General features: G+C 44.5%; 4 protein-coding genes across 7 annotated transcripts; 3 read left to right on the top strand and 1 right to left on the bottom strand.

The window, feature by feature from the left end:
* The first annotated feature begins 1,280 nt into the window (after positions 1-1,280).
* On the top strand, positions 1,281-8,436 carry LOC109744656 (glutamate receptor 2.8-like). The gene is made up of 5 exons (XM_020303813.1): positions 1,281-1,557; positions 6,412-6,920; positions 7,043-7,355; positions 7,462-7,874; positions 7,990-8,436. The coding sequence occupies exons 1-5, from the start codon at positions 1,281-1,283 to the stop codon at positions 8,434-8,436; spliced, it is 1,959 nt and encodes a 652-aa protein (XP_020159402.1).
* Positions 8,437-23,338: 14,902 nt separating this feature from the next.
* LOC109744673 (uncharacterized) lies at positions 23,339-24,281 on the top strand. The gene is made up of 3 exons (XM_073505692.1): positions 23,339-23,527; positions 23,600-23,912; positions 23,996-24,281. Exons 1-3 carry the CDS (start codon positions 23,373-23,375, stop codon positions 24,191-24,193), a joined length of 666 nt encoding a protein of 221 aa, XP_073361793.1. The 5' UTR covers positions 23,339-23,372; the 3' UTR covers positions 24,194-24,281.
* Positions 24,282-31,404: 7,123 nt separating this feature from the next.
* LOC109744675 (uncharacterized) lies at positions 31,405-44,292 on the top strand. Of its 4 annotated transcripts, XM_040394584.3 has the most exons (12): positions 31,463-31,661; positions 34,010-34,235; positions 34,354-34,395; positions 36,370-36,463; positions 40,607-40,733; positions 40,820-40,906; positions 40,989-41,557; positions 41,629-41,712; positions 42,682-42,712; positions 42,834-42,929; positions 42,998-43,254; positions 43,708-44,292. In XM_040394584.3, the coding sequence occupies exons 5-12, from the start codon at positions 40,631-40,633 to the stop codon at positions 44,059-44,061; spliced, it is 1,581 nt and encodes a 526-aa protein (XP_040250518.1). In that variant the 5' UTR covers positions 31,463-31,661; positions 34,010-34,235; positions 34,354-34,395; positions 36,370-36,463; positions 40,607-40,630; the 3' UTR covers positions 44,062-44,292. The 4 variants fall into 4 exon arrangements, with proteins under 4 accessions (XP_073359029.1, XP_020159416.1, XP_040250518.1 ...); XM_073502928.1 differs by lacking the exon at positions 34,354-34,395 and having other exon boundaries at positions 31,405-31,661; XM_020303827.4 differs by lacking the exons at positions 34,354-34,395; positions 36,370-36,463 and having other exon boundaries at positions 31,419-31,661.
* Positions 44,293-45,576: 1,284 nt separating this feature from the next.
* On the bottom strand, positions 45,577-47,890 carry LOC109744670 (uncharacterized). The gene is made up of 6 exons (XM_073502929.1): positions 47,743-47,890; positions 47,544-47,613; positions 46,926-47,148; positions 46,496-46,688; positions 46,218-46,407; positions 45,577-45,845 (listed from the first exon to the last, which is right to left on the bottom strand). The coding sequence occupies exons 2-5, from the start codon at positions 47,588-47,590 to the stop codon at positions 46,277-46,279; spliced, it is 594 nt and encodes a 197-aa protein (XP_073359030.1). The 5' UTR covers positions 47,591-47,613; positions 47,743-47,890; the 3' UTR covers positions 45,577-45,845; positions 46,218-46,276.
* Between the last annotated feature and the right edge of the window lie 23,388 nt (positions 47,891-71,278).

Here is a 71,278-nt window from a genome sequence, read left to right as displayed (position 1 = left end):
AGAGCATAATCCGATGACATTTGATGATTTTATCCAAGTGCATCAACAGATTCGCCATCGAGCATATTTGGTTCCTCTCGTTTTCCTCCCCTAACCCTAAATGGCAAGGGCAAAAACCTTTCCCTCCAGACTTCAGTGGCGAGCCCTGGATTCACCTCCCCTCTGCCTGCCGCTCCCGCAGCCGGTGGCGAGGAGGGGAATCCCTGTGCCTCTGCTCCGTTTAGTAGTTTAGGTTAGAGCTTTTTAGTCCTCGCAGGTGCGACACTTGGGTGGATAGCGACAATTCTTCTTTGAGTTAGTCTTCTAGGCTCCGATCCTCCTTGAGTTCGCTCGTATGGACGTAGTCGATGGAGCTGCGGCATAGATTCTTGCCGTCTTCTTGGTGCGGTGAGGTTAGAGTTTCTCGTCATGTGACGAGATTTGATGTCAGGTGCTTCAGATCTATGCAAGGTTTCAACGGCGATGACTACGGCTCCAGGGCGCTGGTCCCTAGTGGCACACACACGAAGACTTTCCAGCTATCATCGACAAAGTCAAGCCGGCTCCGGTAGGGGAGCGGCGACAGCAGTGCGTCGGCAGCTCGTTCTAGCAGTAGTAGTGGTTGTTCGGTGGTCTTTGAATCTCAATGTAATTTTTAATTAACTTTGAGATGCTTTGTACTTTCAGTGAACTTTTATAATAGATTTGATGTTTTTCGCAAAAAAAAAAAAAGATTCGCCATCAGGCAACTCATGAGCAGTTTCCAAAAAAAAATCTTGTTGAGCATTTGTGGGTGATTTCAAAGGAAAACTAAAAAATGTGTCCAAACAAGTTGAATTCAAATCTAAATTGTTTTATTGAAAAATTTCATGTTTAGATTGTAATGCTTATATTTAAATTATTGTTGCATTGGAATATTTACATAACTTATTATGGACAAATGATGATATTTATTTTTAATTAGTTGAAGCCGCCCTCTGTTCCTTGTCCATAAAGTTTGGGGTGTCTATTTTGATGGACATTGTTGGAGATGCCCTAAGGACCCAGGAAGAAACGGATGCCTAGAGGTATAGAGGTATAGTATTGGCTAGCTGCCGGAAGTGCCCAGGAAGTTTCACCACATGACATTATTTATCCCTGCCCCTACGTCAACGCGGTGCGGTACGTATACACGGATAATGTATGTACATATATCATTCCCGGCGAGTATATATACATGTATGTATGTACACTTGTCACTTACGGTCCACGGTAAACCAACTCATCAACAGTTAGTAGCTAGTGATACTTCAGCCACGCGCATGGAGTGGCCAACAAGGCGCCTGCTCGTAGTCCTCTACCTCTTGCTTTGGACCAGCGCCGTCGCCGTTGGGTCGCCAGCGGCATCGGCGCCGGAGCCAGTGGGGGTGGGCGTGGTGCTGGACCTGACGAGCGACGTGGGGAGGAAGACCCTCGCCTGCATTTCCAAGGCGTTGGACGACTTCAACGCTGGCCCGTACGCCAGCTACGGTGCCGCGCCGGTGATCAAGCTGCGCGTGATGGACTCGAGCGGGGATCTGGCCACTGCGGCGCATGCTGGTAATATAATTAACCGTTAATTGTACTTATCATTACCTCTTTACGTTTGTTTAATTACTAGCACATATGCCTGTGCGTTACAACGGGAGAAATTATTGTGCCCACTGTCCATCGAAACGACCATCATCATGGCATAATAACATCCAAGAGTGCCACCTAAATATGTTTGTGCGTTGCAATGGCAGAAAAAATCACCTCACTCTCCTATCACAGTAAGCAAGTGATGATTTGAGACTAAACACAACCTAAAACATAAGCGATGATTTGATTTATGATACACATCAATTATTTCCAGATGAATAAAAATTGGGTGCTTTCACCATCTTTGCAAAAGGCTACTCTGCATGACTATTCAACAATCAATACTATAGAAAAGCTAACTTTGATTGATCAATGTGAGCTTGCATGGGTAGTTGTTCAATTACTCCTTTGTATATACCAAGATATGCAAATTAGCATAAGTAAGTATCAGTTTTCCTGGAAGCACGATAAAAATAATAATATGATTTTGGCCTTGAAGATGAACAAAAAAAGTAATTCTCCTTGAAGATGAACAAAGAAAGGTAACATGCATGCTAATCTGCATTGCACTGAGAGGATCCCCTTGCAAAATATTTCTCTAGCACACTTCGAGTTATGCAAAATCCATATCATGTCAGATAGAAATACATGAGCCGGCGAAAAAAAACAGAATTGTAGAAATATGAAAATACCTCATTTTCTCCTCTTTGTAGATCAGTTACTTATTGTGTAGTCAGTTTAGCTATGAAAACCTGATGCATGGACGCTCGGCTAGGAAAAGAAGAAAATAAAAAAATCAAGCAGCTATTAATAAAAGATTAACTTGACTCATTGAAGCTAGGGTTGTGCACCTGCAAGTTCTCATGGAGCAATTAATCAAGCCATGTAGTCGCCGCCGGATCGATCCACCAGCCTGCTTAAACATGTACTCATGTGTTTAGCTGGGAAAGAATCAAGCTAGCCGGCACCCGGCAACTTGTAGTTAGTTCGGACTTTCATGTATATATTTTTTGGGTAACATGTGGCCGGCCACTTAGCTTTTGTTTCAATTAAGTTTCCTTTATAGGTATGTTCTGATTTTATTTGTATTGTCCCGGTTTTCTTTGTTTGCACGTATGTTTATTAAACGAACAAAACTTAAAAATTAGTGCACGTAAAAGTGCTCAAAACGGAACGAAACAAAGCGGAACCAAACCAAGAATATCTATTTCTTTTAATAGTAGGTATAGATTATTCCTTTGAAGTCAATTTGACTTGACATGCTAACTTCAAGCATTGTGAATGAATACGTAGCATCCACAAGAGTATGGGTGTGGGTCAATGTACTCGGAGCCTCGCTACTATACAAGTCACTTATGGCTATAAAGATTATAAGAGTCGACTTAGAAAGGTGTTTGTAAAAACTGGTCGGTTTTTGCGTAAGCACTCCTGCTTATCGCTACTACAAAAAGGAAGTTTATTGATTTCGCTTTCATCATTTCTGCCTCTCCCATTGATACATCCCCCCCCCCCCCCCCCCCCCCGCCCCCGCCGCTTTATTTTTCCAAACCATGCGATAATCCTTTTTTTTCAAACTGACCTCAACTCCTCATTTCTAGGGAAAGAAATCCCTTGTAAAGCAAGCAACAAGAATCAAATAAATCACAATAGCAAGAATCACTTGCAATCAAACAACAAAATCAAATCACATAGTTGTTCGTACACAATCTCAATCACACATCATATCTTTCCTTACCTTTGCCTATGGATTTTCTCCCCACAACATATCTTAATCTCAACCTAATAAAAAAATCTATGTTGGACCACTAGAATAAAGTTGTCCATTGCAACACACGGGTATTTAGCTAGTTTTTATAGGAGAGGTGCCTAACTAAGGGTTTGTGGCCAGTGCTTAAGAAAAACTCGGTTCCTTTTCATAGGCACCTCTCTAAGCACCTTATATATGGCCTTAGCAAGCAAATCAGTCTAAAGCTATATAAACTGTTACAGAAAAATATTTTTCTTTATTTATAGAATATATTAGGGACATGTCCCCCCAACTAGTATTAGAAGACATGTGCATATATGCAAAACGTGACCTCATCGTGATGATACTAATTACTACATTTAAAATTCAAAAATTATTTATTGCTTAAAACATTAATACAATTAATGATATGTGTTTCGCCTTGAGTTCCCCTCGATGAGAGCTTCAAAATAACATCTCCATTTGCTATTTCTAGACCTTTTTTGTCATAAACATCTAACAGGTTATAAGAACATGACTATCATGTTAGTGCTGAACTCTTACAACCCTAATAGTTTGCGGTTACTTGGTAGTAATAATTTAGTAATTTGCAAGTATTACCAATTCCAGAATGTAATTATTGAAGTGTTACCAATAAACTAAATGATACCCCGCGTTGGGTGGGAATTGGCTGCAATATACCTCAATGAGAATTAGTTGTATGCAACATGAATATTTGAATTAACAATATGTTGACTGAAACTGCAAATATATATATGATTTTTTGTATTTGATTATTGTATAGTTATAAAGTATTTATTGAATATAAGTAGCATAATAGAGTGGAAAGTCTTTTCCCATGCATAACTGCATGTTGAGGTGGACCTTTTCCTATGTATTTTGTATGTTGATGTGGCATATTAACATAAATAGGTTAGTAGATCACCTCTTTAATTATACCATATAGGAAAGAGACGGTATGAGACTATAGAAATATACTATCAGGTAATTCTTACATAGGGGTGTGGGGTTGACATATTACTACTCGTAACCAAGTGACTATGGTAGCAAAGTGGATGTGTTTATCTATATCCTTCTAAGCAAGTAACAATAACCTAGAAACTACTGACAAAAAAATTACTGAAACATATCAACATGAGATTTAATTTGAAATATTTTCTTTAAAGCAACGGTGAAAAATGATCATCAATCAGAGAGAATTTGTTGATATCATCCATGTGAGTCTTGCTTTTGCTTATGGGAGAGTGCATCAATGTGTTGTTTTGTGGACAGAATTTGGATGGGCACATGCCGCCAATGGACATGTCTTCTTTTAACAACAAGTTAATTCAATGAGATTAAATTTTGAAACTCCCACAAAATGTGATGAGTTTTAAATTGACTGCAGAAATAATACCCATATGGTTGAAATCATGATAGTCTGAAATATTCAAGTTATCCTAGTCAGTTTTGTGAAAAAACCTGATTTCAATAAACTATATCTGGTTTCTTTGTTAAGAATTGCTAGGCCTTCTTCTTTTTAGAAAAAAAAAGGAAGAAGTGCCCCAGCCACTGTATAGATTGATGCACACATCCATCTTTTGTTCCAACACCAAGTTGTAAAAAAGGTACATCAAGGTTATGACAACCAAAAGGCAATAACATTACGTGAGACACTCAAATTAAAAGCTCTTAGTGCCAACTTCAATTCCATCGCGTGATTAATCAACACATTTAAAAACCAACAGAAACCTTAACCAGCCCATTTACACCACCGCCTTGTCCCCCCTTCTCCCTCAGGATGTATCTCGCCAACTCCCGACTCGTTGAATTCCTACCAGCACCAACCACACTCTCCCACTCACACCTCCCTCCATATGCCATCGCCTCTACCTCATCCCCAATTCTTATGACTTCCACCTGATCCGTTTGATCAACCACCACTATCTCATACCAGTTTTCTTCCTCCTACAACACTGCATCAAAAGTGTACTGCAAGGCCAATGTTGTGTTCCACTATGTAATGTACAACGGAAAGGTGCATGGGGCCAACTTCCGCACGCGTGTCTCAACTAAGACGAAGGTGAGGGAGTATGAGGAGTGACTTCTCTTCTTATTTAGAGTGACAACGGTGTGCTCTATGTGGCATGTGATAACAAGGATAGAGGCATTGTCTGGATGGAGGCGACAATGGTGGCTCAGACTATAGCAGGACGATAGTTTCAATCGAATATGATATTGAATGTTTGTGCCAACTTAATAGTGTCAACCAAATGAGATACTAATTTTAGCATACAAATACAAAACTGAATGATTGTATGCCTGTTAAAAAACAGACAGGTTGGACCAAAAGCCAATCGAGTCGCTAGTCTACAAGACACCACATTCTCGAATGTCCTGGTGCTTTTTCAGTCACAACTTTCTTTCCCAGCACTTTCCATGTGCCGAAATGCCAACTCCATCATAGTCAGTGGACGTAAAACTCTAAATTGATGGAGAAGGGTTGTTAATATATTTTAAAAATACCCCATATGTTGAGGCTCCACTGATTAATTGCATGTTGGTCAGGTCTTGGCTCTTCTACCATACTGAATTGTGTGACAACCTAGTTCATAAAAAAATTTGAACGGATGGACAATGGAGGGCATTGCATTCCTGCATAACATCTAGGCACCACTATTCATCCATCATACGACCTGCTACCCAACGGCTAAGGCCTCACGAAATAATATCCCCGTTGACCCAACCATGTGGCCATGGCCCCATCTTTATCGCAAATATCTCCTAGAACACCTCTAAATTCGCTCACAAGGTACCCTTTCTCGTGGGCTTGTGGATCCTCCCCCTCACAACATCCATGAGCATGACCCCGCCTCCACTGGTTCGACACATAACAACATGCCAAAAATATACTGTTTCTAATATGCGGAAGTTAGGAGGTCATGGAGGATATCTGAAGCTATTGCACACCATATGGCACTTCTAATCCCTAATTTGATGTGAAGTTTCATGGAGCAATGCAATAAGTACACCTATTTTCATGGCTAATTATTGTGAGATTTCTAGAAATTGCTTGGCTAATTTTTTCATGTCTATGAGTTTTGCAGCCGAGGAGCTGATCAAGAATGCCCGAGTGCAAACCATCATTTGGGGTCCTCGGACACTGATTAAAGTAGATCACATAGCTCATCTATGCCACGAGAACCACATTCCAGTTATCTCCTTCTCTGCTATTTCCCCAAAAATGTGCGCCTTCTGGCTAGAAGATCATATTGTGGCTTCCGGAGACCATGACAAGATTGGATTTACACTTGGAAGTGATAATATAACATTTCTTAGTCCAAAAACTAATACAAGAAATGCCCGAAAGCTAGATACAAGAAAGACAAAGAAGATATGCAAAGGTCAGACGAAGCTCAAGATCGGCGTGCCACAAAAAGAAGGTTTTCAAGTTTTTGTGAATGTTATTGATCCTATTTCCAAGAAACAAAACATCACCGGCTATAGCATTGATATCTTTGAGGCTGCTATGAGGAATTTACATCCTCTCCCATGCTATAAATTTATTGTTTTCAACGGTACCTATGATGAGCTAGTAGGCAACGTGTCTTTGGGGGTGAGGCTTACTCTTGCTCACCCGCATCCCAATTTTTTTTATGAGTATTCATTTGTTAATATTACAGTTTCTTAAACCTAGATAAAATTTTAATCTCAACTAAATTTTTGCGTGATGAATAGGTGTATGATGGTGCAGTGGGAGATGTGACGATAACCGCGGAGCGAGTCGCTAGCACAGACTTTACAATGCCATACACACAATCTGGTGTGTCTATGCTTGTGCCCTCCGAGGATGAGCCAGAAACAATCCGTTGGACATTTATAAAGCCACTAAGTGGGAAGCTTTGGTTAGCAACCATGGTATTCTTCCTCTATACTGGATTTGTTGTGTGGATGATCGAATTGCCCAGAAATCAAGAGTACCAAGGATCAAGTTTGAGACAGTGTAGCACTGCCCTCTACTTCGTTTTCTCCACTTTGACGTTTTCTCATGGTCAGCACCTCAAGCTTAAACTTCGTGATCACATTCGACGCCTATCCTGATTAGTTTCTTACCACATATCTAAGGTAATATAACATATTTGTTATTCCATCCACAGGCCAAAGTATTAGAAGCCCCTTGTCAAAAGTTGTTGTGGTGATATGGTGCTTTGTAGTGCTGATTCTAGTACAGAGCTACACAGCAAGTTTGTCATCTATTCTTACTGCAAAGAGGCTCCGACCTTGGGTAACAAATCTGGAGCAACTCCGGCGTAATGGTGATTTTGTAGGATACCAAGATGGCTCATTTGTGAGATCCTTCTTGATGAATCATAATATCAGTGAAAGTAAGCTAAGGAACTACAAGAAAAAGGAGGAATATGCTACTGCTTTGAGAAAGGGGTCCATGAATGGAGGTGTGTCAGCTATCATTGATGAGATCCCCTATTTAACATCTTTCCTCGCTGATCATCGATACAAAAATGACTTTAAGATGCTTGGGTGCATATACAAGACTCCTGGATTTGGTTTTGTAAGCAACTCAACCTAATGCTTTGGTTTATTTCTGAATTTTTTTTCCTGCAGTGCTACACTACATCATGAGGACGAAATTAAGTTGATAATTAACATCATGTTTTTATCCTCAGGCATTCCGTCTAAGTTCTCCACTAGTGCGTAACCTTTCAACTGCCATCTTGCACCTTGAGGGAGGGGATGAGGGCTCACAAATTGAAGAGAAATGGTTCGGCACAACTTCACCGCCAATGGGTGTTGGTGCAGTCCCCGACGCTGATTCTGCACCTCTCACACTACAAAACTTTTCTGGTCTCTTTGTCATCACAGGATCCATTTCAACTCTCATGTTGCTGATAAGCATTGTGAGATTGGTTTGTGCCAGATGCATCAAGTTGGGAAAGGCGGACGTGGAAATCATTAGCTACGATTTTGTGGATGATGGTACGTTACAAAATGTCATGGGAAATAACCCCAACCCTGGTCAACAACACATCCAGGAGGCTAGCACTGATGATTCCCCAGGCATCCACGAAAGCGGCGAAAATGATGGCGATGTAGAGGCTAACCAAGTGCACTAGATTGTTATGCATGATGGGCATGTGCATGCAGAACACACTTAGCTTTAGATGATCAATGTCTGAGATGGATTTGTTAGGGGAGAACCAAATGTCCATGAGTGCTTTGATGAGTGGCGTGCATATCTTCTCTTTAGATTGGCATTTCCTATGTTTGTGAAGCAACCTTCTAGAAGTTCTCTAGTTGTATAGTAAAAATATGATCATTTAGACATAGCTCTGCTTTTGGTCTGTAAGATGTAACGTTGATTCATGTGAGGCAAGTAAGTTTCTGATTTTGGGGGACATGTCTATTTCTCAATGGATGTAGTCTACACCTTCATCATCACCCACTTTATTATATAAAGGTGTCACACCCTACATATGCATAGGCTACAAAGTTGAATAGGACTAATTGTGTAAGTATAACATGCATGGAGTTTGTTGCGCTATGGATCAAATTTAGTTTATCAAATACTCCCTCTGTTCCTAAATACTTGTCTTTCTAGGCATTTCAACAAGTGACTACATACGGAGTAAAATGAGTGAATCTACACTCTAAAATATGTCTACATACATCCGTATGTGATATTCATTTGAAATGCCTAGAAAGACAAGTATTTAGGAACGGAGGGAGTAGTTCCCACCATGTTTCTTGACATGTGACTAATTTTGATGTGTGCTACACATAGTATGACTTCTACTAGCCTACTAGATCATGATGGATCGTGTTGCCGCGCTCGTCAATGTTAATGGTAAATTTATATAAATTCGCAAATTTGTAGGTATTTGTTTGTTAGTAATGAAGTAGTGAATAATTTTACTAATAGAAATATCTTTCAGCCATTCCTTTGAAGATAAGTTCTTAGCATCTACTCCCTCTGTTCCTAAGTATTTGTTTTTTTAGAGATTTCAAATGGACTATCATATACGGATGTATATAGACATATTTTAGAGTGTAGATTCACTTATTTTGCTTCATATGTAGTCACTTGTTGAAATCTTTAGAAAGACAAATATTTAGGAACGGAGAGAGTAGCTGAGAAAGCTTGTTTTGATGCCCTGAATCCACACTTCACAAGTCCTTGATGTATTAGGCACAATATCAATGTAACTAGACACAACGGCGCGCTCCGCCGCGCCCGACTATAGTCATTTTCTACGTGTGTGATTTTGGATGCACCTGGCCGTGCATATAGTTGGTGATGAAAAAAATATGCTAAAAATAAAAATATGCACTATCTTGAAGCATGACCAAGTTTGTAAGATACATTGATATAGCTTCACAAAAAGGAAGTAGTAGTGAATAAAAAAAATGCATTATCTTCCGAGTATGATTCCAATTCCAACGACATCAGTTTTTAGTAACTTTAGTAGTGTGGAGTTCGTGAGGGTTCAGATTTGATTATTTTGCTTTTGTCTTTTCCAATACGGTGAGGCGACCCACACTTGGCCGAGAAGGTTACAGCCGGTAAGTCTGTACGCCCGATCAAAGCGTATGTCTGACCGGGTGTGCCTGCCGAGATCGCGGTCCGCGCCAGTTTCTCCTTCGCCGAGGAGCCGGAGCCCGTCTAGGACGCCGTTGAGAGGTGGTGCTGCGCGGGATGTGGCGGTGCAGGTACCGCGATCCGTGACGAGTCCGGCGTCGTAGTCACGTCCGGCATCGACGTGAGGACCGACGGACGAAAGTACGGGATATTTTGGTGATTTCTTTTTGGCTGGAAAAAAAGAGACACAAGTAATCTCTATCCCTACTACTATTAAACAAGCAAACATATTCATCGTTAAGTACACCCAGTCTAGCCTACACAAAACAACACGGAAGAATTACAGCCTCCCGATCCGTTCACATAATTTTATCTAACCGTCCAGATTACCCTAATCCACATCCAAAACTGTGTTTAGCATTTTTAGTGTGCGGACGAAAACTCTGTCGTTCTCACGTCCCGCAAGAGTAGGAAGGGATCCCAGCCCGCGTAATTAGCAATAGCATCCCGTGAGAGGCCAGAGCCCGTCCCATCGGGGACCCAGGCCCCTCGTGTGGTCACGACGGAGAACTTTGCAGCGCATCGGCCGACGGCTGCTCCAGTCGCCGCCCCTACTCCTGAAGACGCCGCGCGCCGAGAGGTAAGGGTGTGGCCCATCGATGCCGTCCTCCTCTGCTTAGTGGCCTCCATGGATGCGGGAGGCCAAGTCGCCAGATCCGTGCTGGCCGACCGAAAGGGTCCCCGGAGGACGGCCGTCGGCCGGAGCTTCGCCATCTACCTCCAACAACCATTCGGCACCCCATTGCTACTGGTGTGTCGTGCCACTTCCCAATCAACGTCGCCGACAGCCTCACGGATGCCGACATCGCCGGGCTTCCTCAGCTCCCTCCCTGCCCCCTTGCCGGACCTCCCCAGCTCCCAGCACCGGCACGGTCCCTGTGGCCTTGTTGACACCTCCCCGAGCAGGCGACCCACACGCACACAACTCTCGGCTGCACCAGGTGCTTGTGGTATTGCCTCAAAGAATGTGGTGTTAATAGTTTAGGATCACTAAGTTGCTGGTTTAATTTGTTCTATCCAGCGCGGAAGTGATGGTGCACGACGACGAGCTTCCTAGACAAGAAGATCTCCATACTCTTTCCGATGGTGCAAAATCAAGGTGTACTCACTGACCTGTTCTGACTACTGATGGACATTATTCAACACATGTCTTTGAACTGAAAAATAATATAGTTATTAAATGTTTATTCAGTTGAGAGATGCCAATAGAATACCAGCTTGGTTTTTTCTATTTAAGTTCTTTATATAAATTTTCTTCATAATATGCTTGAAACAGTACTGCTTTCAGTACATATTTTTTAGCTATTAATGATAATTAGGTCCAACTTTTACTTTCATTTGGAGCAGGTTCACTTTCGCCTTATTATTGCTCCACATACTGATACAAATGTCGGAGATTGCTCTTTTCTGGACACCTGCCGCCACACTGAGGTTGGTCATAGAAGCATAAACCCATTATGTTAATCTCTTCCTGTGCACCTATTTTTATCTTACACGCACTTGTCAGAAACCTTTTTTGGTTCAATCTTCCCTCATGTATAGATATCAATGCATGCCCTTGAACCTGTTTGAGGTTTGATTTTAGATACTAAAACACATCCCTTCTGCATTTTGTTAATCTCTTCCTTAATTTTCCTAATTACCTGTTCATCTAAATCTGGAGTGGACTGAAGTTTCAGTATCTATAAGAGATGCAAGAACCTTTTCTCCTTCTCAAGGTACTTCTTACCTTTGCTTTACCTTTTTTGTATCCAAAAGTTTATAATGAATAACTTCCTTTTATGCTTTCTCCTGTATATTACAATACCATTCTATGTCTAGTATGCTCAAAGATCATCTGATGTGTGTTGAGCAAGTAGCTACTATGTTGGTTCTGTCTGAAAGTTACTTTGTGTTCTATTTATTGTGATACTATCCAGTGCCCTACCAATTTATTCTCTGATTTGTCTGTCATACCTTTTGATTTTTATTCTTTTTCATTGTCTTATGATTTAGGAAGCATTGAGCAGTTGAATCGCAAATACAAGGATCACCATCAGTCCAGCAGAGAGGTGGCAACAAGAGGTTGAGGTTATCACTTGAGGGCAAGAAATCCTATCGTATCCTTCCAAACGCGGAGGACCATTCCTTACTTTTAGCAGATCAAATAATTCGATGATGCTTTGCTTTCTTACTATTATCTGTTGAAATGCATGTTATCTGTTGAAGAGGATGGTAAGGATGACAAGCCTACCAAATGTTTATTCCAAATCTAAAATGCATATACTTAGCTCCGTGTTTTGTATGCATAATCAGGGGTGATAAGCCCTGCATTTGGCCTTAATATGATGAAATAAATAACTTGTCATTGTTATGCATATTAGCTAGGTTCAGCTATGTGCGTATGTCATATCATCAATCTGTCCCCATTGATTATGTGTGTACTTTTCTCTTGTATTAGCCTGATGTAGAAAATAACTGGATTTTGTTTCTGTTCTTGCATCGCAAAACCAACTTGGGTGAAACTGCTATTGCCAAATAGATTGTTCTGATTATAAGGACCCGTTTTCAAATATCGAGATGATGTATTTGCAAACCTTAATGCAAAATGGTTAGTCAGTCTCAGCTCTACTTTCCAGGTATGCCACATCCAGATTACTCTTATCTTCTGTTTTTCTTTTCTTGGTAGTATAATTTACTTCCTATTTTCTGCCTGTTTCTCTAACTACCCCCACTAAAATTTGTAGTAGTTAGGATGCTAAAGAGGTAACAATGAAAGTATCCACTCAAGGATCGAGCAAATGCAGTTCCAATGCCTGGGGATTTTAACTGTCCATGAAATATTTCTCCTCTTAAAAGTGCAATTTAAAAAACTAATATATAAAAGCACGGAAATATTAGACATAAGGATTCTGCTTTATTATATTTAGGTGGGCGTATCATGCACCATATCATCAATCTGTCCCCATTGATTATGCGTGTCCATCAACCTGCAGGACAACGAGATCTCCCGCGACAGGAGCGGCCGGCTGGTCGGCAGCCAGAGGGGCCGGAAGCCGCAGCAGGTGGTGTCAGGCGGGCTGGACGCGAGCCGGTGGCGGAGCGTGGAGGAGGTGCTGCGGGAGATGGGGGCGGACATCATCGAGCTGCAGAACGTGCGCGCCGAGGAGGAGCGCGGGATGCGGCCGCTGTCGGAGCTGGCGGGCGCGCTGGGCATGCGCGCCGTCCACCCCACGAGTCACGCCCGCGTCCACGCTCGCCGGAGTCCTCACCGGGCACAAGGACGGAGCGGCGGCAGTGGAGCTCAGTGGGCGCGTGCACCATGCGTTCGTCGGTTGGGTGGGGGGACGGCTGGAAAATTTATTGTCCCCAATGCAAAAAATCCGCCGGTGCAACCCCAGGAGGCCGAAAAAACGCCTCTTGAGAGGCACAACGGCTGGAGATGCTCTCACCCAAACCTCTCCACCCAACTCCGCCGGCAATTCAGAGGGTCACGACCAGTGAAAGCATTCGAGCCACGTAGCAGTAGAAAAGGATGTTAGATGCTCATGGGCGGTTGGCCCACACGCCATACACAGCCGATCCGCTGATGGCCTCAGCGCTCGCCCTTTAGGTCGGGTATAATCTTGTACGTAGGAGATATTGCTTTGTCAGGTGTGACCATAGTTTAAACTTTAAAATACCAGACTAGACCTCGGTCCGATCGAAACAAACCGGGACCGGCACAGCTGGTGGTTTTTTAAGCTCACTGGACCGTTCTGCAATCAAACCAGACGAAACTAATCAAACTGGCCGGTTTTGTTGTGAACCGGGAGAAAAAACCAGAGCCACTAAACCACATTAGGTTTTTTTAGGGGTAAAACACCACTTTATTCATCATATTCCGCATGATGTGGGATGCGTCTTTGGTCATGGGACAGACCAAACCAAACATGGCGACCAGGGCCTCTAGAAAGAGAAAATTTAGCTAGACTATGTGCTTCATAATTAACAGCACGATTCTCAAAAGTAAAATTACACTGGAAAGAAGAGGCTTTAAGGTTTATCTCACTTAAGATTGCTCCATATCGCCCTTGCGATCTCGCATTGATGTCCAGGACCACCTGTCTGCAGTCTGAAGCAACCACAAAATTCATAATATGCAGATCTTCTGCTAGGGAAAGTGCTTCGCGACATGCTACTGCCTCCAAAGTAGCTGGATCAAAACTTCCTTCGATGACTAAAGCCGAACTACCGATGTAGTTGCCTGCATCGTCCCTGCACACAGCTACTGCAGATCCTCCTCGTGATCGCACCCCGGCGTCGACGTGGATTTTGCAGAAACCCGGTGGTGGCTTCTTTGGTTTCAGTTGACGTACCGCTGGAGTCTGAGGGTTTGGACAGGATCGGTGTTTTAAATTGCCAACAATCCCTAGCTCTTCAACGAACCTCTGAACAAAAGATGTGTTGCTTGAGGGCTCTCGAAGATCCCTTCATGGATTGCCTTTCGTCGAGCATACCATATCGACCATAGAGTGACAGCCATCTTGACAAATTTATCGTGGGGGAGCATCTCCATCAGGGTAAATAACCATTGCTTGGCATGAGGCTCTGTGGTGGACGTGATTGTATGTGTGATATCCTCTTCTGACAAAGCCCATACGCTTCGTGAACATTCCAACAGCGAATGACGCCATGAGTCTTGGTTTCCACACAATCCACACAGGTAAGAATCTGCCATATGTCTTTGAGCTCGGACATCATTTGTAGGCAGAGATTGTTTAGATAATCTCCACGGAAACATGTGAATCTTGCCAGGGACTTTCGTTTTCCAAAGCGACTTCCATGCTCCCTCCTCCGCTGCGGAGCTAGATGTCCCTGCATTACTCTCGAGCCAGGCCTCTCTCCTCTGTCTCGTTGCGACAAGTATATTGTAAGCTGATTTGACTGAGAAAATGTCATGTTTATCAAAATGCCATGCCCAAAAATCTGGTATATTCCGTGTGCACAACGGGGTTCCCATTATCACCTGAACGTCCATTGGCATGAAAGTTTCAAGAATGTGTTGCTTATTCCATGAAGCCGTTGTGTGATCAATGAGTTCCGAGACCAAGGTAGGCCTGTTGGGTGAAAGACACCAGTACGGGCGAAACATTTCGTCTCGTGGTAGCCAGTTATGTGTCCATATATGTGTCGTCTCCCCATTGCCAATTCTTCTTATCAGCCCTTGTTTCAGAATATCTCTACCTTCAACAATTTCTCTCCACACTTGGCTCGGATGGCTTCCCATATCCGCCTCAAGGAAATTAGATGATGGGTAGTAGATGCTTTTTAACAGACGGGCGCTTAATGTCTCTAGGTTCTGCAGAATCCGCCATGCCTGTCTGGCCAACATTGCCAAGTTAAATAACTCAAAATCTTTAAAACCAAGTCCCCCCAATCCCTTTGGCTGAGTCATAGATTTCCAGGAAACCTAATGTGGCTTCCGTTTTCCCTCTTTGCTTGCCCACCAGAACTTCCTTATTAGCATGTTTAGGTGTTCGCATAAACCCCTTGGCAGCTTGAAGCATGACATTGAAAAAACTGGCACTGCTTGAGCGACCGATTTCACTAGCACTTCCTTGCCTGCAGATGACAAGGTGCTCTCGATCCACCCTTGAACCTTGCTCCACAACCGGTCCTTTAGGTATTTAAAAGCTCCATTCTTGGAGTTGCCAATGTCAGATGGCATCCCCAAGTACTTCTCGTTTAGGGTTTCATTTGGAACATTCAGTACATCCTTAATCTCTTATCTCACAGAATCTGGTACACCCTTGCTGAAATAAACTGAGGATTTTGAGTAGTTGATACGTTGCCCAGTGGCCTGACAGTAAGTATCAAGAACATGGTACACCTCGTTAGCTCCCACACCGTTTGCCTTGAAGAACAGCAGGCTGTCATCAGCAAATAGAAGATGGTTTACTGGTGGCGCCGTAGGCGCTACCTGTAGTTCATGCAAATTGGATGACTCACTCTTGGATTTTAAAAGGCACGACAGGCCCTCTGCTGCTAACAAGAACAAGTATGGAGATATCGGGTCCCCTTGTTTGATTCCTCTTGAAGGTTTAAAGCTGCTGAGCTTCTTCCCATTAAACAGAACTACAAACTCAAACGTTGTTACCATGCCCATAACTATATTTACCCACCTTTCGGTGAATCCCAGCTTCAACATTATGGCCTTTAAATAAGACCACTCCACTCTATCATACGCTTTCATCATGTCCAGCTTAATAGCACACGATTGATTTTTCTTGGCCTTATTCCTCTTCATAAAATGCAAACACTCGTAGGCTGTGATGATATTATCTGTGATCAACCTGCCTGGGACAAAAGCGGATTGTTCCTCTGATATGATGTCAGGCAGTACTACCTTCAATCTGTTAGAGATAACCTTCGAACCAATCTTGTACAAAACGTTACACAAGCTGATTGGTCGGAACTGAGACAGAAGTGTGGGGTTTTTTACCTTTGGTATGAGAACCAACATGGTCTCGTTGATGCATTCTGCGGATTCGGTTCCTTCTACTATTTTCAGAACTACATTTGTGACATCATCACCACAAATCTCTCAATGATGTTGGAAGAAATGCGCTGGATAGCCATCCGGACCCGGGGCCTTAATTGGGAACATCTGAAACAGAGCAGTTTTCAGTTCCTCGGGCATTCAATATGTCATTCATTGCCTGTGTTACTTTCACCGGAACCATATCAATAACCTGCTCAATATTTTGGACTCCCTCTGACGTGTACAAATGTTGGTAAAAAGAGGTGGCCATGTTCTCCATCTCATGCACATTATCAGTGAGCTCTCCGTCCGGTTTCTACAATGCTTTAATTTGGTTTTTCCTCCTTCTTCGACTCGCTCGTAGATGGAAGAAATAAGTATTTTTATCCCCATGCATGAGACATTCCAGCTGAGCTAGCTGTCGCCATAACATCTCCTCCCGATGATATAATTCAGTTAATCTCTATTATTTTTAGTTCTGCATGTAGTGGACCAGATCGATTTGGGATCTTGCGCATCTCCTGTAGCTCCCTGCTGAGGCGCTGAATTTCCTGTCGCATGTTCCCGAAGTGCGTTTTGTCCCATGAAGCCAAATCAGGGGGTGTTTGTTTCCAGGGACTTTTTTGTGTAGGGACTAGAAAAAGTCCCTCTTAGAGACTTTTTTACCAAACGGGAGGGACTTTTTAGGGACTAAACTAGACATTTGAGACTAAATGAAGAAGACTCTCAAGGAGAGTCTTTTTGGGGACTTTTTGAGACTTTTCCAACAATGCCCCTCCATGCATCCATTGGCCCGCCACCCCATGGTGTTGTTTAATTGTTATTTTTCTATATACTAGAGGCAACATGGTCATTTAATAACCTCTAGGAAGGGACTAGGGACTTTTTAGTCTCTAAAAACAAACAGGGAGAGACTTTTTAGGGACTAGGGACTTTTTAGTTGGGACTGGGTGGTGTTTGGTTCTCTAGTCCTAGGACTTTTTCTAGTCCCAACTAAAAAGTCTCTAGTCCCTAAAAAGTCCCTCCCTGTTTGTTTCCAGAGACTAAAAAGTCCCTAGTCCCTTCCTAAAGGTTATTAAATGACCATGTTGCCCCTAGTATATAGAAAAATAAAAATCAAACAACACCATGGGTGGCGGGCCAATGAGTGCATGGAGGGGCATTGTTGGAAAAGTCCCGAAAAGACTCTCCTTGAGAGTCTTCTTTATTTAGTCTCAAATGCCTAGTTTAGTCCTAAAAAGTCCCTCCCGTTTGGTAAAAAAGTCTCTAGAAAGGACTTTTTCTAGTCCCTACACAAAAAAGACCCTGAAAACAAACACCCCCTAGAAAAAGTCCTAAGACTTATGAACCAAACAGGGCCTCAGTTGATAGCGACTTCAGTTTGTCGCATAGGTCGGGGACAGTTTCCCTTGGGGTGCGCGCCCATGCATGCTCCACCAGCGGCGTGAGGCCCGAGTCCCTCTCTCATACTAAACCACATTAGGTAAGAAATAGAAAAAACTTCTTCGAGGTGGGAATCAAACTCAGGTGGCCCAAGTAGCAAGCCACGGAGCTACGCTTGGCCTAGAAACCATCTGGCCAAAGTTTCAGTCAAATAACGAAATTGCTTCACGGACGACACCATCTGCACGATCTGCAGCCAATATTTCCTTCCCAACTGCGCTAGCATCAGCTTTGAATAAAAAACAATTGCCTAAACGCTGTTGGTGCTGCCACGTAGTATCGTGCAGGTGTCGGGCACACAATTATCGTCCGTGTAGCAGCGTTCGTCAAATAATGGAACATCTACTTTTTTTTTACCTTTTTTCATATTTTTTTGTTCAAAAAATTCAACAATCGAACCGGTGAACCAGCGGGCAGACCTGCTAAAATCAGAACCAATGGGCTCACCCATTCTGTTACCGGTCCAGTTTTTTAAATTATGAGTTTTTTTAACTATGGGTGTGACTGCCTCTATGGATATACAAATCTAAAGGTTGCAACACTGATGCCATTCAGGTTCAAAAAAAACACTGAGGTAAAACAATGTACAAAATGTAGTAATCTTGAAAATATATTTTTACAATCCAAGTTTGTAATTTACTATATTTTCAGAAAAATTACTATATTTTATATATTATGTTACTACATTTTGTATGTACCATTATTGGGGTGTAGAATAAGCTATCCACGCTTAGTTTAGCATTACTACTTCCCCCCCCCCCCCCCCCTCATTACTCTCTTTTTTCTACCTCTCTTTCTCTCTCTTTATTCCTCCTAGCTAACTACACCACCTCTATTAATGCATCTCCTTTCTCTTTTTCCTCCCCCTCCACTAGTTAAACTCATCTCCTTTCCCGACTAGCTAGGTAGATCTATAATTTAATGAAGTGACATATGTACCTCCCTAACTAGATCTAGCCATGTTAAGAAGTAAGCCTTGTCCCCTTTTGATCATTCCCTAGGTGTATGGCAACACCGATCGACATCATCATCACCGTGCTCGATCTCGAGATAGGTGATTAAAAAATTGTGCTTTTGCAAGAATGGAAATATGTGTATGTGTGTGATATGACATAATCGGGCGATATGATGGAAATTGTGCGTGTGGCATGAGTTTCCACCGAATTGTGCTTGAGTTCCCTATGTTTTGCCGAAATGTCGATTTATTTCCGTTTCGGCGAATTTCGGGAAAACTCTATATGTCCTATTTTTAGGGAAGGTCATGCCGAATTTTTGTATGACTTTGATGCATGCATGCATTTTTATAATCAATTTGTTTTATTATTACCGTGCAGGCGTTCATAATGGTCAGTGGAACGATGGTGGAAAGGTGGTTGTGGTCGGCGTGCAGGACATGAATGAAAATAACCGGACAGAGATTTTCTGTCCGTGTCGAAGATGCAAAGGAGCAGTTTGGCTCGACCCCTATGAGGATGGTCGTTCGATTGCGCACCTGCTCATGACTGGTTTCATGGGTGGCTATACTCGGTGAATAATTGAAGAAGATGATGATGATGATGATGATGAGGAGGGGGGAGGAGGAGGAGGATGCCGACGGGGCAGGCAATGACGACATGGGGCAAGATGAAGAGATGACCAATAATGGCGGCGGAGAAGGGGCCGGACATGGCGGCGGGGAAGAGGCCGGACCTGGCAGCGGAGAAGAGGCCAGACATGGCGGCGGAAAAAATATGGACTCCACGCTGCGGACTTCGTCGCTACTAAGTTCAATCGTGCGGGGCCCTCATGTTCAAGAACTGCTTTGCAAGGAGACGAGTACTGACAGAGCTGCTTCTAGAGAGGAGGCCAAGCTGGAGCAACTGGTGGTAGACTCGAATACTCCATTATATGATGGTTGCGATCCCTGATACGTCTCCAACGTATCTGTAATTTTTGATTGTTCCATGCTATTATATATTCTGTTTTGGATGTTTAATGGGCTTTATTATACACTTTTATATTATTTTTGGGACTAACCTATTAACCAGAGGCCCAGCCCAAATTGCTGTTTTTTTGCCTATTTCAGTGTTTTGAAGGAAAGGAATATCAAACGGAGTCCAAACGGAATGAAACCTTCGGGAACGTGATTTTTGGAACAAACGTGATCCAGAGGACTTGGAGTGGACGTCAAGCAACAGACGAGGAAGCCACGAGGTAGGGGGCGCGCCTACCCCCCGAGGGCGCGCCCTCCACCCTCGTGGGCTCCTCGTGGCTCCACCGACCTACTTCTTTCTCCTATATATACCTACGTACCCCCAAACCATCAGAACCGGCCACAAAAACCTAATTTCACCGCCGCAACCTTCTGTACCTGTGAGATCCCATCTTGGGGCCTTTTCCGGCGTCCTGCTGGAGGGGGCATTGATCACAGAGGGCTTCTATGTCAACACCATAGCCTCTCCGATGATGTGTGAGTAGTTTACCTCAGACCTTCGGGTCCATAGTTATTAGCTAGATGGCTTCTTCTCTCTCTTTGGATCTCAATACAAAGTTCTCCTCGATTCTCTTGGAGATCTATTTGATGTAACTCTTCTTTTGCGGTGTGTTTGTCGAGATCCGATGAATTGTGGGTTTATGATCAAGATTATCTATGAAAAATATTTGAATCTTCTCTGAATTCTTTTATGTATGGTTGGTTATCTTTGCAAGTCTCTTCGAATTATCAGTTTGGTTTGGCCTACTAGATTGATCTTTCTTGCAATGGGAGAAGTGCTTAGATTTGGGTTCAATCTTGCGGTGTCCTTTCCCAGTGACAGCAGGGGCAGCAAGGCACGTATTGTATTGTTGCCATCGAGGATAAAAATATGGGGTTTATATCACATTGCATGAGTTTATCCCTCTACATCATGTCATCTTGCTTAAAGCGTTACTCTGTTCTTATGAACTTAATACTCTAGATGCATGCTGGATAGCGGTCGATGTGTTGGATTTGGGGAGAACAAATGAGGGGTGTGGATGTGGAGTGGGTCTACTCGGTCACCTCTAGCGGATATGAGCCCGGGCGCGTCCACGGTCGTATAGGGCTCCAAATTAGATGACCACTACTGTAGTATTTTACTTACTGTCTTTTTTTTGGTTTTGTTTTGTGAGGGATAGCATTAATTTCCTTTGTTGTACCATGAACACGCAAAAGTTGTGACGCAAAAACATGTCACATTTTGCATCTGGGTATAAAAAAGGCTTGGAGCTACTGAGCATCGGGGCAGAAATCACATATTTGACCTGAGGGCGAAATCAAATCACAAACTGACCTGCTTTCGAAAAACTTTCACTCGGCTGACCCTTTCGTGTGGCGCCCGACAGCTAGGCGCCGCACACTACCATGCAGCGCCTCTGCCTTAGACGTCGCACTTCCTGCCAGCATGGCAACCCTGGTCTAGTTGCGGCCCCACAGACAGCACTGCAGCGCCTAAGGCTTAGGCGCCACACTGTGTAAAGTGCAGCGCCTATCGCTTGGGCGCTGCACATTGACTTAAGCCGCATCGGGCCAGCCCCTCCCAGCAGTTCTTCCCCCTCTGAGGAAGTTGCTCTGTTTACGTAGAGCGGCGGCGCCCCCTTCGGATCCCCCCACACCCCTCTCAGATCTGAAGTTTTGAGGCCCGGATTCGATCTCCAATCCCTCCTACTAGGTAAACTCCTCCGTTCCCTTTCTTTTCCTCCGTAAATGCATTGCAATTTTAGGGATTTGCCCAAGATTAGGTGGAACCTTTGATTTGCTTGGTTTGGATCTTTGTTTGCCCAAGATTAGGTGGAACCTTTGATCCCCCCCCCCCACACACACTATATAATTCTTGTTAGTGAAACCTAGATTGTAAAAAAAAATTAGATATATATGAGATGCCTAGTTTTGTAGATAATTATGAGATGTTGAGTTTTGTAGCTATATGTGAGATGTTGAGTTTTTTTAGATATATATGAAATGTTGAGTTTATTTGAAATATGAGATGTTGATTTACTTGAACACATATGACATACTAGATATATATGATAATTTACAATCATTTATTCATTGTGTGAGAAGGAGATGTTGAGATTCTTGTAGATGAATACATATGAGATGTTTAGATGAATACATATGAAATGTTGAGTGTTTACCGATATTTGAGATGAACTCATATATGTTTATTGTTTGAAATTTGTAAGGATGGTTTGGCTTCTCGACGATGTCTACGACACGAAACACCGGGCCTACATGATGTGCGAGAAGGAGATCGTAATAACGAGTAATCTAAATATTTTGCAAATTTGCCTTAAGCTGAAATTTACATGCCCTAAGATTTGTCATTACTTGTTTTTTGCAGAAGCTTGAACCTTTGAAGATTCGGTATCACGGGGTCTCTGGTCCTGCCATGCCTTACGATGAGCCGTACACACCGTACATCAAGCAGGCAGGACTACTCCCGTGGATTCAGTTGGTCAGCCGGTCCACGCCGAATCTGAACGCTCCACTGGTGTCCGCTCTTGCTGATGGGTGGAGGCCGGAGACGCATAGTTTCCATCTTCGGACTGGGGAGATGACCGTGACGCTCGAGGATGTCTTGTTGATCACCGATCTTGCTATCGACGGGATGCCTCTCTGTATGAGCACCGATTCTGATGGGTGGCGCGAGCAGATGATTGCTCTTATCGGTATGGCTCCTACTGAGGCTGAGGCTGATGTAGAGGAGGGAGAAGAGAAGAAGAAGAGGGAAAGGAAAGCAGCCGGAGCTGCTTTCACGTGGATTCAAACTCACTTTGCGACGTGCCCTCCGGATGCCACTGATGATGTGATCCAGACACATGCTCGTGTCTACATGTGGTATGTTGTGTCAAGGACTTTGTTTCCTGACTCCACTGGCAAGAACGCTCCATGGATGTGGCTGAAGGCGTTGACCATCTTCGATAGCAAATGGAGCTGGGGTTCAGCGACTCTTGCCTACTTGTACCGACAGGTAGTTGGTCTGTTTTGTGATCAACTCATTTCTTCATTAGCAATGCAAGCTTGCTGTCAAGTTAACATTGTTTTTCTTTCATATGCAGCTGGACGATGCGTGTTGCAGGATCACAGATAGTGCAGGCATTGGTGGTCATATGCTTCTACTTTCTGTATGGAGCTGGGAGCGTCTGCCTGTTGGACGCCCGAAGAGCGTCAGGTTTCATCCTTGGTATGAAGATGAAGATGACAAATTATGGCGCCCCACTTGGGCTTACAAGTGGGATGTGGTTTCCGAGATGACGAACGATGTCAATCTCATGTACCAGAAGTACGTTGCCGAGTTGGACACGATTACGCCTGAGCAGGTAACGAGGTCATTACTTCAGTCATTTCTCATGTTTGCCTGAAAAAAAGTCACCAATTTTGCATTGTTGCCTTATTTCATAGGTGGAATGGCAGCCATATGGCGCCGATGATAGACTTGGGTACACCTTTGGAGTTTAGCATCAACCCGATGTGCTTGCGGGATAGGGATCTCTGGCTTATGTGGTGCCCACTGATATGCAACTGGGCTGTTGAGTTTCATTTGCCACATCGCGTGTTTCGTCAGTTTGGTCTGTTCCAGCCTCACCCGCCGGAATGGGTGGATACGAACAAAGCACTTCATAGGTAAGAGAGCGTATTGACTAAGCATCATCAGTCCTTCTTGATTTTCCTAATGTTTGGTATTGTACCATGCAGGTTGGACAGGAGAAGGCAGCGGAAGATAAAGGACTGGGACAAGCATCATGCTTCGTATGTTACCCGCTTCCAGCTTTGCGTGGAGCAAGCTCGTAGCAGTGCACGCGCCCAGCTTCGTGAGCATAACCCACTTGCTTTTGATAACTACATACGATGGCTTCTTGAAAATACTCGAGTTGAGATATGCCCGCCGGCATATAATGAGGATATTCTTGAAGAACCCGTGAACTTTGAGGATCTATCAAAGGGGAAGTACAACAGAGATGTCAGGGTAGGGCAAGGAGTCCCTGCTGTTCCGGTGATTAACTATGTGGTAAAGCGTTCCTTCTTTACTTTCCCGTTGGCCGTATTACACATGTCTGAATGGCTAACATGTTCATTCTTTCTCATCCGCAGCGCACCGAGATCAAGAAAGCAGCTGATGAGAGCCAGTCTATTCTGGAGAACACACCGGTTGGAAAAGGCAATGATGATGGTTCACTACGAGCATTCCTCAAGGTACATATCGCATTCACTATGAGAGAGACAGTCTATGTTGCGGAGTTTGATATCTTCCACACTTGTTCATGTTATAGCGTCAGGCCAGGAAGTTAAGGCGGTTATCGAATCTTCTCGGTTGCCGTGATCCTGAATTTGATGAACCATCTGCCTCCAGGTCTGGTACACCATCAGACCCCTCATCTCACCATCAGGGGGACGATGTGAGTTCCTCATATGCTTATCTAGATGATGAGGGTGCGGTCACCCAAGAGGTATGACTAATCCTTTAGATGTGATTCTCACTTGATTACGACGCCGGTCTTCACCATATTGTTTGATTGTGTGATAGGGCCATGACATTGATGATGACATGACTTTGGCGGACGCTCAACTTCGGTCCCCATATGTGTTCAATCCTAGGCAGCCCAGACGCCGGTACACGCTCAACGACTTTGACAACAGAGGCAACCCAAAGGTGGTCGTAGGGACCTCGCGGATGGCTAGCTTGGATCATGAGGCGGAGGCAGAGGCGGAGGCGGAGGAGGAAGTGCAGGAAGAGGAGGCTCGTCCACCCAGGAAGAAGAAGATTGCCTGCAGGCGTGGCACCAGGAACACGCGCGGAAAGCATTAGTGCTTGTGTTTGTTAGTGCTCTTGTAGCCGTTTCATTAGGTTGATGAACTTGTGAGGTTATGTTATATGTTGGTGAACTCTTACTAGTGTGGTATTTGTGTTTGCGAAGTAGTAGTAATGTTGAATTGTCCTAAATGATGTGATGTTCAAGTTATTAGTTGTCTTTGTTCAGTATTTGTGTTTACAGTAATTTTAGTTATGTTGAACAAGTTATGTGAGTGTTGCATGAGCCCAAAATGGCATCTGTTTCTGTAGTTTGGCAGTTAACAGCACTGCAGCGCCCAACAGCCAGGCGCTGCACTATACTCTGTAGCGCCCCACGCTTAGGCGCCGCACCATACAGTGCAGCGCCCGTCTCATAGGCGCTGCTCAACTGGCCATAGCTATCCAAAGAGCCACAGAAGGCTTGCAGCACTGACCATCCACGAAAATTACCAAGTCAGAGTGTAGCGCCCGAGAGACAGGCGCTGCACTGTACTGTGTGACGCCTATCCCTTGGGCGCTGCATGGTATAGTGCAGCGCCTGTGTTCTGGGCGCTGCACGACTGTTTACTGAAAAAACAGAGTTTACAGCACATTCATTTCACCGGAACACCATAATACTTACAATGACTGCAGCATCACAGCAATTTGAACAAACACAAATTTTATGTGATGAGTTCATAACTAGACAATTCAAACGTTACTACGACATGGTTCACGACACATTCATTACAAATGACAAATGGCAGCTTGCCCTAGAAGATACTTCACCAGCATCTCACATGCCCTCACAAGTTCACGACACATTCAGTAGAAGATAGTTGACGACGAGTGCACCGAAGCGAAGTCCCTACTGAGTAGAGTGAGGCCATTTCCCCTTCTTGTCACGGGCCGATTCCTCCTCTTGCGCCTCGCGAGCCTTTGCAAGCTTTCTTGCCCTCTCCTCCTCACGAGCAAGTTTCGCTTGGCGTGCCCTCTCCTCCTCTCATTTCTTCCGCTCCATCCTCTCCTTCTGACGACGTCTTCCTCCAATCCTCTTCGAAATGATTCTTCGAACCACCGTTGCCGCCTAAGACAATCTTGGTATTGGTCCTTTTTGACATCTTCTTGGTTAACCCCAACCCCCACTTAACAATAACAACAATCCTAACCATAGCATAACCCTAACACCAACATCAAACACACATAACCCTAACCCTAGCATACTATGAAAGCCTAACCATACCAAATTAGCAAAGAATCATAACATCATTCAACACAAATTTGCAAATCCAAGCCAAAACTAGGGTTTCCCCAAAGTAGCAAGATTTGAGCAAATGTGACAATTCCTATGGATGAAAACGAGGGGATCGAAGGAGATTACCTTAAGGGAGGGGTTGGCTTCGAAATCCACGGTCAAATACTCCGGATCTGAGGAGGATTTGAGAGGGGGGGAGAGGAGGGCAGAGGGGAGGCACTGAGCTTCGGGTTTGTGTGGGGTGGGGGTGTGTGGGGTGGGGATGGGTGGGAGGGGGTGAGTGTAGCCTAATACATGTCCAGATGTGCAGCGCCCAAGGGTAAGGCGCCACACACCACAGTGCAGCGCCTTGCCCTTAGGCGCTGCACGGCTTGACATCCCAGTCCAGAGAGCAACAGAAGCGTTCCAGTAGGTTTTCGGCCCAAAAATTTGCTAAGTCAGTCTGCAGCGCCCAAGGGAGAGGCGCTGCACTGTAATGTGACTGTACTGTGCAGCGCCCAGCAGTGAGGCGCTGCACATTACAGTGCAGCGCCTCTCCCTTAGGCACTGCACTGTGGTGTGTGGCGCCTCTCCCATCGGCGCTGCACACCTGGACATGCCAGTCCAGAGAGCAACAGAAGCGTTCCAGTAGCTTTTGCACCCAAAAATTTGCTAAGTCAGTATGCAGCGCCTAGGAAGAGGCGCTGCACTGAGTAGTGTGGTGCCTTACCCTTAGGCGCTGCACTATCTGCTGTTTTCAAATACAAAGTGCTTTTTATGTTTTGTGATTCACATAGATGGCACATAATCATATCCAAATCACATGTAGTAGTCCAAAACACAGAAAGAAGACATAGCACATATAGTAGTCCAAATCACATATTCATACACACATAGCAATAGAGTAGTCCAATCACATAGTCATACACAAACATTGAGCCAAAAGACATAGTCATTTACGTCTCATAGCACATAGTAGCACACATTTTGGTTCATAAGAAGGTCACGGTCCTTGTCCCTTCTTCTTCCTCTCTTCTTCTTCTTCTTATCCCTCCTCCGACCACCAAGGGAGCTCACCTTCCCCCTCCGTGTCCTCCACCCCCTTCATTGTTTCCATACCTGTGGAAATGGCAATATAATAGTTAGTCACACAATGCAAAATGACAACACAAGCATTGAGCCAAAAGAACAAGATCATAATAAGTCACATACGGCAATGGTCCATTGAGCCAACTGAACATTCCTCCACCACGGCCGCCGCCAAGGCCAAGATCACCACCACGGCCTCTACCACCACCACGACCTCTACCGCCACCACGGCCTAGACCACCACCACGGGCTCTACCACCACCACGGCCAAGACCATCACCACGGCCTCTCCCACCACCACGGCCAAGACCCTCACCACAGCCAAGACCATCACCACGGCCTAGGCCTTCACCATGGCCAAGACCATCCCCACGGCCTAGGCCATCCCCACGGCCTAGGCCATCACCACAACCTCTACCACCACCACGGCCTCTACCACCACAACGGACTCTTCTAAGACCTAGTTGACTCCCTCTTTGTTGCCTAGTTCCTCGTTGGCTTGTTTGACTTGGTTGGCTACTCCTTGGTTGACTTGGTTGGCTATCATTTGCTTGGCTTGTGCTTGCATCATTTTTCTTTGATCTTTTTTTTTGGTTTGGGACAAGTTCTTGTGTTGTGTCCCCGATGACTGCAGTCCCCACAACGGGTTTGCTCACGAGGCTCTTGGAATTGGCCGGTGTCGTATTCTCCACCGCCACCACGGCCCCATCCGTCCATGTCACCTCTAAGACGCTTTGTCTTACGTCTTCCTCGTCTAACGACCTTCAATTCCGGGTCCGGCCATAGTTGAACTCCATGATACTCCGGCCATTGTGATTGGTGCAAGTATGGCTGAAACCGGGGAGCCCATGTATTCTTTACCGTCATGATTGAGAACTCGGACTCCCTCACGGTAAGAGGGTGATTGACGTCCACATTCCTAACACGGGATGCATTTAACAAGTGCGAGCATGGGAGATGAAGCAACGATGGCCTCATGCAGCTGCAATCACACCGTGTTAGGGAGACCTTGAAAGCGCGGCCTCCGTGTTGGTGGCCATCGTTTGTGGTTCCTCCAGGCTCTTTCACTTCATACTTCCACTCGTTGTCGTCATATAGTACAGCTTCTTGGGAGTCTGCCTTTCGTGATTAAAAGTCCAACCATTCTTCAACCTTTGGTGGGAAATAGTACTTGTGCTTATCCTTGTTCTCACCAGCAATCTGCTTATCCGTCTCCATTGAGTACTTTAAAAAGTATCCATTCATCTTGTCAAATGTGTATTGAACTATTGCCGTCACGGGTAATGCACGTACACCCTTGAGCACCTTATTGAAGCATTCTGCCATATTGCTTGTCATTTGACCGTACCTCCGGCCATCTTCATCGAAAGCACGTGCCCACATATTCCTTTCGACAATGTTCTTATTGAGAAATTCAAGACCACCGGGGTCAAGTTTCTTGTGTCTGAGCAATGCATTGAACAATGTGGCAAACCGCTTGTTGGTGAAAGCGAGACAACAATCTTGAAGATCATCGGGCAACTCCTTGATACCACATGCCCTATAGAAGTTTGCACAAAAGTGCCTCATGCACCATCGATGGTGCAACTTTGTATGTCTAGGAATGTCAACCACCACCGCGTTTAGAATTCCTGGATGGCGATCCGATATGACACAAATTTCCCTTTCAGCCGGTAATACCCTTGTTCTCAATTGACGCAAGAACCACTCCCAGTTATCATTGTTCTCCACCTCAACCAAAGCGAAAGCCAAAGGCAACACCCGGTTATTGGCATCACTTGCTATTGCAACCAATAAAGTGCCCTTGTATTGTCCGGTCAAGAATGTGCCATCAATGGCGATGACGGGCCGACAATGCTCAAAAGCCCTCACGCATTGCTCAAAGGCCCAAAATGCACGGCCAAATACTCGGATGGTCCTCCCATTATGAATCAATGTTTGGTGCCCATGAGGCTCAACCACGTGAACCATGCCTGGGTTTGTGGCAGCCATAGCTAACAACAACCTAGGGAGTCGGTTGTATGCTTCCTCCCAATTGCCATACAGCATCTTGAATGCGGCTTGCTTCGCCTTTCATGCCTTGCCGTACTTCACCTTGTAATGAAAGATGGCTTTCACAAGATCAATGACACTCTTGATGCTCATTATTGGAAGTGTGGATATTTGGTTGGATAACCTGTAAGCAATGAACTCGGACGTGAGTTATCTGTGTTGTTGGTACACAAGCTCGTCATCCGCATTCTTGTGCCGGCACATGTGAGTTGGTAGACAACTCACTATGCGCCAAGTGGGACCTCCTTTCCATGGCCTCGCACGCACAATCCATGGACATCTTGGCACTTCACATTTGACCGTGTAACGCACATTGACGTCCGAGTTGGCCACTTTATGTGGACGATAATGTGTAACCGAATAGTTGTCAAGCCACATCTTCAATTCCAAGAAGGATTCAAACTCACAACCGGGATATATCCCATTCTTGCCGTCTTCCAAATCACGGTGAGAACTTGGCCTAGCTCCAAGAGATATGCATTTGCCACCATCCACAACGGCTTCATCTGCGAGACTAAGATCCTTGAACAATGGTGTCTTGTGATCCTTCCCGAATACCTTCTTGAATGCTTGGGCCTCCTTCGGCGTGAACCCCTCCTCATCAACTTCTTCATCGGGACCATCGTCATCCGAGTCCGATGCATATGCACGGGAAAAAGGGATGGATTGGTCCATTGTCTCTTGCACATGATATTGGTCGAGATCACCCACATTGTTGTCATGGAGATCAACTTCGTTGTCATCCTCCTCGTACTCATCATTCTCCTCTTCAAAAGCTTCATTTTGGTTGTTTGGAGTCGGGCTCAATGTTGGCCAATCTTGTTGCATGAAATGAGGTTCACTCATTTGATCTTGGTTAATGGGTGGTGGAGTGCTAGCAACCAATGGGGAGGGGTTCCGGTTCAAGTCCAAATTCAAAGTAGACTCAACCTTCTTGGAGGCAAATAACTCAAGAGCCTTGTCTAGAGATTCGGCAACCGTCTCCTTGTATGCAACCCAACGTTGCTCGGAGTTCACACGCATTGTCTTCCAACGGATGTGCATTCCAAAACCAACATTATGCCTTCCCTCGAACTCAACAACGTCACTTGGGTCCATCCAATTCAAATCCTTCCTCACTTGGTCCAAGAGCTCCGCATAGCTAGGACTACTCTCAAACACCATGTCAAGCTCATCCGGGTCCGGCTCAACATTGCCTTTCAAAAAGGCCTCTTTATCCACATGATGAACATAAACACATGTTCTCCCCATCCCTACAATACTCAAAAACAACATATATCAAGTAAGTACTTAACAAAAATATTTGCACAAAATACATATGCCATAACATATATATGAATTAATAACCATAACCCCCACTTAACAATAACCACAATCCTAACCATAGGATAACCCTAACACCAACATCAAACACACATAACCCTAACCCTAGCATACTATGAAAGCCTAACCATACCAAATTAGCAAAGAAACATAACATCATTCAACACAAATTTGCAAATCCAAGCCAAAGCTAGGGTTTCCCCAAAGTAGCAAGATTTGAGCAAATGTGATAATTCCTATGGATGAAAACGAGGGGATCGAAGGAGATTACCTTAAGGGAGGGGTTGGCTTCGAAATCCATGGTCAAATACTCCGGATTTGCAAGATTTGAGAAGGATTTGAGAGGGGGGAGAGGGGAAGAGAGGAGGGACGCAAGTCTAAGGGTTGGGTGGGGTGGGGGTGGGAGGGGAGAGAGGGTGGGGCCAGCCTAAGTGGAACACAGACTGTGCAGTGCCCAAGCGATAGGCGCTGCACTTTAGACAGTGTGGCGCCTAAGCCTTAGGCGCTGCAGTGCTGTCTGTGGGGCCGCAACTGGACCAGGGCTGCCACGCTGGCAGGAGGTGCGACGCCTAAGGCAGAGGCGCTGCATGGTAGTGTGCGGCGCCTAGCTGTCGGGCGCCACACGAAAGGGTCAACCGAGTGAATTTTTTTCGAAAGCAAATCAGTTTGTGATTTGATTTCGCCCTCAGATCAAATACGTGATTTCTGCCGAGCATCGGATCAGGCAGAGACTCTGAGAATGGACGCAGCCAATTTCTTATTTTATCGAGAGAGAAAAGAAGGTCACATCACATGCGTGCAGTACCTAGAGTTACCTGCACCTTACCTACTTCCACCTGGACATAGCAGACAGTGCATCGCAGGGGGTGAATACATAGACCCTTTATGACGCATTCATGCACTCCACCTGCCAAATTAAACGAGAAGGGGAAACCTGTCACGTCCAGCACAGAAATTACTGCGTACCCTCCCTCCCTCTGCATGTGGGCCAGGTGCTGCCCTAAAATTCAGTCCCCCTCCCCTCCTCTCCTCTCCTCTGGTTAATAGAGTACCACATCTTCCTCCTCCCCCGGCCGGTCCCCCACTCCCCTAGTCACTTTTGAGGGAGGCCGCCCATGGGGATGGGGGAGAGATCTAGACAGGCAGAGGACGAAGGCCTTCGCGCTAGACGGGGTCTCTCTGGGTGGATCTCCGGCCGGCTCTCATCTCAGATAATCGCTCGACAGATATGCCGCCGGCCGGACGGATCAGGAGGAGGCACGGCGCTCCCCGGCCGGCCGCCCGGACTGGTACGTATATACTATGCTTCTCCCTCCACGAGCCCTTTAATTTCTGGCTTTGCGCTCGCTCCGGCGCGTGGATCCATCCATCCCATCCCATCCCACCACATGGGTCGTCCGTGTGTAGACTTGCGAGCTGCAGATCGAGCGAGTCCAGACCCCCACGCGCGAACCTAGCTAGCTCAGCTCCGCTTTCCGTCGACCGATTGGGAATTACTCGGTGGACTACTTACTGGATCCTAATTCTACCCCTGCTGGCAGTGTTCGCCGATCCATCCCCGTTCCCCGATTCGATTGCTAGCTGCTCGATCCATACAACGTCCGCCCGCACAAGAGAGAGTCTGACGGGTCACCAGCTGCTGCGCTCGATATACAAAAGAGGGACAGAGAGTGAAAGAGTGACCAGTGGCTATGTCGTACCGTACCATACTTGTTCCTGTCCGGAATTTTTTTTTTTGCACGGCCAAAGGAATCCATGTGTATATGTAAGAGCAATTCCAACAGGAAATGCCCTTTGGTTCATGGGTGTATATACACCTCATATGGGCGGGTTCCTGTCCCAATTCTAACAGGTTCTCTCACAAGAGATCGATCCTTTCAAACAGTTTTAGAGGCCATTTACAATGTGCAAAGTCACAACAGGGGTCAGTGGCGGATGCCTCGAGCACCGCCTAGAGTGGGTGCACCCGGTCTGCCTCGGTGGCGGCATATCATCTTTCGAGGAGGCATTCTCCATCTCAAAGTGGGAGGACTCGTCCTCTTCCTCGGCATTCGCAATGGCAGCGGCGACGGCCCGCCTGGCCTAGGCGGCTCCCTTGTCGTCTTTGAGGGCGGACGACGCTGCATGACGGGGTGTGGAGCCCCAATGCCTTCTTCATCGTGAGGTTAAAACAGCGGGATATACCGCCTCCCTCCCCATGGGCTCGATGGCATGGCAGGGGCAGTGGGGGATGGTGCGGGCGGGGCGAGTGATGGCTTATATAAGCACAAGAGGGTGTGAAAACAAAGAGAAGAGATTCGCATACGACTGGCACTGGGTGCGATAGCTTGGGCTTGGGGGAAGAAGTCGGTGATAGAGTGCATTGTAAATTCCCTCCCCAAGCTCTAAATATAAAGGCTAGTCTTTTTGAAAGTGCCCTTCTAACTTTTTAGGAGATAGAGTTGGCTTTAAGGAATGTACCAGGTTTGCTCAAAAAGTTTAGCTTGGCGTAGTTCTAAAAGAAGGATTGCCTCTATCCCTAAAAAAAGTTAGGCCTCCTTTGGTTTGTAGGAATCTTGTAGGAATTTTATAGGATAGGATTTTCAAAGGAAAAATCCCTATGGAGCCCTTTGGTTTGTAGGAATGCATTCCTATTCCTATGTAGGATATGATCCAATCCTTCACATTTCAAAGGAAAAAAACATTAGCCTAGACTCAATGGAAAAAATCCTATCCTATGCATCAAATGACATCTCTTTCTTTATAGGAATTGAGATGCATGTCATCTCACTTCCTATGAAGATCATATTCCTACAATATTCCTATCCTATGAACCAAAGGAGGCCTTAGTGCCTCTTTGGTGCCTCTTTGGTTCATGTGATTTTAAGGGCTCCTTTGATTCGAAGGTATTTCATAGGATTTGGACCCTTAGGAATTTTTCCTAGATGGTTGTTTGATTTGGAGGATTGGAATCTTCGTGGCTTTTTTCATAGGAATTCCTTGGTAGAATTCCTTTGTTTTGGAGGAAAATTAACTTTGTTTTTCTTGTGCTATCAAACACTCTTCCTTCTAAGGGCCTCTTTGATTTGTAGGATTTTTAAAACGCAGGAATAAAGAAAACATAGGATTGTAGTGTCATGTCCTCTTGAATCCTCTAGGATTAGACAACTATAAGAATTCAGATGAAAGGGTGTTTAATACACAGAAAAATCAAAGTATTTATAGTAAGTGGTTTGAGTGAATAGAAGATTTTATCCAAAACATGCTACAAATGAATCTTAAGGAAAAGTTCCTCTGGATTCTAACCATGTGAATTAAACAACCAACATAGAAAAAAAAATCTTAAGAATCAAAATCCTCCAAAGTTACTATGAAATTTCAAATGAGCCATAAACTTCTGTATTATGCGCCTTTTGTATTTCCCCGAGTCAAAGAGACCACTTAAAGGTAGGAACACGAAAAAACGCAGGAACATGCATGATGGGAAAATGCATGCGCATAATATAGGAGTTCGTTGTAAAAAAAAAAAGGAATTCGTTGTAATTACGGACAGTATGTAGGAGTCCACCGTAATCAATTTATTCTCTCTCCTTTAGTATTATCATTACGTATTGATCGGTTCCTTGGAACCCTAACCATGTCTGTCCTCCGTTTGCAGATGGGCGCCGGCGGCCGGCCGCCTGCCGTTTGCAGATCGATACATCGTCGGATCATCACACGCCCTCGCTCTCGATCACCCATATATATCACATATCGCCGGAGGGCCAGGCACAAGAAGAGACAAGATCGAGCTTGGATCGATTGATCTGCACCCCTGGTGTGAAGTTTGCGTACGTACGTGCATCCGATCCAATCCATCGGTGGATGCATCAATGTCATCACCTGTAAGCCTCCTGGATTTCTTTATATTTCTACCCTGTTAATCTCGTCTTACGTACCGTCTCCGTCGATCCAATATGATCTACTGACCAGATCGATCTGTCTCCCTTCTTCTTTTTACAGCTCTCTCTTATATATATCTAGGTTCGCCTTGCAGGGCAAAAGGTGAACATACGTCATGCATGCTTCTAATGTGTTTTAGGTGTGCGTACCTACAAATTGATTGATTAGTAGGAGTAGGAAATACTTTTTTTTTGAACGAAGGCTAAAGAAGAGCCCAGTTTTGAATTAACAAAGCCATCAACCAGTCAGGATTACATCGAACAAACAATGAAAACAAAGAACAAAACAACTAGCCGATACATGGTGCTGTGTAAAAGCTATCAGGCTACCACAAACTACTAGCAAAGATATGAAAACTAAAGCACAAGTCGAGCTAGAAGTCGAAGAAGCCCTCCACAGTGAGCAGAGCACCACGCAGGGCACCAGCAAAGCTTGGGGAAGAACCAAGCAGTAGTTGGAGGAGCTCTGTTGTCAGCTCCATGGGCTTTGACCGTCGATATCGCCCTCCTCCACCTCAGAAGGGGGCTCCCTGCCCCCTCGCCCTGGCACGAAGGACGCCGATCCGTCGAAAGGTGGAGACACCCACCCGAGGGCTAAAGAGCGACCGACGCCGTTGCCAACCGGAAGACCACACCAGGACACCACCGCCAAACTACTTGGAGCTCATCCAAGGAAAGCATCGGCAATACATGATATCTGCACACGAGGAGAAGCAAGCTACACGGCAAGGCTGCTGAAGACCGAGCAACCCCCAACCGGAACAAGCACACTTCCCCCAGAGCTCACCAAAGACGGCACCCCCTTGAGGGTGACGGCGCCCACGGCGTCGCTGCCGCCCAATCCCGAGGGATTTGGGTTTTCACCTGGTCCACGAGCAACATGGGAGGAAGAGGAGGGGGAAAGGGGGCATTTTTACCAGCGCCTACAAGTAGGGTACGACGCCCATGGGCGTCGCCGCCGGCAGGCCGGCATAGACAGCCACGGATTTCTCTGGTCCCCTGTCCCAACCCCCACCTCGAGAGGAGACACGGCTACGGTGCCCGGAGGCCGCCGGAGAACGGATCTGAGACGAGGGTGACAAGAGGTTGAAGAGGAAGATGCCTTCAGATCTGATGCGGGTGCCCCAAAGCCACCGCGCACCACAGCCATCGCCCACCGTCACCGCGCCGCCCGCACGGCCGAGATGGGCGGCCAGCACCCGCTGCCGCCGTTTGCTGAGGACGACGCAGCACCACCGCCCGAGGTCGCCACCTCGGCTCCGAGATCCTCCACAGGGGCGGAGCGACCAGATCCTCGCCGCCACCATCCCCGGCGGCCGCGCGGCGCTCCGGCAACCCCCTCCAGCGGTGACGAGGGAGAGGAAAAAAAGGGGGAGGGAGCCCCGGCGGCGGGCTAGGGTTTGAGCCGCCCAGTCGCCCCTGCGGGAGCGACGCGGGGGCCTGGGGGGGGGGGGGAGTAGGAAATACTGTGCGTTGACGAAATACTTGGTTGTATTCGTTGTGTCATGGAATTTCATCCACAAACCTTACAGTCCAGTTGGGATTTAGTGGAACCTTCATTATTCATATATCAAGTTCTGATACCGAAACATATGTACGCAGAATTTATTTTTACCGAGTAGACTCAACTTTTCAATAGAAAAATATATTTGTTGGCTCTGGCTGTAGAACTTTTTTCTTCTTCTTGTCTTGTTCTTCTTCATGACCGCCATAGAGCTTGTACATAATTCCATATACTACCTGAGATTAGCATTCTATAAAAGAAAGTTCCATCAAATTAACCGAAGCTTCATTTATTCAATTGAGGCTTTATCTTCTTTATAAGAAAATAAAATTGCAGTATACTGAAGTGCCTTTCATCGGCATGACTTCTACATATACTTGCAACCAGTTTATATATTTGTATAAGTTCTTTTTTTTTAATATAAAGAGAGGAACACGCTCATAATGATTCAACAAAATCCCCTAAATATTACAATTAATAATGATTCCACAAAATCATCTAACATGACTATTTTTATACTACATATATAATCGTAGCTCATTGCGTCTCATTCCCATGATGCATGCTTTGCAGGTATCAAATTGTGGAGGAAACAAACTAGATGACGAGGCATATGATATTTCTACTCTTATCAAGTCGTTTGATCAGCCATTAAATATCCTACTAGGTTCGTACTCTATCTGCTAGCAATAAGCAACATTACTTGAGGATACACTAGTAGAGTTGTCCCAAACACTCGTCCCCTACATTTTTTATTACTATTTGAGAATGCCTTAGTTCATTTTGTTGGAGCTGGAAAAACTTCGACCCGATTCCACTCGGTGCATTTCACCAGTAGATGCCCCGAAACCATGCCTTACCCATCTACCCTTGGTTTTAATGGAAAATTACCTAAAAGTGCCACTATGTGTACCACCCGAATCTAGCTAGTTAAAACTTGGGTGCACTCGCTGATTTAGATACAGCCCTACACTGCACTATATGTTCAATTTATAATTTGAAAGGCCATGGCAAAACCGATTTTCTTACAACATTCACACATCATGCATCTACTATGACATGAAATTCCAAGTACTTATTCAATCAAAGTATCAAGTAAAAAACTCGGGAATAGAAAAAGACACGGGAATATGATAGGAATGCACATGCAAAACATAGGATGATCAATGTACAGGATATCGGTAACTTGTACCATATCAGGCGGGTGCTGAGTAGTGATAAACATACGAATTTTCCAGTTAATCGGCCGATAAATCAGTTAATCCACTATTTGGTGACCATCAAGTAGCGATTAACTCATTGAGATGCTGATTAACGGGCTGATATTTGGAACAACGGGAATGATAAACACATGGATTTTGTTAACTTGGTTGTTTGATTCACATGAATCCAAATAAAAATGGTCAACTTAAAGTATTCATGCATTGGAATTTGAAAAGGAGGTTTGAATGGATGTTGGATTCCTACATTTTTCCTTTGATACCGGGTTCAAAAGAAAATTTCCTCCATTTTTCCTTCCAACCCATTCCTTTGGATCAAACACATGAATAATACCACCATAGGAAAATTCCTTATTCCTATAATTTTCCTCCGATTTTTCTTTGAACCAAAGAAGCCCTTAGAGTAGCTACATGCGAAGTACGAGGCCAATGTCTTTAGTGGCGTTTCAACATCACAATAAAGTCTTTTATGCAATTGTGAAATTTGATATTTAATTTGACGGTGCTTAGGGCATCTTCAACGGCGACCCGCATTCCGCATCTATCCGCGGACATGGATGCGGGAGGCAGTCATCTAACGCTGCCCGCATACATTTCAACAACAATTGAAACCAAATGGACGGAATTCATGCAAACATGTCGAATTTTGATATAAACCGGAAGAGATTCATGCAAACAAGGCAAATTTCATATAAACCGGACGACATTCATTACATTTTGGATACTTTTAACTAAAAACTATACCGGACTAAGGCAAAACTAGTCTATGGCCATTGTCGGCAGGTATCCATGCGCACAACACGAATACCCTTGACTAGTCTACAGCCGGCCACGACGGATCTCCATTGTCTTCCCCATATCCGGCAGCCCGCTCGCCGGACTGTCGTGAGCCCCGAAGGTGTATGCTTCAACGCAAAGGGTGGCTTGCTTCCCCATGTTCGGTGGCGCTGCTCATGCGAGTGGAACCCACCACGATGTGCTTAGCCGGAGGGGAAGGGGACGACAATGGCCTGCGATCGGGCAAGACACCAGCTATGTACGTCGGCATCGCCTCGGTGGTGGTCTTCATGAGACCCGAGCGGCGGCGGCCTCCCGTGTTCTACTTCTCCTCGATGATGGCGGTTGCCACGGATGTGTTAGCCACCGTTTCATCCATCTCTGTGAAGCCGGCTTCCTTCTCGGTGGGCAGGCGTGGTTACGCGTACTTTGACAGCGGATGACGTGGTCCCGGGCACGGGAGGAGCGGTACGACACGGCTTCGTCCACGGCAGCGATTATGCCAGTGCCGTCGTTCTCCCCTGCGAGTTGTTAAATGATGCGCCGACTTGGATCTTTCTGCATCCGCGAGCTGGCCTATAGTGGCCTGGATCGTCGAGGGTGGTGGAGCAGCGCGTTGCCTCGCTCGACGGGCCACCCAACCATTTTCTATGCCGGAGAACTCCTCTTCCTGCTCGTGGTGCCATGGAGATTGTGGAGAAAATGGTGCAAGGAGATGTGAGCGGAGTGTTGTCCGATTTTTGCCCGGCCTCTGACATTGTTTAAATAGCGGACAGACGGCCAGAGCCAACTGGCGTTGTTTTAATGACAGGTGGCTCGCGAACCAACCTGTGGTTGGATGGTTAGGAGCACAATGGTATCCCCTGCCCACCAGAGTTCAAGTCTCAGACTTGACATTGGTACTCGCATTTTCTTGAATTTATTCCAGATCTTTCGTTGATGTGCGTTTAGTGGAAGAAGACGTTCCCGTCGATTATGAAGACGTCTGTGGCCACTTCGTCAATCTCAAGATGATGTGCCGACTCAGTCTCTCGAAGGTGCTCATAGGGGTAGGGTGTGCGTGTGTGCGTTCATAGGGGTGAGTGTATGCTCGTGTATATGAGCGGATTCGATTGTACTGTGTTAAAAAAAAGCGAGCAGCGCTCTCTCGGACGGTGCGCCGCCTCAATGCCGATAGTGAGAAGTCTCGTTCGTCTGCACTGCCCTTCTGTCCGGTCAATTCGTGGCATCAATGTCAGCCGCTGCATGCTCTGAACCGACATGAATGTGGCGTGGCAAACGGCGCGGACATTCGATGGAAAGCGCGGGAGAGGCAGGTGGGTTGTTAGTGGGCCAGGGCGGTCAGAAGCGGACGTGGCAGCTGTCCGGACGCCCGTAGAGCACATCATGTTTGTCCCCGCTTTGCGGGAGAAAGTGCACCCTGACCACGCTGTGGACCGACGAAGACCTGCGTTGGATGGCTTCCGTGGTCCGGATGTATACGGGCGGTTTGAGGGCCGGTGTTGGAGATGCTCTTACAACGAAACACCCAAATTTACAAAATCCTTGTTTCTTGGTACTGTTTCCTTTAACCAGGTTTATTTATAGAATCCTGCAAACTGAAAAATCCCATGGATGTCATGATTCTTGTTAAATTCTAGCCTGCACAGGAAACAGTAACATGTGAATTTTGATGAAAGATTTGGTGTATTCGACCGTTGTTATTGATATGGGAAAAGAAATCAAAAGGAGGACGTGCTCAGTAGAATTCATTCCTTTATAAATTTAATACAAAGTAGTCTGGCAAGACCAGAGAAAGTCGTTCCCATGAATTGAAATACTACTATAATCTTGCACAGTAAAAAAAATTCCACGATCCAATTCCCCTCCCCACACGATTACACGAACAGACTGCCGGGCCCCGGGTCCGGAGGAGACGCCGCTGAACCCTAACGCGGCGCGAGATGCGGCCTCGCCGTCGCCGGGGCCGAGCGACGAGTCGCCCTGTCCCGCCGCCTCCCTCGTCGGCCTGCATGGACCCGCCGCCTCCCTCGTCGGCCTGCATGGACCCGCCGCCTCCCTCGTCGGCCTGCCCCGTCCCGCCGCCTCCCTCGTCGGCCTGCCCCGTCCAGCCGCCTCCCTCGTCGGCCTGCCCCGTCCCGGTGCCTCACTCGGGGGCCGGCGAGCTTGTACGGCAGCCTCTACGGATCCCCCAACCTCCTGCTTCTCAACAACTGGTTCGCCCCTGTTTGCCCCTTCTCCAGATCAGATCTTTTCGCCTGCCTACTACCAGCCCCCTGTTTACCCCTTCTCCAGATCAGATCTGTTCGCCTGCCTAGTAGCAGCTTCGCTGTCTTAGTTGTTTGCTCGCCAATGGATAGATATAACGTACATGACTCTCTGGATGACCAACTTAATCTTCTTTTTCGGGAGATACGGGCTGATATTTTAAGTTGTGGTTTGTAGGCGATGGTGACACGATCTGTAGGTGGTTTGCAATCACAGAACTTCAACATATGTACTGATCATGGGGCCATATCAGACGTAGATCTGCTGATGCTCTTTATGCAATTTGAATCTAGTTAGCCATGATTCCAAGATTCCAGTTAGTTTGTGTGCCTAGACCAGATGTGATTTTGGTTGCATGATTTTGTGATAACACTGATTTCTAAATCTCTACTTCTGTGAAACTGGTCTTCCAAAATCTAGTTTTGTGATAGTTGCCACTTGCCACATTATTCCATGTTTTAAACATGTACATTCTTCTACGATTTATATTTCGTTAAACAAGTAAGTTAGTATCCTAACTAATTTAACTTTCTTGCTGCTATCAGACACTTCAACAAAAGGTCAGCGAGATGCATGAAAGGTTCCTTCAGTTGAGTGATTTACAAAAAATCAAAAGACATGTTGATTCACTGCTGCAAGACTTGAGGAAAGCAGCAGAACTTGCCTCCAAAGGTACATTAACATTTAGTTCTAGTTGACATTTGTCGCATTTGAGATACTTAACTCTGATTTCCCAACTATTTACATTTATAATGCAGAACAACTCATAATTTCCGGGCTTGTTGAGAGACAAAGTGGAGATTATTTCTTTGGATGTCAGCCTACTTCGTTCATCAACACATTTGGTAAATGCTAAATACTCATAATGTATTTCATGTAGCGAAACATTTGTGTACAATATTCTCTTAACACTGTGATTTTCTTTAGGCCCAATAGTGAAATCATTGGATAAAATGTGTCAGCAAAATAATAAGATCTTGAATGGTCTCGAGACTGGTTTGCTCCTCTATTTCAATGATGAGGATCCTTTACTATTGCATGTGCAAAATCTTCAAAAGAGAAGCAAGCAACTGTCTAAGATTGTAGCTAAACCGGCAAGTAGATTTGTCCACTACGATAGCCGTGTCAATGTTGAACTGAAATGGATTTCTCAGTTTCCAATAGTTTCAGAAATCTGCCTGCAACAGTTTTCCACCATTATGCCAACACTGATTGCTTTGCAAAAGGACCTGTCAGTTGTGAGTCAAGCCCTTGATGAACTTGCATCTTGCAAGGATGCTTCTCAAGATTTCTGCTCGAAGTTCCGTACTTTGCACATATTACCGATGACCTTGGATTCCATTCAATCAATGTCAAGGAGTTCTACTACCATCGTGCAAGCCGTGGATGACATTTGCTCTCAATGCAAGAATCTGACAAGTGTTTATCAAGAAAAGGAAATAATTGCTTTGGGATTTATTGGATGTGAGCGGTTTGTAAAGAAAATGGTCTCCGAGGTCTGTGCCCAAACTTTTTGTTGTCACAAACAATCATTTAAAAAAATTAGGCAACTAACATCTATTTTCAGGTTGAGGGTCCACTAAGTGAACTTCATCAACAAGTTATCAATGCTAAAAAGTTGTATGATCGCAAGTTCAGCCGCCTAACAGTGGTATGTTCCAACTTAACTGTTGTAATTGTGGCTGAAATCTGAAGCTAAATGCACCTAACTTAATTTTTGTAATTGTGCCTTTCCTTTTAATGGTAGCATCAAACCAGCTAGTCCATTGTATTCATTGAAGTTTGAGTTCTTTGGATCCATTTTTGAAGGGAAATAGTTTAGTGTGTCTGCATTTTTTTCATTACGTGTAAACACCACTAAACAAAAAGTGGTAGGAGTAGAAAACAAATAAAGCTAGGGATATTTATCTGAAGTTGTCTATCCATAATTATAACTTGGAAGTTGGCATAAATTCACTTGCATAATTATTCAAAAAGACCAATTTAAACTTGATTATTCGATGTTATCTGAACAAAATAAGTGTATGCACTAACAACATTTAGTTTTGGGCATAATGGTTAATATGGTTCTGGTAATCTCCAAATTTATTTATTTTGTTGCACTCCCCTGAGGTGTAGATAACTGCAAGAAATTTCTCATTGATTGGCTATATTATTTGATCTGGCACTCACGTTCTAGTTTATCATACATCTCTTGGTCAGAGGTTACTGTTGGAGGTCCACAACTGCTACGTTTTGCATAGATGCCCTCTGAACTACTCCCTCCGTCTAGCTTGCAAAAACGTCTTATATTATGGGACAGAGGGAGTAACAGTCATGTCCTTAAGCTAGATGCGATAAGATGAAGGATCGCCTCCCCCTGTAGTATGTTTCTTAACTAGGATCCAAGTCTCAACTTTTTCCGCTACATCTCTTGATTAGCTAATTATGCTGCATAGTTTTATTCAATGTATTAACTTACTGACAGTCTCAGTAAGGACCAAATACTTTTCTTTTCAAATACAGTAGCTTAAATAACAGTCAGACTTTTGTAATCTTACTATATTTCTGATTTACATTAGACTTACGACTTTAGCTAATTAATTACTGAGCTTGTAATTTAAATTGGACATATTTTCAGGATGCAAAAGGACCAGACACAAAAGTGTACAGTAAGTATCCTTCTTTCACCTGAACTACATTGCTTCTGAGGCACATCAATATCGTTTAGGATGTCACTCTTTACTTGTGTGAGCTTCTCTTGAATTTCAATGAATCTATTTTATATGACAGTGTATAAGGAAGCAGACGGCCTCTCTGACTTCAGTTGGAGGTTTAGATTTATTAATGGCAGGAGCATTATGCCATCACTTAGGGACCAGAGAAGAGGTACATGTCTAGACTGCCCTTTTTATTTTCACTGTTTGATTATTAGTGCTGAAGTTGACAATTCACAGGCCAATGTGCATATGCTTCAACGATGTCATGTACTGAATCACTTTACAAAAGAGAGAATACAGCAGTGAGGATTGGAACTGAAACTTATCTGTCAGAGGAGTTCATTCTGAATCTTTCGCTGGAACATCTTAGAGATCTGGTTGATGCATTTTGTGCAACAAATTCTATTAAAGGCCACAACACGCTTGATTACTATCTCGAAGCTCAGGGTGTCATAACCGAAGAAGCATACGACAACGCAAAAGAAAATTTTCACGTATGATTTCTGCCATACATGTCATTTGTATGCCCTACATGCTCTGAACTTGTTTTCTTTATATGTCATTTGTACACCCAACATGCTTTGAACTAGTTTTCTTTGTCTGAAGTAGTTTTGATACATGTCATTTGTATATCCAGCATGCTCTGGACCGCATGAAAAGTTAACAATCTGGAAGGAGACAAGCCAAACATAATGTAGTTATTGATACATGTTATTTCTAACCCCAACATGCTCTGACCTAGTTTTATTTTTGTCTGATGTAGTTATTGATACATGCCATTTGTACACCCAACATGCTCTGTGAACCTTTTTGTCTCAAGTAGTTATTGATACATGGCATTTGCTCTGATCTAGCTAGTTTTCTTTTTGTCTGAAGCAGTTGTTGATACATGTCATTTGATCACCCAACATGTTCTTAAATGATCTCTAATGTTTCTTTTATTGCAGAGTTACCGACGTTATCGCATAAAGGAATTTGAGAAGCTTAATACAGCCAGAGTTAAAGAGGGTCATGCCTTATTGGAGGATGGAATAGCTCTTATTGGGAACTTCAGAGTCACAACCGACTATCATAGGCTTGGACGCAACGACGTATATGACATTCCTGAGGGCGCAACATTTGAGACAAATCCTTCAGGGCAGTATTGCTCCCACTGTGTGGTCATCATAGGTTATGGCGTCACAAGTGATGGGCTGTCGTACTACATTTTTCAAAACTCGTACGGTAAAAAGTGGGGAGACAAAGGTTTTGGTCGAATAGCTTGTAGTTGTCTCAAGTATCTTTACCGTGCGAGTGTTTAGGTTAGAGTACTGCAGGATGTTTCTCATCTTGATGGCGTTCAGCCTCACAACGACCAGCATGTATCTTGGGCATCCTCGCAGCGCTGTGTTGTTAAGAAAGTTACACTGATATAGAATATTAACTCTTTTTGTAAAGCAAACACCGGCCAGCAGATTTTTTTTGGGGAGCCTTACTGTAATGTCTACTAATTTGGTTTATTTGTGAGAGCATATGAGTATCTTATAGCAGAATTGGAGCCTCACTGTAATGTTTGCTCATTGTGAGAGCTGCAGAACCTATGTTGTCAATCAGTTGAATTTAGCAATGCCTTGTCTTTCTTTTCTGTACATTCTAGCCGGTGATTCCCAGCATTTTTCATTTTGTGAAGCCTCCAACAGACAGGGTTGGGCCAGCGGTAGGATTCTTATTCATTAGGGAAGATAGGATGCATATGTAAGGATTTTCTGTTTAGTTCCTGCACGTCCTGTTGTGTGCGTCTTGTAACAATCTACTCGAGGTTAAATGGTCCAACTTGAGAGCTTTCTTTTGCTTCAGATATATGAGTTTAATCTTTGTGTTTTCTTGAGATTTATTATGTCTGCTGCTTTTTCGTATAAGCTATGCCTATATTTTTTGGGTTTGCTGGCGAGGAGCTTGGAGAGATACAATAAGTATTTGTGGAGCGTGGAAAAACACATAGTACGACAAGTAGTCAGTTTGCTGGGCTTATAATAGCAATTATCATGCTTTCCATGATGTTGGTTGCCGTGCATGTTTATGATATACTGTTTTTGATCAATGAATAGAGACGCGAGCCATGTTTATTATATATCGTTTTTTGATCGATGAATAGCACAGCAAGTATGTTTTTGAAGGTTTCAGCCGTTACATGGCATGATACTCCTTAGTGAACTGTACATTTGTGTCTTCAAAAGCAATTCACCTTCTCACCGAATTGTTTCTGAAGGATTTAGCCAGAAAGATTTTTTTTTTTGAAGGTAACATACACAGTGCAAAAGCTTCATCATATATTCTGCGGAAGGATTACTTCTTTCTCAAAAGAAATAGGTATGACAATGGCCGAGTTCCCGTTGATAGATTTCAATACCCTAACCTGACTTGCAAGACGGTTGACTCTTATGGACAAATGAAGCTCCTTGGCGTTTTGTTTTGAGCAAATGCCAGTTGAAGATTGTTCAGATACTTAATATGTTAGGATCATTTCGACTATAATCCTCTTTCACTTGTCGCCCAAACTCCTCTGTATCTCTTTTTCTTTTTATAAAATTATAAATACTCCATAGATGTTTGCATTTGACAAGATGATACACAAATTACAAAGAAAGAGATGCTTGAACACAAGACCGTCAAGCGTTAAAACTTACAAAGATGCAGCAGCATTAATCCCTACCAACTTATTTTCTTGAATGGCTATAATCCCTACCAAGTTGATAATATGGCCATGTTCTCTCTCTCTCTTCATGGTCGCACCAAGTAAAAAGGGGAGAATATGGCCACCAAGTACAAAATTGAAATACCGCAAGTCCCAACCCATGTATACACACAAATCAGGAGCTCCTTATGACACATCATCCTACACTCGTTCAGTTACAATAACTTATTGCACCGATTCAGGCATAATTTCAGTTAATATTAAAGATACATATGCTTCGGTTCACACACCCTGCATGTCACATGCATCACCTCTTGCCACACTCTAAAAAGAACTTCTCGCCATACACCTGAACCATATAGTAGACAAAAACCAAACGGGAAATGCATGGGAGCTCTCAGGTGCCACAAACCCCTATATGAATACAGTATTAAAAAAATACCAGGAAATTTCAAAAAAATCTGGGATTTGGGGCTATCAAACATGGTTGCCCATTCTACCCCCGCATTTAGTTTCGTGAGGAATGGATGCCCGTGGTATTTGTGGCGACGAAAATACGGTCCAACATACGATCCATCCAAACAGTTTTTTTCTACACAGAGAATTTATTTTTGACATTTTTACCGAGAATACCACGGGCACCCATTCCTCACGAAACTAAACACGGGAGTAGAATGACACCCATTTTGATATCCCCAAATCCCAGATTTTTTTTTTGAAATTTCCTGGTATTTTTTGAATACTATATTCGTATAGGGGTGTGTGGCACCCGAGAGCCACAAATCCACATCCAAGACCAAACAGATCAGTTTGTGGTTCTGTGTTGGATATATAGATTCCTTTCACATAAAACAGTCATCATCACTGTCCAGCTCCTCAAAGTGAAAAATCATCTCATCATGTCCACCCAAGTAGCCACCGCCCGAGGGATGCCTAAGCTCCTTTGCTCGATCGTCACACTCGACACAATGACCTTGTTTATGTGTGAAAAAAAAGAGTATATATTAGCACATAGATGATTAGTGAAAAAGCATGAAGATTCCACCCAAGCATATAGTTACCATAGTCGTTTTCTTCCAAAGGAGTGCAGCAGACAACATCCTCTTCCTGTGTGCAGTCAGGATGCATCTCAGCAAAGAACATAGTAGGTTTGCCATCTGAACCTTTCACCAGAAAGTTGGAGTGCACATATAGTGCTCCGCGTCCATAGACTTGGTTCCTCTCTTTCTCTTCCACGAATTCTAAATCAGTGAGCTGAAATAGAAACGGCATATGTTAGTATAATAGATTCAGTCAGCAGCAAATCGCATGATTTGCATCCATAACCCGCAAAACAGTTAATTAGGGTGTGATGTTCTAGCCAACCTTGAGTAATTAAAACAATGAACTACGACAGCCGTTTAGTTCCATATAATAACTCAAACACAACTTAAGGTGGTTAAGCAAAAACGCAAGCAAACATAAATACTCTGATTATGATTCTTTGCATGCCTGCATGTTGTTTCGCTTGGCATATGTGTTGAGCGCTATGACCAAGCCCTTGCGCTTACGCTCCTGTCTGCGTTTCGTCAGCTCCTCAGGCGACGGCGACTTGGGCCTGAGGCTGAGCTGGCGCTCGGCGGCAGCAAGCCAAACATCACCGAACTCCTGGAGAGTATTTGATGATGGGCTAGAAGTGAAATCATCCCCTTTGTGCAGTCTGGCAAAGCCGTCACTGCATGCATGGAGTAGAGAAATTAAGATGTAAGCACAATGCAGTTGAGGTTGCTTGAGCAAACTAGAGGGTATATGAAGAATGATCTCTAAATAAGCTCTTTTATATTACTACACTTTACCAAACTGGCTGTTATAATGTAATGTATAATGAATAAAATATGCAGTGCAAGTTTTACCCCCCACCCCCTGTCCGAAAATGCAAGGCTTATTTAGTTGGAAAAACGTTATTGTGCTGACGTTGGCTGGGAGAGCATGGAAAAATCGAACATTTTTCATGGCAATCTATGTTGTCGGATAACAAATTCCTTTAGCAGCTAAAAGAACGACAAATCCTGGCAAAAAATTGCACACCAAAGAGCATATATGATGAACAAATAGTGTCAGCATACGTACATCCAAATTTCCCCATAAACACAAGAGGTTGCGTTGGCCGACGACATGGCCACAGATGGATCGACCGCTCCTGCATCAGATCAGATATATAATTAACAGCAGGAAATAGCGAGACCCCTGAACAAGATGTGCTACGCCACACATGGAGATGGGAGGGGAGGGGAGGGCCCCACCGGTTGAATCAGAGGGACGTCGTTACCTGTAACTGGAGAGAGAAAGGGAGAGCGCGGGTGGTGAAGGAAGGAGTAGATCGCCGCCGATGAGATCAAACCGCCTCCGCCGCCGAGAATCGTCCTTTTGCTCTCTTTTTTTTTTGGGAGAGAAGGGATTTGGTCTTATCTAAAGGAAGAAGAACACTTGTATAGGAGTAGTATATAAGGAGAGCCCACCGGCCCAGTTCGGCTCGGTTTCTCCTTTTCCTTTTCCGAAAAGGCCTGGGACCAGCGGAGGGGAGTGCTCCTAGTTGACGCTCGCGTGCGTCAAAACGAGTAGCTTTCGCTGAAGGATTCGCGCCAAACGGACCGGCCCATTCCCACAAGCGAACCTAAAAGAGAAATGCCACGAAAAAAGATGCAGCGTTCGGGAGTCGAACCCGCGAAACATAGATACACAGCGGACTTACTCGCCACTGCACTAGCGACTGACCGTATGTTTGACTCCAGCGCTCAATAGTACGTATTATGTACAGCGGTAGATTTGTCTTTTAATCATTCCTTCAAGAAATGAATATCGTTTTCTCGAACAAAATTTTAAAACTTGATTGAACATTTTGCGATATACGCTTAAAATATACATTGATTTTTTTGTGAAAATACGCCAAACAACTTTTAACTACACAATGTAAATTTTTGTGATATATGATGCACAAATTTTAAATACACATTGAACATTGTTGTAATATACGTTGAACTATTTTTAACTACACATTGAACAATTTTGCTATATGTATTGACCAAATATTAAATACATATTGAACATTTTTTCATATACGTTGAAATTTTTTAAAATTGTGAATCAATTTTTAAAAAGTGAACAAAATTTTAAATCCATGATTTTTTTTTTGAAATCATGAACAAACTTTGAAATTCAAACAATTCTCTTAAAACAAAGTATAAAAGTAAAACGAAAAAAGGATAAAATCAAAGAAAAGAAACAGAAACAGAAAAAGCAAACAAAAGGTAAAAAAAAAGAAACAAAAACAGAAAAAGGAAACAAAAGGTAAAAAAGGAAACAGGAAATAACGGAAAAACTACAAAAAAAAACCGGTTCTAGAAGGTTCCCAAAACCAAGTCTCGCTCGAAGTGGGCCGGCCCGTGCGCCTCCTTCGCTCGCTTCGCTTCAGCGAAGCAGCGACGAACGGACGCACGCGGGCGTCATATAGGATCTGCCAGCGGAGGGGAGCTGCGCGTGACGCGCTGGCGAACATGCCAGCGCGCACTCGTCCACTCCCGTGTGGGCCAGCCCACGAGCGGGGCTGAACGCCCCAGTTTTTCTAATTCGTTTTTTTTACTATTTTTGCTTTTTGTTTTTCTTCAAAATAATTCGTAAATTAGAAAATTGAATTTTGTAAAAAAATGTTCGTGATATCAAAATAATGAACTTTTTTCGAAATTTAAAGAAAATTTATTTATTTTGATGAACAAATTTATATGAGCATTTTTCTAATAACGATGAACATTTTTTTTATATTTGATGAACAAAATTAGAATACGATGAACATTTTTTTAACTTGATGAACAAAATTTGTATTTAAGAATATGTTTTCAAAAAATGGATGAACACGTTTTGAATTCATTGAACAAAATTTGAAATCGACGAACAAATTTTGAGTTTCGTGAACAATTTTTGAAATTGATGAACAAATTTTGAGTTTGATGAACATTTTTAGAATTCGATGAACAAATTTTGAATTTTGACGAACATTTTTTCAATCCGATGAACAAAAAACGAATTTTATTGACATTTTTACACATTGATGAACATTTTTTAATTTGATAAAAAAAATGTTCACAAATTTTGTAAGAAAGGACAAAAAAGAAAACAAACAAATTTTTAATTTGATGAATAAATATTGAAATCGACGAACGAATTTTAAATTTGGGGAACAAATTTTGAAATTGATGAACATTTTTTGTATTTGGTGAACATTTTTTCAATTCTAGGAACAAATTTTGGATTTTGATGAACATTGTTTCAACCTGATGAACAAAAGAGGAATTTATGAACATTTTTTGAATCGTTGAGCATTTTTACACATTGTGATTATTTTTTGAATTTGATACAAAAAATGTTTACGAATTTGGAAAGAAAAGAAAAAAAAGAAAGCAAATAGGGAAACAGAAAAGAAAAAATAATAAAAAGAAAAAGAAAAAGGAGAGCTGAAGAAAAAACTGGGATATGGGCCGGCCCATACGAGCGCCAGCGCGCCGGGGGGGGGGGGGGGTGCGTGCCTGATCGCTCGGGGGCGCCCTATGCGCCATATAGGAACCCGCGCCAGCGGATGCGTGTCGCGCTGGCAAAATCGGGAGCAGGGCACACACCCGTCTACATCCAATGCTGCGGCTTCGATGAAGCGCGCGAGGGGAGCGGCCCGAGCCGGTTCGGCCCATTTCAGCTTAAAAGCAGTGCGAGGCAAACACCAGTTTCGAAAGGAGACCTCATATATGGCGCGTGGGGGCGCCCCAATGCGGGAGCTCCTATCTACCGCTCTTTGCGGTAGATTGTCGGCTGAACGCACATGCTAGTACTTTAGCGATGCATTGAAGAGCGAGGAGGCTTGTACGTTAGCGATGAAAAAAAATATAACGCTCCGCCGACGGATCGAACCTAAGATGTCTCGCTAGAGAGACCAACCAACACCCAAGTTGAACTAGCGAGCGGTGTTGACCATGGAGCAGTGGAAAACCTTTATGAACTAAAACGCAGATCCGACTTTTTGTTTTGGATTTTGAAGGCAAAACTTACTTTTTAACAAAAACATGAATGCTACATGAAACGTGAACACTTTTCATATTCGTGACCAAAAATTAAAAAAAAAATTCAAAACATTTTTTAGAACACGAACATTTTTCTAAGATCAAACAATTTTTGTGGACAGGAACAATTTGTTTTATTCACAATTTTTTTTTGAAAGGTGAACTTTTTTGTAATCCAGAAAACAATTCAGAAAACATTTTTTTCAAAAAATAGGAACATTTTGTGAAATTCCAAAACAAAATTTTGAAACACGAACATTTTTTTGAAAACTTAGAACAAAATTTGAAACAAGAACAAAAAAATTTCAAACTTTTTTCAGAACTGCTGAACAAAATTTGAAAACAAGAATGGTTTTTAAAAAACAGAAAGTTTTCTAAAATTTTGAACAACTTTTGGAAAAGCGAACATATTTTGAAGCCTAGAAATAAACCGAGCACGCGAACATTCTTTTTGAAATGGAAACATTTTCTGAAACTCCAAAATAAAATTCGGAAAGACGAACATATTTTCAAACGCGAATATTTTTTGGATCCAGAACAAAATTTGAAAACACGAACAATAATTTGCAAAAAAATCAGAACTGTTCAACAAATTTTGAAACACGAACAAATTTTAAAAATGGGAAACATTTTTTAAGTTTCTGAACATATGTTGACAAACTAACATGATTATTTTGGAAGAAAGTAAATGGAATAATTAAAATAAAAGAAAAATTGAAATGAAAGAAACAAAAAGGAGAAAATAAAAAATTACCAAGAAAGTAAAAAGTAAAAAGTAAAAACCGGTTTTAAAAAGCCCGTATATTTTTTCAAGAGTTGTGAAAATTTCGACCAAAAGCATTTTCAACATTTTTCAAAAAAAGAACATTTTTGGAAAATCCCGAAAATTTATGAATTTATGATATTTTTTTTCTAAAAACAATCATTTTTTGAAATTTTGAATGAGTTTTAAAAGCAAGACCATTTTTCGAAAATACAGAACAATTTTCGAACAAGGACTTAGTTTTAAAAAGGTAAAATAACCTTGAAAAAGCAAAAGAAACAAAAAGCAAAAAGAAAGAAAGAAGAAAGAAGAAAAAGAAACTGAAACAATAAAACGAAAAAAAAGAAACAGAAAAATACGTAAACAAAACCAGTTGGTTCCCAAAACTTGCTAGCAGTTGGGCCGGCCCAAGCGCTGGGTGGGCGCCCCAACTTTTTTCGTTTTTTTTTCACTTTTCATTTTTTATTATCTGTTTTTGTTTTATTCCATATTAAAATAATTCGGGATAGCAAATAAAATTCAAAATATTGTGACTTGTCATAAAAATCAGTTCTTGAATTAAAAAATAATTGTGATTCAAAAGAATGAACTTTTTTTACATTTCTAAAAATCAATGAACAAATTTTGTATTTGACGAACATTTTTTGAAAATGATGAACAAAATATGAATTTTGGTGAACATCTGATAAATCTGATGAACAAAAAAGTTAATTTCGATGAACATTTTTTGAAAATGATGAACACAATTTTAATTTAATGAACATTTTTCTAAATCAGTGTACAATTTTTAAATTTTGCTGAACATTTTTTTATATTCGATGAGCAAAAAAGTTGAATTCGATGAACATTTTAAAAAAATGATGAAAGAAACTTGAATTTAATAAACATTTTTTTAGGTCGGTGAACAAATTTTGAAGTTTTGTGAACTTTTTTAAATCAGACGAACCAAAAAAGCTGAGTTCTATGAACAGTTTTGAATTGTTGAACATTTTTAAATGATAAATATTTTTTGAACTCGATGAACAAAAGGTGTTCGTCAATTTGAAAAGAAAATTTGCAAAAAAATTGAAAAACTAAAGAGGAAAAAGAAGGAAAGAAAAGGAAAGAAGAAAAGAAAAAAGAAAAAAAAACGAGAACACAAAAAAATGGGGGACCTCGCGCCCCACATGGGCAGGCTCAGAAAGTCAGAAGGTTCCCACAATCGTCTTTTTTCTTTCGGAAACACTTCCACTCTATCGTCTGATATTGTCTAATCCGTCAGACTGGTCCAGAACCATTGATTGATTTTCCATCCAACTGTCCCAACCTTCTCCTTTTGCCCACAAATCCAGCCAAGACCCACGCGAACCACTAATCATTATTGGTCGAGGCGGAAGTTTCGGATGGCTCGTTGCGTCCTCGCTGCCCTCCATCGTCGTCGGCTGCGTGCATCTTTGCCCATCTCCCTCCACCTCGATCTGCGCCCTTGAGTCCAACCATCGGCGGCAGTCCATGTCATTAGTAAGCGGCGCCGGGGTAACTGTGGCGGCAGATCGCACCCTACACCTGCCCATCTCAGCAGCGGCGACTCGTTTCGTCATCTCAGCGGTAGCAGGTACGCGCAGATCTACCAAGCCAAGTAGCCAAGGCTAACAAGTCACAACTCACAACCTCAACTTGTTGATGGGGTTTGATTACTTTGCAATCACGAAGTACATGTTCCGTAATATAGATATAATATCTGAACAAATGGAAACGAATATGTAGTGCAAATATGACCCAGTTAGAGCGTATTTTATACCAATTGACATGTGTTAACCCCATCCTATTTATCACATTTTGATTTGATATAAGCTCACAGAACACACAATTAGGTTAGATATTTTTTAAATAACAAATTTCTGCATCTAGCTTCCAGTCAAATTTATGTGCTTCCAGTATCTCTCACTTGTGTTGTGATAGAAAAGAATTATTGCTTCAGATCATCCATGCTTCTTACGTGCATATGGTTCTTCTACACTTCTGATGCCCAGATGGAACTTCACCTCTATTGGTGTGACGCCCCCGATTTGACCGTACACTAATCATGCATGTAAACGTGTACGATCAAGATCAGGGACTCACGGGAAGATATCACAACACAACTCTAAAACATAAATAAGTCATACAAGCATCATAATACAAGTCAGGGGCCTCGAGGGCTCGAATACAAGTGCTCGATCATAGACGAGTCAGCGGAAGCAACAATATCTGAGTACAGACATAAGTTAAACAAGTTTGCCTTAAGAAGGCTAGCATAAACGGGGATACAGATCGAAAGAGGCGCAGGCCTCCTGCCTGGGATCCTCCTAACTACTCCTTGTCATCGTCAGCGGGCTGCACGTAGTAGTAGACACCTCCGGGGAAGTAGGAGTCGTCGTCGACGGTGGCGTCTGGCTCCTGGGCTCCAGCATCTGGTTGCGACAACCAGGTAGAAAGGAAAGGGGGAAAAGAGGGAGAAAAACAACTGTGAGTACTCATCCAAAGTACTCGCAAGCAAGGAGCTACACTACATATGCATGAATATATGTGTAAAGGGCCATATTGGTGGACTGAACTGCAGAATGCCAGAATAAAAGGGGGGATAGCTAATCCTGTCGAAGACTACGCTTCTGGCCACCTCCATCTTGCAGCATGTAGAAGAGAGTAGATGGTAAGTTCACCAAGTAGCATCGCATAGCATAATCCTACCCGCCGATCCCCTCCTCGTCGCCCTGTTAGAGAGCGATCACCGGGTTGTATCTGGCACTTGGAAGGGTGTGTTTTATTAAGTATCCGGTTCTAGTTGTCATAAGGTCAAGGTACAACTCCGGGTCGTCCTTTTACCGAGGGGCACGGCTATTCGAATAGATAAACTTCCCTACAGGGGTGCACCACATAACCCAACACACTCGATCCCATTTGGCCGGACACACTTTCCTGGGTCATGCCCGGCCTCGGAAGATCAACACGTCGCAGCCCCACCTAGGCTCAACAGAGAGGTCAGCATGCCGGTCTAAATTCTATGCGCGCAGGGGTCTGGGCCCATCGCCCATTGCACACCTGCACGTTGCCAGGGCGGCCGGAAGCAGACCTAGCCTAGCAGGCGTTCAAGTCCAATCCGGCGCGCGCCGCTCCGTCGCTGACGTCAAAAAGAGCTTCGGCTGATACCACGACGCCGAGTGCCCATAACTGTTCCCGCGTAGTTGGTTAGTGCGTATACACCAAATGGCCAGACTCAGATCAAATACCAAGATCTCGTTAGGCGTGTTAAGTATCCGCAAACGCCGACCAGGGCCAGGCCCACCTCTCTCCTAGGTGGTCTCAACCTGCCCTGTCGCTCCGCCATAAAGTAACAGTCGGGGGCCGTCAGGAACCCAGGCCCACCTCTCCCGGGATGGAGCCACCTGTCCTTTCAGCCCCCTCATCAGAATCACTTGCGGGTACTCAACGAGCTGACCCGACTTTAGTCACCACATGTGTCATGTATATAAAGTATATAGTATATACCCGTGATCACCTCCCTAGTGATCATGGCCCGATAGTATAGCATGGCAGACGGACAAGAGTGTAGGGCCATTGATGGAACACTAGCATCATATTCTAAGCAGTAGGATAGCAGGTAAGGGTAACAACTGTAGCAACAATGACAGGCTATGCAGCAGAATAGGATTAACCGAAAGCAGTAACATGCTACACTACTCTAATGCAAGCAGTATAGAGAAGGAATAGGCGATATCTGGTGATCAAGGAGGGGGCTTGCCTGGTTGCTCTGGCAAGAAGGGTTTGTCGTCGATGTAGTCGATCACAGGGGTACCGGCACCGGTCTCAGGGTCTACCGGAAAGAAGTAACGGAAGGGGGAACACAATAAATAACAGAGCAATCAAAGCATCACAAGGCATAACATGACAATACGCGGTGCCACGGGTGATCTAACGCAGGGATAGGTGATACTGGCGAAGGAGGAAAACATCCGGGAAAGTATTCCCGGTGTTCAGTGTTTTCGGACAGATGAACCGGAGGGGGAAAGTTGTGTGTTTGCTATGCTAGGGATGTGTGGCGGACGAACGGGCTGCGTATTCGGATTCGTTGGATTTTTCTGAGCAACTTTCATGTAGAAAACATTTTCATCGGAGTTATGGATTATTTTAAATGATATTTTGAAGTTTAAAATATTTTCCTGAAATTCCTGGAATCAATAATAATTCGAAAACAAAGGATAAAAAGCTAAGCGCACCCAAAACTGTACCCAGCTATTCAGACCAGAGGCTGACAGTGGGCCAGGGGTGCTGAGTCAGCGGAGCACAGTCAACATTGACTGGTCAACATGGCCAATGGGACCCACATGTCAGTGGCTGTTAGTTACTAGATTTATTTGAAATCAGTTTAATTAATAGGGAGGCCCACCTGTCATACTCTAGAGATTTAAACATGGTTTTAACCCTATTTTAATTAAGTTAAAAAGTGTGCGGGCACGGGCTGTCAGTGGGCGGGGGTTAGGCCCTGGTTAGTGGTGGTGGTTAGTGGCTAACCCGGCAGGCCCACTTGGCAGTGACCCGCGCAGGGGCACGCCGGCGATGGGTACAGAGGGCGGCGGTGGGTCGCCGGACTCGCCGCTCCGGTGACCCTTTGGTCAGCCGAGAGCGGCTACGGGTCAGGGGCGACGGCGCGCGTCGGTCCACGGCGGCTGGCGACGCGGGGGTTGCCGGAACCCACCACGACGACGGCGTGCAGAAGTGGCTGAAACCGGGCACGGAAGAGCGCAGGCCTCTGCGAGCGGGAGAGGGCGGCGCAGGCGGGCGGTGACCTGGAGCGGGCGTTGGAGTGCGTTCGTGACAGAGAGAGGAGGGGGCGAGGCCCTCACCGACATTGGAGGGAAGGGGGCGGCGTGGCTCCAGGTCAGTCGGCGAGGAAGAGGTCGGGGACGGTCGTGGTGATGCGGCGGTGAGGCGTTGGCGCCGGCGATGGAGAGGCGGGGCGGGGTCGAGGAGGCGGTCCGGCATGGGGGTGGGGTCCGAGCGGCGGCGTCGGTGGTGGAGCACGACGGCGATGGGAGGCGCGGGATCGAGCCCCTCCCCGATCCAGAACCAGTCGAGTGGGAGGGGTCCGGGGAGGAGGACGGGTCGTCGGGCAAGGGGGGGGGGTCTCCAGCGAGGTGGGCCGCGGGGCACCGACGTCGAGGATCAGCGGCGGGGTCGGCGATGGCGGTCAATGCGGGCGTCGGGGGCGAGGGGTGAGCACGATGGGGTCGTGCCCCCGATCCAGATCGTGGGAGGGAGTGGGGAACGGGGGGGGGGAAGTGGTGGATCGGGTGAGTAGCTAGGGTTTCGGGGAGGGGATAGGGCCATATAGGCAAGTGGAAGTGCGGGGTGGGCCAACTGGCTGGCTTGAGGCCCAGCTAGGCCGGGGGGCTCCCCTTTTAATTTGCTTTTGTCTTTTTCCTTTTCTTTTGCTCTTTTCTTTTTACAGAAAAATGCTATCCAATATTTGAGCTGCCAAAAGGAGTTCTGTAAAATGTGGGACTTGGCCAAATAAATACATCACAATATTTGGCACCCGCCACAAAAAGTTTGGGAGGAGTTTGAATTGATTTGGATTTTTCACAAATGGAAAAGCATTAAAAATGCTGATTTGGAACTGCTTTAATTCCCAGGGGAAATTGGCTATCTCAAATGATGTTGAATCACTCATGACATTTAGTTAGTGAATATTTGCAACCCAACGAACATTTTTGTTTTACTGTTTGGGAGAAATAATTTATTTGACTTTATTTTAAAATTGAATTTGAATTGGTTTTGAATCAAAGTGAGGATTAGCAACTTTATTATGATGACATGGCATCATCAGGCATGAGATTACTGTAGCATGATACTGGGGGTGTTACAAATCTCCTCCACTACAAGAAATCTCGTCCCGAGATTTAAGAGGTGGAGTAAGGGGAAAGACTCGGGAAGGACGGAGCTCAACACAATATAGGTACGTAGGGACTATGTCAGTGAACGTGGCATAGAGGCATCTCTCGAGTTGAAATTCAAGACAGTCATCGAGAGCAAGGTGAGGTGCAATAAGAAGCTTCAATCGGGTAGGCAATCGTTCGTTGCCTGAAACAGAGTGTGAAAGGGTTTCAGAGCGATGGGAATATGTATTTTGTGTGATACCAGAATTGGTGATCTCTCGGAAGGTGGCTCGTGAATTACATACGAAGTTAAGTGCAAAGGATACTCCAGAATCAAGGATGTACAAGTGAGTCAGGTTTCGATCATGTGGAACTGTGGGTTATGGGCCCACCATGTGGGTTAAAAGTAGGAGGAGCGGTGACATCTTGCATGGTCATGATAGCAAGGCAGGTCAGAGGGTAGCCTGTCGATTATGTCGGCAACAACGTCGGTACCAAGGGCGAGGGACGAAGAGAACCATTTTCCTGCTCGTTGAACGAGGTGGACCAATAGGCAAAGTTCTCGTCCATCGGTGGCTACCAGAATGTCATCAACAATAGTAACAGGGTCTTGCTGACAGAAATGTACAACGAGGTGTTTACATAAGCAGGGAAATATTACTGCTTATATAATATAGATCACAAGAAGGTTTAAGCAAACCAATGGAAAGGAAAAGTGGTTATCAGGTTTAAACAGAGCAATGGAAAGGAAAATGTGTATACACACATATTTCGGGGGTATATCCTTCCCAAGGACAAGCGGAGCATGATATCCATGACAGGATAGAAAGTAGAAAACCAATTAGGTAAGGGGGAGGAATCTCATGATATTACCCATACAACGGTGTTAGGATAAATGATAAAGAAAATTTAGCATTGTGCTACAAATGTTCTTTTTGAAAATCGGAGTACCACAGACATGCTTCGAGATAGCATTGACATGGTCATTGGGTAAAGATCAGAATTTGGATTCACAAAGGATCCATCAAGAACAACTTATAGAATAAGTGTTACAATTTCCTCATGGAAGAATCACTAAGCTTGCTAAAAAGAAAACTATAACAATAGGTCCTCCGGCCAGGTGTGCTAGGCATGACATCACCTTACCGGGTCATATAAAGACCAATGTTGTGACTCTTGGAAAGTGTTCCAACCATCATATCTGACCGAGATTCAGATCAGGTCGGTGTTAGGATACCTCAGACTCAGGATGTCTGGGAAGAAAAGGTGCGACACAATTTGACGAGACAACATTTTAAGGTTCTCGGGAAATGAACTATGGAAGCGAGTTCCAAAATAAGAGTTCATCAGTAAACCAAGGAGAGGATGAGGAGGTGGCTGATGGACTCAGCGACAAATCATCGAGATTTCCAAAGGATGGATTTCCACAATTTTGTGAACAAGGAGATAACATTTGCCAGATCAAATGATATAATGATGTATGCTCGAAGAAGACATACACAATTAAACATTGGTTGAAAAGTGCACCCGAAAATCTGGACTAGGTAGCACGATCAATGTTCGAATGAGGATTCATTAAGCCATAGACGTAGAATGAAACTATAGACCAATAACTTCAAAGCAATAGGGTTGCTAGAAGTTTAGAATTTACACATCACAGACCATTTGTCGGTATTTCATTTAGAAACAACACGGGGACCAAGAAAGAATGGTGATGGTGAGAAGTATCACTGTACCAAGAATTCTTAAGAGGTGGAGTAATGCTCACGACATTCTTGACATCAAAGATGGTAATACTCCATGGTAGAACATAACATAAGTTGGATAGCAGGGAAATCAAGATACAACACAAAATATGAACAAGTTTGAGTTGGGGGGAGGCAAGAATGTTGTCGATGATAACACAATTCATCGAGGGGCAAGGATGGTATTTCTCATCCTGAATTTCGACACACAACTTGGAAGAAGTCAAATTGTTGACAATGATCACGACAAATTTGTCGAGAGGTTTTCAAGAAGATGTAATTGATCGACGATGACATCAAGTCAAAGGAATGATGAAAGCGAAAGGTTATTGGAACCACGGGTAGGACACAAACTCGAAATCAAGTTTGCTGTTCAAGGAGAAGTGATATGACGAGGAAGATCGACGCAAGATTAGCTCACTGTCGAAATTTGTGCGCTGGGAAGGTCCAGGTAGCAGAGTTAAAATCGGCACGATAATGACATAGCCGAGCAGGCTAGGAATGACTTGAAGAATTATTAAACTCGTAAGCAACAAAAATTACTTAGAATTATTGAATCGGAGTGCGGAATTGATTCACTTATCGGTGTCCTTGAGGGGTTCTAACAACTCAGAACCCGTTGGAAAAATGGAATCGGCAAGAATATTAGTTGATGAAGAACTCATAAGAAGTTAAGTAGTTCCTTGGCATTCTCGAGATACCAGGGGGGTAATACTCGACGACAGACCAAAGTAGAGGTTGGACGGGGGTATTGCTCTGCAGAGGACAAGTGCTTAAACTTGCACGAGAAATGGTATTTAAAGGAGAACATGTTCAGAACCACGATTGGAAAAGGCCAGATCCCAGATATAAGATGAACTTATACCCAGGGAATAATTAATTTAAGAGAAGCTTTAATGATAAGATCTACATCGTGTCCATGGGCATGAACACAAAGTTCAAGGTCGACTCCCACTTCTCCAATGCATAACCTTTCATTCACTTCTCGCATTCGATGAAGTTGTATGGTAGAAAATTATCTGGTAAAATACCAGAAGGGTATGGCTTGTGAAAACCTTCGGGTTCATACGGTTTTTAGGGAAGGTATAGGTTCAATCCATCGGGGCATCTTAGAAACATATACCTCAAACTTCAAGAATAAAATCACCAACTCAAAAGTAGAGTATGGTTATCAAGCAGAGGATACAAATTACCAAAGGCATTATATATCCATGGAAATGATCACAAGGTTATTGAATATGAAGGACACTGTCGGATAATAACCCAACAAGAGGTCTTGTGGTCTACAACGGAGCTGATGCGAGTATCGGTACTCTATCAGAGGAAGAAGGAACGAAGGGCATTAGACTATAAAAACAACTGAGTAATTCAAAGCTCAATGCAAAGGAATTATCATTTCCAAATCAAGGGATCAGAAGCCAATGGTCTGATTAAGAATGGATAAGTTGAATAGACTTAGGGGTACAATCGACGGCAATTTGATTGGTCAATAACCAGTTCACGTTTCAAATGACATCTGAGCTGGAAGGATGAATTCTAGGCTCTGATTGAGGATTGCGAGCATTCGCAACAAATTGAATCAAAGGACTCAAAATGATAATGACAAGAGATGCCAATAAGATTACGAGATTTAAGATTAATCATAATGCAAGTAAGCAAGAATTTCAAGAGCAAAAAGGCTCCTGAGGATTTTCGGAAGATCGAATGGTATTTTGAACACTTTTGTGAAATACTTGAATCAACTGGGGGTGAGCGGATACTCGGTAAGTGCGAGAATTATCCGTAGGGGTATTCAGGTGACAAGGAACAGCAAGGCAGTAAGCTCAAAGGATTCTCGGAACAACAGAGAGAATTTCGGGGTATCTTGTAATAACAAGATCAACTGGGAAACATTGTATAAATGGCGAGTATACATGGTTATCCATAGGAGTTTATCGATGGAAGGGAATTGCAAAAGCGATGAACACAAGTTCTCGGGTTAACAGCGGAGAGTGTCTTCAGGGTCCTCACGTGCAGCAGACGATCATCAGTAATAAGGGGCTCTCCGGGTGAAAATGATAACGAGATCCTAATGTTAGATTTAGCAAAATTCACTTAACCCGAATAGAAAGAGATCAGAGTCCCGGAGTATAGACAAGGAGTAAAAGATCCTAATACCACCCAATGGCGACGTGGGCCCGTAAGCCACACAACCATGTTAGTAAAAACTTTTCCAATGACTAGACTCGACTTCGGCCAAGGAGTTGGAAAGGGGGATTCCTACAGGCAGTCGGCTCTGATACCAACTTGTGACGCCCCCGATTTGACCGTACACTAATCATGCACGCAAACATGTACGATCAAGATCAGGGACTCACGGGAAGATATCGCAACACAACTCTAAAACATAAATAAGTCATACAAGCATCATAATACAAGCCAGGGGCCTCGAGGGCTCGAATACAAGTGCTCGATCATAGACGAGTCAGCGGAAGCTACAATATCTGAGTACAGACATAAGTTAAACAAGTTTGCCTTAAGAAGGCTAGCATAAACGGGGATACAGATCGAAAGAGGCGCAGGCCTCCTGCCTGGGATCCTCCTAACTACTCCTTGTCGTCGTCAGCGGGCTGCACGTAGTAGTAGGCACCTCCGGGGAAGTAGGAGTCGTCGTCGACGGTGGCGTCTGGCTCCTGGGCTCCAGCATCTGGTTGCGACAACCAGGTAGAAAGAAAAGGGGGAAAAGAGGGAGAAAAGCAACCGTGAGTACTCATCCAAAGTACTCGCAAGCAAGGAGCTACACTACATATGCATGGATATATCTGTAAAGGGCCATATCGGTGGACTGAACTGCAGAATGCCAGAATAAGAGGGGGGATAGCTAATCCTGTCGAAGACTACGCTTCTGGCCACCTCCATCTTGCAGCATGTAGAAGAGATTAGATGGTAAGTTCACCAAGTAGCATCGCTTAGCATAATCCTACCCGCCGATCCCCTCCTCGTTGCCCAGTTAGAGAGCGATCACCGGGTTGTATCAGGCACTTGGAAGGGTGTGTTTTATTAAGTATCCGGTTCTAGTTGTCATAAGGTCAAGGTACAACTCCGGGTCGTCCTTTTACCGAGGGGCACGGCTATTCGAATAGATAAACTTCCCTACAGGGGTGCACCACATAACCCAACACACTCGATCCCATTTGGCCGGACACACTTTCCTGGGTCATGCCCGGCCTCGGAAGATCAACACGTCGCAGCCCCACCTAGGCTCAACAGAGAGGTCAGCACGCCGGTCTAAATCCTATGCGCGCAGGGGTCTGGGCCCATCGGCCATTGCACACCTGCACGTTGCGAGGGCGGCCGGAAGCAGACCTAGACTAGCAGGCGTTCCAGTCCAATCCGGCGCGCGCCCCTCCGTCGCTGACGTCAAAAAGAGCTTCGGCTGATACCACGACGCCGAGTGCCCATAACTGTTCCCGCGTAGTTGGTTAGTGCGTATAGACCAAATGGCCAGACTCAGATCAAATACCAAGATCTCGTTAGGCGTGTTAAGTATCCGCGAACTCCGACCAGGGCCAGGCCCACCTCTCTCCTAGGTGGTCTCAACCTGCCCTGTCGCTCCGCCACAAAGTAACAGTCGGGGGCAGTCAGGAACCCAGGCCCACCTCTACCGGGATGGAGCCACCTGTCCTTTCAGCCCCCTCATCAGAATCACTTGCGGGTACTCAACGAGCTGACCCGACTTTAGTCACCACATGTGTCATGTATATAAAGTATATAGTATATACCCGTGATCACCTCCCTAGTGATCACGGCCCGATAGTATAGCATGGCAGACGGACAAGAGTGTAGGGCCACTGATGGAACACTAGCATCCTATTCTAAGCAGTAGGATAGCAGGTAAGGGTAACAACTGTAGCAACAATGACAGGCTATGCAGCAGAATAGGATTAACCGAAAGCAGTAACATGCTACACTACTCTAATGCAAGCAGTATAGAGAAGGAATAGGCGATATCTGGTGATCAAGGAGGGGGCTTGCCTGGTTGCTCTGGCAAGAAGGGTTCGTCGTCGATGTAGTCGATCACAGGGGTACCAGCACCGGTCTCAGGGTCTACCAGAAAGAAGTAACGGAGGGGGGAACACAATAAATAACAGAGCAATCAAAGCATCACAAGGCATAACATGACAATACACGGTGCCACGGGTGATCTAACGCAGGGATAGGTGATACTGGCGAAGGAGGAAAACATCCGGCAAAGTATTTCCTGTGTTCAGCGTTTTCGGACAGATGAACCGGAGGGGAAAGTTGCGTGTTCGCTATGCTAGGGATGTGTGGCGGACGAACGGGCTGCGTATTCGGATTCGTTGGATTTTTCTGAGCAACTTTCATGTAGAAAATATTTTCATCGGAGTTATGGATTATTTTAAATGGTTTTTTGAAGTTTAAAATATTTTTCTGAAATTCCTGGAATTAATAATAATTCAAAAACAAAGGATAAAAAGCTAAGCGCACCCAAAACTGTACCCAGCTATTCAGACCAGAGGCTGACAGTGGGCCAGGGGTGCTGAGTCAGCGGAGCACAGTCAACAGTTGAGCAAGTCAACATTGACTGGTCAACATGGCCAATGGGACCCACATGTCAGTGGCTGTTAGTTACTAGATTTATTTAAAATCAGTTTAATTAACAGGGAGGCCCACCTGTCATACTCTAGAGATTTAAACATGGTTTAAACCCTATTTTAATTAAGTTAAAAAGTGTGCGGGCACGGGCTGTCATTGGGCGGGGGTTAGGCCCTGGTTAGTGGTGGTGGTTAGTGGCTAACCCGGCAGGCCCACTTGGCAGTGACCCGCGCAGGGGCACGCCGGCGATGGGTACAGAGGGCGGCGGTGGGTCGCCGGACTCGCCGCTCCGGTGACCCTTTGGTCAGCCGAGAGCGGCTACGGGTCAGGGGCGACGGCGCGCGTCGGTCCACGGCGGCTGGCGACGTGTGGGTTGCCGGAACCCACGACGACGACGGCGTGCAGAAGTGGCCGAAACCGGGCACGGAAGAGCGCAGGCCTCTATGAGCGGGAGAGGGCGGCGCAGGCGGGCGGTGACCTGGAGCGGGCGTCGGAGTGCGTTCGCGACAGAGAGAGGAGGGGGCGAGGCCCTCACCGACGTTGGAGGGAAGGGGGCGGCGTGGCTCCAGGTCAGCCGGCGAGGAAGAGGTCGGGGACGGTCTTGGTGATGCGGCAGTGAGGCGTTCGCGCCGGCGACGGAGAGGCGGGGCGGGGTCGAGGAGGCGGTCCGGCATGGGGGGGGGGGGGTCCGAGCGGCGGCGTCGGTGGTGGAGCACGGCGGCGATGGGAGGCGCGGGATCGAGCCCCTCCCCGATCCAGAACCAGTCGAGTGGGAGGGGTCCGGGGAGGAGGACGGGTCGTCGGGCAAGGGGGGGTGTTCTCCGGCGAGGTGGGCCGCGGGGCGCCGGTGTCGAGGATCAGCGGCGGGGTCGGCGATGGCGGTCAACGCGGGCGTCGGGGTTGAGGGGCGAGCACGATGAGGTCGTGCCCCCGATCCAGATCGTGGGAGGGAGTGGGGAAGGGGGGGGGAAGTGGTGGATCGGGTGAGTAGCTAGGGTTTCGGGGAGGGGATAGGGCCATATAGGCCAGGGGAAGTGCGGGGTGGGCCGACTGGCTGGCTCGAGGCCCAGCTAGGCCGGGGGGCTCCCCTTTTAATTTGCTTTTGTCTTTTTTCCTTTTCTTTTGCTCTTTTCTTTTTACAGAAAAAAATGCTATCCAATATTTGAGCTGCCAAAAAGGAGTTCTGTAAAATGTGGGACTTGGCCAAATAAATACATTACAATATTTGGCACCTGCCACAAAAAGTTTGGGAGGAGTTTGAATTGATTTGGATTTTTCACAAATGGAAAAGCATTAAAAATGCTAATTTGGAACTGCTTTAATTCCCAGGGGAAATTGGCTATCTCAAATGATGTTGAATATTTGAAACCCAACGAACATTTTTGTTTTACTGTTTGGGAGAAATAATTTATTTGACTTTATTTTAAAATTGAATTTGAATTGGTTTTGAATCAAAGTGAGGATTAGCAACTTCGATGAAGCGCGCGAGGGGAGGGGCCCGAGCCGGTTCGGCCCATTTCAGCTTTAAAGCAGTGCGAGTCAAACACCAGTTTCGAAAGGAGACCTCCTATATGGCGTGTGGGGGCGCCCCCAATGCGGGAGCTCCTATCTACCACTCTTTGCGGCAGATTGTCGGCTGAACGCATATGCTAGTACTTTAGCGATGCATTGAAGAGCGAGGAGGTTAGTACATTAGCGATGCAAAAACATATAACGCTCCGTCGACGGATCGAACCTAAGATGTCTCGCTAGAGAGACCAACCAACACCCAAGTTGAACTAGCGAGCGGTGTTGACCATAGACCAGTGGAAAACCTCTATGAACTAAAACGCAGATCCGACTTTTTGTTTTGGATTTTGAAGGCAAAACTTACTTTTTAACAAAAAACGTGAATGCTACATGAAACTCGAACACTTTCCATATTCATGAACAAAAATTTAAAAAAATTCAAAACATTTTTTAGAACACAAACATTTTTCTAAGATCAAACAATTTTTGTGGACAGGAACATTTTGTTTTATTCACAACTTTTTTTGAAAGGTGAACTTTTTTGTAAACCAGAAAACAATTCAGAAAACATTTTTTTTTTAAAAATAGGAACATTTTGTGAAATTCCAAAACAAAATTTTGAAACACGAACATTTTTGAAAACTTAGAACAAAATTTGAAACAAGAACAAAAAAATTTCAAACTTTTTTCAGAACCGCCAAACAAAATTTGAAAACAAGAACAATTTAAAAAAACAAAAAGTTTTCTAAAATTTTGAACAATTTTTGGAAAAGTGAACATATTTTGAAATCTAGAAATTAACTGAGCATGCGAACATTCTTTTTGAAATGGAAACATTTTCTGAAACTCCAAAATAAAATTCGGAAAGACGAACATATTTTCAAACGCGAATATTTTTTGGATCCAGAACAATAATTTGCAAAAAAAATCAGAACCGTTCAACAAATTTTAAAAATGGGAAACATTTTTTAAATTTCTGAGCATATGTTGACAAACTAACATGATTTTTTTAAAGAAAGTAAATGGAATAAAAAAATAAAAAAATTGAAATGAAAGAAATAAAAAGGAGAAAATAAAAAAATTACCAACAAATTAAAAAGTAAAAAGTAAAAACCGGTTTAAAAAATTTAATGCCCGTATATTTTTTCAAGAGTTGTCAAAATTTCGAGCAAAAGCATTTGCAACATTTTAACAAAAAAAGATTTTTTTTTGGAAAATCCCGAAAATTTATGAATTTATGGTTTTTTTCTTCTAAAAACGACCATTTTTTGAAATTTTGATCGAGTTTTAAAAGCAAGAGCATTTTTCGAAAATACAGAATAATTTTCGAACATCCCATTCCTCGTCCCACCGCAATTCCCCTCCTCTCCTCTCGAGCTCTCTTCGCCATCCCCTACCCTCCCTCCTCGACGAGCATCGATCTGACCGGATCCTGCAATACACACACGGATCCGGCGTAACCATCACGGCGGCGGCCCACCAGGACTGGACGGATTGCCGCTCGCCGAAGTTGTCGCTATCGCTGTCGCCTCTGCCAGAGTAGCGGACGCTACGGTGGACCAATGGGGGCTGGACTTAGTTTAAAAAAGGTAAAATAACCTTGAAAAAGAAAAAGAAACAAAAAACAAAAAGAAAGAAAGAAGAAAAAGAAACTGAAACAGCAAAACAAAAAAAAAGAAACAGAAAAATAAGTAAATAAAACCAGTTGGTTCCCAAAACTTGCTGGCAGTTGGGCCGGACCAAGCGCTGGGTGGGCGCCCCAATTTTTTTCGTTTTTGTTTTTTCACTTTCCATTTTTTATTATCTGTTTTTATTTTATTCCATATTAAAATAATTTGGGATTGCAACTAAAATTCAAAATATTGTGACTTGTCATAAAAAACAGTTCTTGAATTCAAAAATAAGTGTGATTCAAAAGAATGAACTATTTTTACATTTTGAAAAATCTTGTTCTCCCGAAATATTTTTTTGGGTACACGTTAAGCTTGTTCTCCCAAAATTTCAAGCCACGCCTTGTTATGCCGAAATTTCAAGCTAGCGTCTCTGTCTATCGTGCTGCGAAACTCCCGCCTCTTCAACCCGCGCCTTGTTACCTTAAAATATTAAATATATATGTTTGCCTCGTTGTGCTCCGACAACTCCCTCCATCTCAACCCGCGCCTTGCTATTCCAAAATTACAACGCGCGCGAAAACTCTCACCTCCTGTGAAATCCCGACACGCGAAATGCATGTGATACCCCTGAACCAAAAGAACCGCCTAGCTCAAATCGGTGGGGGTAATTTCGTAACTTACCCCACATTTCGGACAAGCGTGTCCCTAAGCCATGGTTCCCCACTTCAATCCCATCCGCCCACCCATTCGTACACCGAGGCCGCGAAAACCCGCGAAGCCCCACACCCTCCTCCGTCCGCCACCCAGCCGGAGCCTCTTCCTCGACGACGTCGTCCACAGCAACACCTCGACGTCCCTCATCCACCGTACCAGATGAGGATCCGTCGTCGATCTCGTCGTCCAGCCGGTTCAGCCACCCCGTTCTCCACCTCTAAGGAGCTGCCCCGACGTTCCCCTCGTCTTTCGCGCCACCTCCATTCCCACACCACCGTCTTCACCTACACCATCGGAAGAGCATCATCATCACCGTTTCCTCGAATGAAGCTGAGGCCTAATCGGCGCCACCAAAGAGGTTGTACACTAATCGCCGCATTTTCTTCTTGATTTGATCTCACGGTGCTACCGGCGCTCGGTCCCGAGCCTCCACGGCGGTGTCGCCGGCCACTTCTTCCACGGCGTCGCTCCCTCGGCGGCGACGTCCACATCAGTAGGAGCTGCTGCTGCTTTAGCTCTCGCTCGCGCTGCTGATCTGCTCTTGCTCTCGGTCCCCTGCTTGGTCTACTCTTGCTCTCGGTCCCCTGCTTGGTCTGCTCTTGCTCGCACTGCTGCTCTCGCTCTTGCTCTTGCTTGCGATGCTGCTCCGATTTTGCTACACTTCAGTCGACTGAATCGACTTTTAGGCCAGTCGATTTTCAGGGGGTGGGGGGGGGGGGGGGGCTCGCCGGAGTTAAGGAAGAACCAGCCGCAACGGGGAGGGGGGCTCGCTGGAGAGGTACCCCACTATCTATCTTAGGGTTCAGGGTGGGGGCGGTGGTCGCCGGCGGTGGTGGACCGGTGGCGTGGGGATCGCCGGAGAAAAAGCTCGGCACGGGGGGGGGGGGGGGGGGCTAGAGGGATGGCCGGGGCGGCGGCGGACCGGCGGTGGGGATTGGTTTCGGGGCGGGCGGGGCGGCGCACCGCCGGCCACGGGCGGCAGCTGTTTCGCCGGTGGTGGCTTGCGGCTCAGGGTAGCCTCACCTGATGCTGCTACACGACCAGCTGGCCCGGCTCTCGCACGCGCTGCTGCTACTGCTTTTCTGCTACTAGCTAGTGCGTTCAGTTTCGACAGAAAAATTCAATTTTGACAGTTAAGTTTAGTTTCGACAGTTAAATTCAGTTTCGACAGTTAAGTTCAGAGATGAGCGGCTGATGTATTTTACATCTAGCACTTTGTGGTTATGTATTTTACGTCATCTATTGGAGATGCTATTAGAATTCCACTCAGGTTAACGTTGCCTCTCTTGTCCTGCTTCAGCCTCGGTGTCGTACAACTCACCGGAGCTGCTCCAACAACGAAACCCTCCATCACAGCGGAGCAGTACCCCAGGCTCCATCTCCAGACGCCTAAGATCTTCTTCCCCTCCTCCGACAGCCAAGTCAGTTGGATCATCCTTACCGACCAACCCAATCACGCTGAGATCGACATGGCTTCGCCAAAGAGGTTGTACACTTGTTGCATCTCTTTTTTACTCTACATGTTATATATATTGTCCACTGAGCACACACAGTAACGTGAAATACGATTAGTTTCTCCTACTATATGACAAGCAGTGAGGTACCAGGCAACTTAGCTATCCGTGATGGACTCTGTTGAACGCCATCATTATTAATCTCTGCGCGTTTGAGCTGTGCATTTATCGATGGGCCTGGAAGTTGAGCTAGTAGGGCAATGGCCTGGGTCCAAAGTAATAGAAGTAGCACAAAAACATTTTTTGAGTCTAGGTTTTTCCTTACTCACGCCTGCCTACTAGAATCGCTAGTGCTTGAAAGGAAAAGTGAAGGAAAAACATAGGAATTGGAAAGTTTCCTATGGTACTACTATTCATGAATTTGGTTTAAAGGAATGGAGCAAAGAAAAACTGTAGGATTTGTTCCTTTAGTGTCTCCTTGAAAGAAAAACCGTAGGAATTTTAATTTCCACTTGTCCTCCTTTTCAAATTCCTATTCATGAAGCACATGACTAAGAGATAGTAGCATAATAGCATTATAACCGTACATTTTCTTGTGGTTTGACTTAATCTCACCTTGCTTCTTTGCATCCTGTGATCTTCCAATTCTTGTGAATCAAACACCCAGATTGGCATAAATTCTGTGTTTTTAAATTCTCTGTTTTGCACGTGCATTCCTATCCTATTCCTGTCTATTTCCTATCCCTGCATTGTTAGAATCCTCAAATTCAAACTAGCCCTTACACAATTACTTCTGTTACAGATATGTGTCAAAGAAAACCTTGTGTGGTTTGTCCTGCTCCTGTTGCGCTGTGTTCCACCCCAGCTTAGCTGCTCCAACGACGGAAGGGTTCACCACAGCAGGGATCCGCTCTCCAGACTGTCTTTCGCCACCTCAGATCTTCTTCCCCGCCGCCGGCAGCCACGACAACTGCATTACCATCATCAACTGAGCAGATGACCTTGAGGACTACACGGGTCCGCAAGAGAGGTCGCACTCTTTCGTGTCTGCTTACGTTATGCATCACTTAATATGATGACATGCTACTTTATCGTCGTGTTCACCTATTAGACTCCGAGTCAGGTCCAAACTAATGCTGAAACTTGAGTTTTTAAATGGTTGTGGGGTACATATTGGGGCAGCAATCAGTACTATCTGGTTAATCTCGGGTGTCTACTATGAGTTTCATGTTGGATGCAAATAAGCATTAAAGGAGCCATTATCTGTATTTTTTAACTAAAGCTATTATCTACCTGCTATCATTGGTTTTGGGTCTATCCACAGTTTGCTACCATCACTCTGGATTTGTGCATGCACTCCTTACATAATCTCACTATGTTTTATTCCTATGCATGTCAGTTATTGTACACAATGGAACTGAACATGTAGAGAAAAAGAGACGAGCCTTGCGTGGCAATAAAATTTCATGCAGACGTCGCTCCATGGTGGGCGCAAAGGCATCCCCCTCCACCCATTTTGGATCGTAATCAAGAGGAAGATAACCGTTCTGAGGGCGATTCAGAAGGAGAAGACCACTCCTATTTACCCCCTGAGGTCTTCGCTCTAACTTGGCATGCTGATGTTAGTAATATCATGCATATGGTGCCTTGCATTGCTTACTGGATACATCAAATATGTCATTTGCTTAGTTTAGACATGCTTTGTGTCAATGCCATCTGTTTAGTTTCTTTATCGTATATGTGAATCATGCAATGCCATCTTGTTTAGCCAGGTATCATATATGTGAATTTTGCAATGCCACCCTAGTTAGCCAGTCATCTTATATGTGAATTATATCATGCCATCATTTTTTATTACGTGTTAAATTTGTCAACAATTTTAGTACCTTCAATTACTCTTCCTGTGCATTAGCCATTCGGCACGTTCATGGAAAAATCTGAAGTGGAAACCAGGTCTTCAGAGCAGACAATGCTATCTGACGAAGCACATGTCTTGCTGGTTACGGATAGCTCCTCAGAGGAGGATTCAGAGGCAGATGACCAGTCCTATTCCCCCCCCGAGGTGCATGCTCTAACTTGGCAGGGTTATGTTGCTCATATCGTGCGTATGGTATCTCGCATTGCTATGTCATTTGCTTAGTTTAGACATGCTTTGTGTGAATGCCACCTGTTTAGTGTCTAATTACCATATATGTGAATTATGCGATGCTATCTTGTTGCAAGACATTATATATGTGAATTATGCAATGCTATCTTGTTGCAAGGCATTATATATGTGAATTATGCAATGCCATGCTGTTTAGCCAAGCGTCATGTATGTGAATTATATCATGCCGTCCTTTTTTTGTATTTCTCGTTGCATTTGTCGACAATGTTTGTATATTCAACTGCTCTTCCTGTGCATCAGCCATTTGAGTTGGTGGTGGAGAAATCTGGAATGAAAACAAGGTCTTCACAGCAGACAATGCTACC

Source organism: Aegilops tauschii, chromosome 7 (genome assembly GCF_002575655.3).
Source record: "Aegilops tauschii subsp. strangulata cultivar AL8/78 chromosome 7, Aet v6.0, whole genome shotgun sequence".
Classification (NCBI taxonomy): domain Eukaryota; kingdom Viridiplantae; phylum Streptophyta; class Magnoliopsida; order Poales; family Poaceae; genus Aegilops; species Aegilops tauschii.
The sequence above is the reverse complement of the archived record's forward strand: the minus strand, read 5'-3'. Positions and strand labels throughout refer to the sequence as shown.

Excerpts from the sequence above, each read along its gene's own strand:
- LOC109744656 (XM_020303813.1), top strand. The coding sequence starts at position 1,281 with ATGGAGTGGCCAACAAGGCGCCTGCTCGTAGTCCTCTACCTCTTGCTT. Across the intron at positions 1,558-6,411 it reads GGCCACTGCGGCGCATGCTG|CCGAGGAGCTGATCAAGAAT; the intron begins GTAATATAATTA and ends TGAGTTTTGCAG. Across the intron at positions 7,356-7,461 it reads CACTTTGACGTTTTCTCATG|GCCAAAGTATTAGAAGCCCC; the intron begins GTCAGCACCTCA and ends TTCCATCCACAG.
- LOC109744673 (XM_073505692.1), top strand. The coding sequence starts at position 23,373 with ATGTGCTTGCGGGATAGGGATCTCTGGCTTATGTGGTGCCCACTGATA. Across the intron at positions 23,528-23,599 it reads ACGAACAAAGCACTTCATAG|GTTGGACAGGAGAAGGCAGC; the intron begins GTAAGAGAGCGT and ends TGTACCATGCAG. Across the intron at positions 23,913-23,995 it reads TTCCGGTGATTAACTATGTG|CGCACCGAGATCAAGAAAGC; the intron begins GTAAAGCGTTCC and ends TCTCATCCGCAG.
- LOC109744675 (XM_020303825.4), top strand. The coding sequence starts at position 39,737 with ATGCGGCCTCGCCGTCGCCGGGGCCGAGCGACGAGTCGCCCTGTCCCG. Across the intron at positions 40,010-40,606 it reads CTCCTGCTTCTCAACAACTG|ACACTTCAACAAAAGGTCAG; the intron begins GTTCGCCCCTGT and ends TGCTGCTATCAG. Across the intron at positions 42,713-42,833 it reads ACCAGACACAAAAGTGTACA|TGTATAAGGAAGCAGACGGC; the intron begins GTAAGTATCCTT and ends TTTATATGACAG.
- LOC109744670 (XM_073502929.1), bottom strand. The coding sequence starts at position 47,590 with ATGTCGTCGGCCAACGCAACCTCTTGTGTTTATGGGGAAATTTGGAT. Across the intron at positions 46,689-46,925 it reads CCAAGCGAAACAACATGCAG|CTCACTGATTTAGAATTCGT; the intron begins GCATGCAAAGAA and ends TTTCTATTTCAG. Across the intron at positions 46,408-46,495 it reads TTTGGAAGAAAACGACTATG|GTCATTGTGTCGAGTGTGAC; the intron begins GTAACTATATGC and ends CACATAAACAAG.